This window comes from Schistocerca serialis, chromosome 7 (assembly GCF_023864345.2).
Source record: "Schistocerca serialis cubense isolate TAMUIC-IGC-003099 chromosome 7, iqSchSeri2.2, whole genome shotgun sequence".
In the NCBI taxonomy this organism is placed as follows: Eukaryota; Metazoa; Arthropoda; class Insecta; order Orthoptera; family Acrididae; genus Schistocerca; species Schistocerca serialis.
The window spans coordinates 624,200,140-624,272,228 of NC_064644.1; the positions used below are offsets into that span (position 1 = coordinate 624,200,140).

Below are 72,089 nucleotides of genomic sequence, written 5' to 3' on the forward strand. Positions count from 1 at the left end.
TTAAAATAAATAGCTTGCTTTTAAAATAAATAGCTTGCTTTTAAAATAAATAGCTTGCTTTTAAAATAAATAGCTTGCTTTTAAAATAAATAGCTTGCTTTTAAAATAAATAGCTTGCTTTTAAAATAAATAGCTTGCTTTTAAAATAAATAGCTTGCTTTTAAAATAAATAGCTTGCTTTTAAAATAAATAGCTTGCTTTTAAAATAAATAGCTTGCTTTTAAAATAAATAGCTTGCTTTTAAAATAAATAGCTTGCTTTTAAAATAAATAGCTTGCTTTTAAAATAAATAGCTTGCTTTTAAAATAAATAGCTTGCTTTTAAAATAAATAGCTTGCTTTTAAAATAAATAGCTTGCTTTTAAAATAAATAGCTTGCTTTTAAAATAAATAGCTTGCTTTTAAAATAAATAGCTTGCTTTTAAAATAAATAGCTTGCTTTTAAAATAAATAGCTTGCTTTTAAAATAAATAGCTTGCTTTTAAAATAAATAGCTTGCTTTTAAAATAAATAGCTTGCTTTTAAAATAAATAGCTTGCTTTTAAAATAAATAGCTTGCTTTTAAAATAAATAGCTTGCTTTTAAAATAAATAGCTTGCTTTTAAAATAAATAGCTTGCTTTTAAAATAAATAGCTTGCTTTTAAAATAAATAGCTTGCTTTTAAAATAAATAGCTTGCTTTTAAAATAAATAGCTTGCTTTAAAACCTTACTGTAACATGTCTGAAGGCCTTATCACCAAAGAAGTGAAATTATTGCTCGGCTGAAGGTCATATCAATAATAAGAGATTTACAAATATCTTTAAAACAAACATCACAATCTAAGGAATCAAGACAAGCGGTTCTCAGCAAGTGTTCCAAGGGCCTTGGAAGGTAAATCAAACGTAAGGTACGGTGAGACAGGCAGCCAAGAGTTGTATTCACGTAACAGGATGACAACTAAAACTACTGAAACTAGGGGCACAAACGCTCCGACCGAAAGACTAACCGGTCTGCCTAACGTCCAATCACCGGTACAACGATGGAATATTTTTAGGCAAGGGCGAAGAGAGAGACAGCACTACGTCTTCAGAAAACACCCAAGGCCGAAGGAAACACCAGGACCGACGTAGTAGACCTCCGCCCCCCCCCCCCCACACACACACAAAAATATGCACAGTACAATACAAGAAGTTGTCAAACTACACGCCGTGTCGGACAGCATCAACACGACGAGGAAAGGCACACCACCTCCAGGGCAGGTAACTGGGGCGTTAGCGGCCACAAGGCAGAAAATACCACTGGTTGTACTTCACTAACAAGAATAATACTAAATTCAGTGATGAATAACAAATAGAGAAAGACGGCTGCAATGTTTCACCGCCTCTGAACACTTCACTTGTTGGCGCCAGGGTCAGCGGCCCTGGAAGCAAAAACCCGCCTGCAAAAGTCGAGATCTCAGAATTGTCAAGGTTGCATTAGCAGTTAACTCTTCACTCAAACGTCCAGGGTTCGGTGTGCAACGAAGTCGTCGCTCTCGCAGCTACCCCTCCTCGATCCGGCAGTGGCAGCACGCCGCCAGCAACCCCGGCTTGCCCCTCGCGCTGCATGAACCTGCTCGCTGCTGCGCCCCCAAACGACCTCATGTCCGTTCACCCTCCCACTCACACCATATCCAGTACGCAGACAGCATTAAAATAACTGCTCATTCAAAACCACGAGATACACACGGAGCCCGGAAAACAATTACGACAACAATTCACAATACTAAAACGAGTCACTATGAAACAACATGGACGAATTAGAAGTCGGCACGAACACAGAGAAGCCAGAAGCGGTCGGAAGACCAAATGTACGTCGTCCGCTGCGACGACCGACCGAACGACCAACCAACAGTCGTCTCCACTCAAGTCAGGCACAGGAATCACTTCGACGGCCACCCCCCCCCCCCCCCCCACACACACACACACACACACACACACACACACACACACACACACACACACACACACGTGAAAGTTGCACTACTCAAATATCACGACCCATTCAACTAAAACTCGCTGAATCCGGTCCTTGACGTGGTCGTGCACCCTCGCGACCACACCCTTCCGCCGGACAGTGGATGTGTGTCGCCAGCGGTCGGGCGAGCACTGGCTGTCCGGACCTCACTGCTGCTCTCTCCCAAATCCTCTTGTTCGACACACGACGGCCCGGAAACACTACAGGCTGCTCCAAAGATGGTACCACAGGAAGCGCTATCGATAAGCGCTGCTGCTACTGCCACTCACGGACAGACAACGCGAGCAAACGTAGCGGCGCCAGTGAACACAATAAGAAAACGAGGCGCCACTATCGCTATTACAAGATGCCAGGCTATGATCCTGATCAGTTACCGCTTAGCAGCCAGCTATTGTTGCTCGAGCATCACATTAGCGAAGCTGTTACTTCACGTCATCAAGAGAAACAAGAATATTCATATCTTCAGTATCATTGTCGTCCAATTGTTTTGATTGTGATTATTGCGTCTGCTGACTCATCAAGTAAATATAATAGTCGTAGTGATGGGTGTGCAATAAAAATTAAGGTAATTGCGGGTAATGCTGTTCTGATAGTTTCAATTAAATGTCCATGATGTATATTTCGGTTTGTATAGCTCTCTGTGGATCGGAGTATGGAAACAGATCCCTTCATCTGGCAGGTAGGTTAGAAAATTTAAAAAAGGAAATGGACAGGTTGAAGATATAGCAGAAATTAGAGAGGTTTGGTGGCAGGAGGATGAGGGCTTCTGGTCCGGCGAATAAAGGGTTATAAATACAAAGTCAAATATGGGTAATGCAGGAATGGTTTAGTAACGAATAAGATGGGTGGTTGTTTGAGGTTTAAGGGACCAAACAGCAAGGTCATCAGTCCCTTGTTTCAAATATGCTCCATTCCGCTAATGCGACATCTCATCTCAGGAAAGTCAGAACAATAAAACGGAAAAAGGTAAATACGTAAAAGGGCAGACATGTTGTCATTGGTAAAAACAAAATGAGGGAAGTCAGCAAGAGAACGAACCCAACGCTATGCTGAAGCAGCATAGGCAAGACCACCTGTGACTTAAAAGGTGCAACCGCTAGAATGTAGAAATACGTATGGGAAAAGGAGACTAACCAATCCTTAAAAAACAAAGAGGTAAAAACAGAGTAAAAGGGGAAGAAAAGAGGATCTCGGTGAGGGAGGTGAATCGGGAATTCCCAACATGGCTTACAGTGGGAGACACCCGAACACTCACCGCCCTGCCCCAACACCAGAGAGAGATTAAAACCTTAAAACTGAGAATAAGAACCACTTTCCCAGAGGAAACCGAGAACCAGAGAGACCATCCGGGAATCGTCAGCCAACATCAAAGGTAAAGTGCAGGGGAGTCTGTACTTAGCACGCAGAGCCAAAAGAAGAGAGCATTCAACCAAAATGTGGGCTACTGACTGGAGGGCTCCACAACCACAAAGTGGGGGTGGCTCATCACGCAAAAGAAAACCATGGATCAGCCTGGTATGGCCAATGCGGAGATGACACAGTATGGTTGAGTCCTTTCGGGAGAGGCGAAAGGAAGAACGCCACGGGCCTGGTGTCACCTTAATCGCACGAAGTTTATTAGACAGGGGAGTAGCCTCTCAAGAATTGGCCCATGACTGTGCGAAGTGGGATTTTACGTGAAGCCGTAAATCCGCTGCAGGAGGGGCTACAGAAAACGGGGGTAAGTAACTGCTCCCCCAGCCAAACGATCAGCGAGCTCATTACCCGGGATACCCACATGGCCAGGGACCCAAAGGAAGTCAATAGAACAAGCAGCATGGTGAATATCAGCAAGATGTTCATGGATGGCAGAGACCAAGGGATGGCGCGAAAAACACCGGTCAATAGCAAGAAGGCCACTCATCGAGTCCATACATAACAAAACGCGGTTGTGTTGGGACTGTTTAACAAAGCTAAGGGCCTGGGAAATTGCCATCAATTCCGCAGTAAACACCCCACATGTGGGTGGCAGCAGATGATTTTCCGTTCCAGCAGAGGACTTGAAGGCATACCCAACATGATCAGCAGATTTAGAGCCATCAGTGTAAAGAACAACAGGATCACGAAACTCACATAAGATTTGGCGGAAAAAGGAACGCAACACCACTGGGGGGATGGAATCCTTCGCACCTCCATGGAGATCCATCCGAATTCGAGGCCGAGGAACTAACCAAGGAGGGGCGGAGGGGAGGGAGCGAGGAAGACAGGAAAAAGAAGGAAGCTGAAAATCACGGCAAAGAGACGCAAGGCGGAGCCCAACCGGTAAACCCGCCCAAGGGCGGGAGTCGGGTGTGCGACGTCCATGGTCTGGGAACAGGATAGAATAGGAAGGATGATTGGAGAGGAACGGATAGTGAGTGCATAAGACACCAAAAGCTGGGACCGCCGAACAGAAAGGTGGAAGGGGGGGGGGATCCCAGCTTCAACCAGGAGACTATCAACAGTGCTAGTAGGGAAGGCACCGGTGGCCAAACGGATACCACGATGGTGGACTGGATCCAGCACGTGCAGTGTGGAAGGAGCAGCTGAACCATAAACTTGACAACCACAGTCCAAGCGAGACAGAACTAGAGCATGATAAAGACGGAGAAGGAGGGAACAGTCCGCACCCCAAGAGGAGTGGGCAAGGGAGCGAAGGACAGTGAGTTTACGGAAACATCCTACCTTCAGGAGTCTCATATGGGGCAGCCAAGTGAGCTTGTTGTCGAAAAAAAGACCCAGGAAACGAAACTGTGGGACCACAGGCAATCGCTGTGCAGCGACAGAGCTCTGGATCACGGTGGACCGTAGTACGGCGACAGAAGTGGCCCACCCGCGATTTTAAAGGAGAGAATTGAAACCCGTGTGAGAGGGTCCATGCAGGGGCACGCCATATAGCCACCTGGAGCTGCCGTTCTGCAGATGCCATCGAGGAGGAACTAACCCAAACGCAGAAATCATCCACATTCAGGGCAGGGGCGACCAAGGGACCGACAGAGGCCCCAAGTCCATCGATAGCAATGAGGAAAAGAAGGACACTCAAGACAGAACCCTGTGGGATGCCCGTCTCCTGGGTCCGTGGAGAACTGAAAGCAGTACCAACTGGAACTCTGAATGACCAATGGATCAGGAACTGGCGGATAAAAATCGGGAGTGGGCCCCAAAGACCCCACTGATGAAGGGAAGTAAGATGTGATGGCGTCAAGCCGTGTCATAGGCCTTGCGAAGGTCAAAAAACACTGCAACCAAATGGCGGCGCTGGGAAAAAGCCTGCCGAACTGCGGATTCCAAGCGAAGTAAATTATGGATTGGAGGCCGTCCCTCTCGAAAGCCACACTGGTAATTGGACAAGAGATCCCGAGATTCGAGGACCCAATTGAGCCGACATGCTACCATCCGTTGAAGTAACTTACACACAACATTGGTCAAACTAATTGGCCGATAGCTGTCAACAGATAGGGGGTTCTTACCAGGCTTAAGAACAGGAACCACAATGCTATCCCTCCACTGAGAAGGAAGTCATCCTGGAGCCAGATATGGTTAAACACCCGAAGAAGATGTTGCCGTTGTGGAGCACTGAGATGTTGAAGCAGTTGGTTATAAATGGAATCTGGACCAGTGGCCGTATCATTAGAAGAAGATAGAGCAGAGAGAAATTCCCATTCAGCAAAAGGTTCGTTGTAAGTTTCTGACTCACAAGGGGTGAAACATAAGGTGGAAGCTTCAGCTCGCTGTTTTTGGTGAAGGAAAGCAGCTGGATAGGAGGCTGACGCTGATGCCACAGCAAAATGGGTCGCAAGATGTTCTGCAAGAACTAATGGGTCCATACAAATGCCATCTGGGAGGTGAAGGCCTGGGAGGGTGGACGGCCGATGGCAACCTTGGAGACAGCGAAGTGTAGCCCATACCCATGACAGAGGAACAGTAGAACCAAGGGAAGAAACGAATCGTTCCCAACATATGCGCTTGCTCTGTTTGATTAAATAACGGGCTTTAGCGCGGAGGCGTTTAAAGTTAGTAAGGCTGGATATGGATGGGTGCCTCGTAAGGTGTTGCAAAGCTCGACAGCTATCATGGATGGCAATGGCAAAGGCCGTACTCCACCATGGGACTTGCCAGCGACGAAATGGTCCAGATGAGCGTGGGACAGCAAGGCTAGCAACGCGAAAAATCGCCTCAGACACGTCACGTAGGACGTCATCAATACGACCCGAAAGAGAGGGAGAAAACACGACCTTTGCAGTGTATAGAGGCCAATCGGCGCGTCGGAAAGACCAACGAGGTAACCTGTCCATCGGGGAGCGGGAAGGGATAATCAACGGGAAATGGTCACTATCCGAAGGTCGTCGTGTGGCGACCAGTGTAATGAAGGGAGGAGAGAGGGAGAAGAAAGACAAAGATCAATGGCAGAAAATGTACCATGACCGGCACTGAAGTGAGTAGGGGAGCCTTCATTAGAAGGCACAGGTCGTGGTCTGCAATAAATTGGTCTATAAGATGACCTCGTCTAGATGGAAAGGCACTGCCCCACAAGGGATGATGAGCATTAAAATCCCCAAGGAGGAGGAAGGGAGGAGGAAGTTGCTGAAGAAGGGCATTTAAGGCAGCAGTTGTAAGAGTGCTGTCTGGAGGGAGATAAAGATTGCAAACTGTGACCACAGAGTCTAAGTGGACCCTAACAGCAACCGCTTCCAATATAGTTTGAAGAGGAATCCACGTGCTAGCAATGTCTGTACAGACCAACGTACAAACGCCACCAGAAACCCACAGGGGTCCAACCCGATTTCGACAGAAAACACAGAACCCACGGAGGGTCGGTGAGTGAGCATCAGTAAAATGAGATTCCTGGAGAACCACAAAAGCTGCAGAGTAGGACGAAAGAAGGGATTTCAATTCCAGAAGGTGATGATAGTATCCATTACAATTCCATTGGAGAACCACAGAACGATGGTTTAAATGGGGGCTGAACACGCTAAATGTAGTCATACCGCCGGGTCCCCACCCGTCACCGACAAGGAGGGGGCGACATCCATGAACGACAGGTCAGAATCCGGTTGTGAAGTCGGGGAACGGACCTCCGGTGACACCAGAGGCTCTTTGTCCCGGGACTTATGTTTCTTCTTCTTTTCAGGCTGAAATCGAGGAGGGCTGTGTGGCATAAAGGAGCCAGCTGCAGCAAGATCAGGAACAGAAAGAGACCAGGCGACCTGGGGGCCGACAGACCGCGGCTCTCGCGGTCGTCGCGCGGCAGCAGACCTTTGGCTTGGAAGGTGCCGGGAAGGGGCATCCCGGGAGAGGCGCCCTTGACCAGCAGACGCCGAAGGAGTGGGACACTTCTCCGGCTGGGGAGGGGGAGCAGCGCCCATAGGAGGAGGTGTGGGAGCCGCAGGGGAGGGGGGGAGGAGAGGGGTCCGCGATGGGGGTAAGGAAGGGGGAGGAAGGGTTGTAGGTGTAACCAAGGCGTAACTAGATGTCATGGACACAAGGTGAAGTCGTGTATATTTCTTACAGACCTCTGTGTAGGTTAAACGATCGAGGGACTTATACTCCTGTATCTTCTTTTCCTTCTTATATACTGGGCGATCTGGTGAATGTGGAGAATGACTACCGTGACAATTTACACACACAGGAGGGGGAACACAGGGACTCACCTCATGGAGTGGACGTCCACAGTCACCACAGAGAGGGGCCTGTGAACAGTGGGAAGACATGTGTCCAAAACGCAAGCACTTAAAACACCTCATAGGAGGTGGGATGTACAGCTTCACATCACAGCGATAGACCATAATCTTAACTTCCTCCCCTTCAAAAGCCAGGATAAAGGCACCAGTATCAATACGATTGTCTTTAGGACCCTTCTGAACACGCCAAACAAAGCGAACACCACGCCGTCCGAGATTGTCCCGAAGTTCATCAGTTTGAAGGATGAGGTCCCTGTGAAAAAACACACCTTGTACCATATTTTGAGACTGGTGGGGGGTAATGGACACAGGAATTGTGCCAAGATGGGTACAGGCACGAAGGGCCGCAGATTCGGCAGCTGCAGCAGTTTTTATCGGCAACGAACCCGACCGCATCTTGCACAGGGAGTCCACTTCGCCAAGCTTGTCTTCAATGTGTTCCACAAAGAATAAAGGTTTGACACTGGTGAAAGTATCTCGATCAGTCCTGGTGCAAACTAGATAACAGGGGAAAGGTTTTGACCCTAGCCGACGGGACTGACCCTCTTCCCAGGGGGTAGCCATGGAAGGGAGGGGGGGTGGAACGGGGGGGGAGGTGGAAGAGGGAGGGGTGGGGGTGGAACGGGGAGGGGGGAACGGGGGGGAAGCGAGGTTGGGGGGGAAGCGAGAGGGGGAAGCGAGGTTGGGGGGGGGAAGCGAGGTTGGGGGGGAAGCGAGGTTGGGGGGGGAAGCGAGGTTGGGGGGGGAAGCGAGGTTGGGGGGGAAGCGAGGTGGGGGGGAAGCGAGGTGGGGGGGAAGGAAGGTTGGGGGGGAAGGGAGGTTGGGGGGGAAGGGAGGTTGGGGGGGAAGGGAGGTTGGGGGGGGGAAGGGAGGTTGGGGGGGGGAAGGGAGGTTGGGGGGGGGAAGGGAGGTTGGGGGGGGGAAGGGAGGTTGGGGGGGGGAAGGGAGGTTGGGGGGGGGGGGGGAAGGGAGGTTGGGGGGGGAAGGGAAGTTGGGGGGGGAAGGGAGGTTGGGGGGGGAAGGGAGGTTGGGGGGGAAGGGAGGTTGGGGGGGGGGAAGGGAGGTTGGGGGGGGGGAAGGGAGGTTGGGGGGGGGGAAGGGAGGTTGGGGGGGGGGAAGGGAGGTTGGGGGGGGGGAAGGGAGGTTGGGGGGGGGGAAGGGAGGTTGGGGGGGGGAAGGGAGGTTGGGGGGGGGAAGGGAGGTTGGGGGGGAAGGGAGGTTGGGGGGGGGGAAGGGAGGTTGGGGGGGGGGGAAGGGAGGTTGGGGGGGGGGGAAGGGAGGTTGGGGGGGGGGGGAAGGGAGGTTGGGGGGGAAGGGAGGTTGGGGGGGGAAGGGAGGTTGGGGGGGGAAGGGAGGTTGGGGGGGAAGGGAGGTTGGGGGGGAAAGGAGGTTGGGGGGGAAGGGAGGTTGGGGGGGAAGGGAGGTTGGGGGGGAAGGGAGGTTGGGGGGGAAGGGAGGTTGGGGGGGAAGGGAGGTTGGGGGGGAAGGGAGGTTGGGGGGAAGGGAGGTTGGGGGGAAGGGAGGTTGGGGGGAAGGGAGGTTGGGGGGGAAGGGAGGTTGGGGGGGAAGGGAGGTTGGGGGGGAAGGGAGGTTGGGGGGGAAGGGAGGTTGGGGGGGAAGGGAGGTTGGGGGGGAAGGGAGGTTGGGGGGGGGGAAGGGAAGGGAGGTTGGGGGGGGGAAGGGAAGGGAGGTTGGGGGGGGAAGGGAAGGGAAGGGAGGTTGGGGGGGGGGAAGGGAAGGGAAGGGAGGTTGGGGGGGGGGAAGGGAAGGGAGGTTGCCTGGTGAGACGTCGTTGTGATGCCTCGTCTCAGGATGAGAAATGCGTACCATCACATTTCCGACTTTGATAAAGATCAGACTGTAGCCTGTAGCGATTGCGGTTTATCGTATCGCGACATTGCTGCTCGCGTTGGTCGAGATTCAATGGCTGTTAGCAGAATATGGAATCGGTGGGTTCAGGAGGGTAATATAGAACGCCGTGCTGGATCCCTACGGCCTCGTATCACTAGCAGTCGAGATGACAGGCATCTTATCCGCATGACTGTGACGGAAGGTGCAGCCACGTCTCGATCCCTGAGTCAATAGATGGGGACGTTTGCAAGACAACAACCATCTGCACGAACAGTTCGACGACGTTTGCAGCGGCATGGACTATCAGCTCGGATACCATGGCTGCCGTTATCCCTGACGCTGCATCATCACAGACAGAAGCGCCTGCGATGGTGTGCTCAACGACGAACCTGGGTGCACGAATGGCAAAAAGTCATTTTTTCGGGTGGATCCATGTTCTGTTTACAGCATCATGATGGCCGCATCCGTGTTTGGCGACATCGCAGTGAACGCACATTGCAAGCGTGTATTCGTCGTCGCCATACTGGCGTATCACCCGGCATGATGGTGTGGGGTGCCATTGGTTACACGCCTCGGTCACCTATTGTTCGCATTGATGGCACTTTGAACAGTGGACGTTAGATTTCAGATGTGTTACCACCCGTGGCTCTACCCTTCATTCGATCCCTACGAAACCCTACATTTCAGCATTATAATGCACGACAGCTTGTTGCAGGTCCTGTACGGGCGTTTCTGGGTACAGAAAATGTTCGACTGCTGCCTGGCCAGAACATTCTCCAGATCTCTCACCGATTGAAAACGTCTGGTCAATGGTGGCCGAGCAACAGGCTCCCCACAATACGCCAGTCACTGCTCTTGATGAACTGTGGTATCGTGTTGACGCTACATGGGCAGCTGTACCTGTACACGCCATCCAAGCTCTGTTTGAGTCAATGCCCAGGCGTATCAAGGCCGTTGTTACGGGCAGAGGTGGTTGTCCTGGGTACTGATTTCTCAGGATCTATGCACCCAAATTGCGTGAAAATCTAATCACATGTCAGATCTAGTATAATATATTTGTCCAATGAATACCCGTTTATCATCTGCATTTCTTCTTGGTGTAGCAATTTTAATGGCCAGTAGTGTATTTCTGATAACCGATGCAAATTAAGCATCTGTTTACATCACCGTCCAATAACATCGTGAAGCAGAACACCACCAGTCCACTGAAACGACAACCTGTGTCATTGTCTCACGTTAATGGACCGATCAGCTTAATACTATTCTTATGTAAAGATATACGCAACAAATGAAAAGAAATGATCGGCAATTTGATCTCTGAGTGGTTCGACCTGGAGATATTCAAGTAAGTAACGAAAGACACGTAATATATCCGGTGGTTCTACCCTCGAACAATTCTTCAGTTATATTTTATTTACTGGCTGTGAACAGTGACAGAAATATTCGTACATAATCCTAGTAGTTATCACAGGACTCAAGAGGTGTGCTTTTTCTAAATAAACGCGATTCATACATTTCCCTTAATATCGTATGTTTAACTAAATACAAAGGACCACAGGAGCAGATGCTTACCCTCTGTAGAATCCGACAGAGAAAACGCCACCATCAGGCGAGGATAGATGAAGTACGTAACGATCGCTTATTTCTTCACCGTCACTATGTATTTTGCATTTGCCGCTTCGCTCACTTACCAAGTGTCTATCCAAACGATTTTATTTACAAAACATTTCTTTGTATAAAAAAAACAAAACAGAAGACATTTTTCGGTACTATAAATTACAGTATTAATAGACTTCTATAAATACGTTTTTGAAATCACTTTGGGGGCAAGGCATAAACGTCTTTCACAGATAAAGAGGATATATTATGTGTTGTAAGCCCAATGAATGAATGAAGTTATATGATGAACAGAACATACTTTATGCATTCAATCAGTTGCCAGCTAGTACTTAATTGTTCGTTTAAATATTTTTCAAAATAATTTTACTCTTTTTTTAATGTATTGGTTATGTATGATTTTCTGATGGCAAATTATTTTCAGAAATATTCTCATTTGCTTGAGTTGTATAACAACCAAATAAAGTTTACTTGCGCACTGATCAATAAACTGTCATTATTATAAGGCTTAGTTTTCAGGATTGGATGAGAACTTTTTTTCAATATTTACATTTGACTGAGGCAAAAGTGAATAGTTGTGTTTACGTGGCATTATACTTTGTTTCCATTCCTCCCAACGGGAAAAAACGCAGCGAGGGATAAAATTTCCATCCAGTTTTGTTTAACATAAAGTTTGCTTCATATTTACAACCGCTACGTAATAGAATTACACACAAAATTGTTTTGCTTTAATTATGTTATCAATATTATTGTACTGATTGTTTTCAAGTCCGAGCTATTTTTGGCTCAACAGTTTTCAAACTGCAGTAAAGTTCTTAAACTTTAGTGTGATACAAGTCAGCGTTGAAGCCTTAATTGTAAATTTCATTTGATACGACTCTCTATGTAATTGATACGGAGCTCACATCACTCGGTCGGCGGCTCGTATCATCTGTTCTGTTGCGGCTCTGCCGCTACACCAACTGCTTCATAGGAACAAATGCCTGCTGCTGGTACCAAGGTTAGCACGATGTGTCGCGGGCTGCGCTTCTGCTTTTCACCTCAGCATCGTTTATACGAAACAAATTAAGTGCAGCATCACAGAGACAAAACATTTGTTATCCACTATACGGCACTGAAAAGAGTTTTGCTTAGCATATTTGTCTAGTCAGTTGTTTAATGTAGTTTATACGCAGTTACTACTGTTCGTTCATTTCAAAGTAAGAACATTTTCCTTGTTGGCAACACTGTCAGCGGTCAGAGCGCTGCATGACATCCACTACACTGCAGTATTACTGTTAAGCCTGTTGCACATAGTTCAGCTCTCAGCGAATCATATTATAAAACTGTCTACGACAAACGGTAGTTTAGCGTTCTTGTAGGGCACAGGTTATTTATTCAGTCCTTAAAGTTTTTGTACTTTAAACGCGCACAACCATACGTGACAATTGTGGACTTGTTAAGCACTGTTACTGAATACCACAACGGCAGACATCAGTTCGCTTTGTTAGTACCACGTTTATCAGACGCGTTTATTTGTGGTTCGGTGCGAGAACACTTATGAAGATACACTTGGTTAAAAGCGTTCGTGCATACTTCATCCGATTACCTCCATAATCCGACGCAGCAGAGGTGAGTACAGATTCACGTACTACTATGGGCTTTCACATGTTGTATTTGCTTATGCTTGCGTAGCCTTTCAGTATGTGCTGAGTTCCACAGTGGGTTTTAAACTGCACTATCTACAGAATCATTGTGTCTCTTTTCTCAGGAGCTTCTGTGTACGTTGACAATCAAATAGTTGCTGTGCAAATATTTTGTTCTCATGCAAGGTGAAGCTTAATACAACACTTGAATTATTTGTATATTAATATCTCTCTTTTCATTTTAGCGGTGGAGCTATGTAACAAGATTTATATGTTCTCATAGTACTCGCTCATGTACTTAGTTACTTGGTTTAGTGGCCTGATGTTTACATGTGAAATACATTTCATAAAAGAAAAACTTTTTTCTTTTCGTACATGGCATCGCTATACGACCTTTACTTCCATAGAAATTACGGTGTCTACGCAATAAGCGAAAATTACCACAGGAAAAAATGGGTAAATAAACCGTCCGCCGCGTGCGCGAATCAAACATGGGCATCCAGACACACACAAAGAGAAATTTTGTGTAACTACGAGATTGACAAGACTCAATAAGCAACTCATTTCCTAGATTTTTCTATTAGTACTATGTGCTTGCTTTATTTATGTAGAAAAATTCACAAGAAAATAATTACTGGCTCCTGCCAAAACTTAGCAACTACGTTTGTAAAAATAAGCTAAACATAAGCCATACACAATTACAGATTTGTGCCTTGCTTGCATAGCTAAAGATTTTTATTTCTCTTGCTTGCTGGTATATCCTACCCATACTGGTTGTGCTTACAGTAAAAGTGTGATTTTATGGTGTACATTTTAATATTCACTCCCATACCATGTATCTGTCATAAATTAGTACTTTCCCAAATTATTTTGAATTAACTATTGTACTGTTCAGAACATATCTAAAATTCCTAGCTTTACACGCCACTGTGGTTAGTCCATGAAACAAAGCGTACTTCTACTGCTTCAAAGCTTGTGTCCAAATCTTGATCAGTTGTTCTACAAATATATTTGCATATACACATTAGTCCATGAGATTAGTACAGCCGATCATCTGTCTGAGACTGTCATGAATTAAACAGAAATACTTACTATCTATAATTACAAGAGGTTCACTTAACTTTGAAGGATCATGCTTTAAAATTAGAAAAGTTTTTTTTTCATTTTTAGAAGAGAAATTCGCCGGACTGACTACAAAATGCCATCCTAACTATTAATACTATATATGAAGCTAAATTCAATAGAAATTGCACCGCCTCTCCTTAGGCCCAGGGAAAGCAATACGTCACATGACAGTACTGTATGTGCAGACGAAGTTGGTAGTCGGCGCATGACTGGTGTGAATGACCTGAAGGCATTTCGCAATTACAGTTGCCACTGCGCGCAGTGTCAACTTAGTTTGCGCCTATGATACATCTGATAAGGGACTACGTGCGCATGATATTCGTACCCCTTGATACCAGGATTATGCGGTAAGACATTTGAATATTTATTCAGCAAATCAGCTAGTTCAGCCTTTTGTTGTTCTGTTAAATGCCCTGATTCGCCTATTTTCGTTTGAATATGGGATAAAATATCATGGCATCTCCTGTATTCCGACATTTTAGTGCATTATGAACACAGTACTGCCCACCACTAGTGGACAGAGCCTTAGTTTTTATCAGTTTGAGACTTTGGCCTTCACTTTTTCGCAATACCTACCATGACATGATGTTTTCCTTAAGAAACTTACAACTTGTTCCGTTCAGATGGTCGATCTTTGCGTCCCCTCTTCGCAGAAATCCCATGCCTACCAGACAGGAAACAGACAAATTCTTGACAGTGAGAAACGTTGAGCCCGCGCCGAATAACGCTGCGCGAACGGCTGGGCACGTTTGGGGAGAGTAGTGGTGGTGGTGGTGGTGGTGGTTAGGGGCACGCCCTGTAGAGGAACTTCAGAGCGCTGGAGGGGGAGTGCGTTCTAAACTGAAGCGTACGCTCAAAATTTTCGTTTAGTATTATCTGCCACCTCTGCTTTCGTTAATATCAAAAAAGAATTCCGCTGAATTGGTTTTCGCCTGGTTTATTAACCATTTGTAATTTTCAGAGAAGCATCATGAGTGCCGAATTTTAATAATACCTGTACTTTTAACTTGTTGCCCTGTTAAAACTTGCTTCTTTTGCCAGAGCACAGCAGAGTTTCCAGTTTCACCTCACAAACATGTTGTGCAGAGAGAATTCCGAAACAGTGGCTCATGAAGTGTAAGTGAGGAACTGAGGAAAAGTAAGATCGGTAGCTTATGAAAAACCACACCCGCGGTATAAATATAAACGTGTACTGTCTAATATTGTTCCGAAACCTATAGCATGTGCTTTCTTCGAGAAAGTCTAGTTCGTGGAATAACACGGTAAATGAAGTTCTGCATAATAAACATAAGGAAAAATAGTCTCTTTGCGTTTTATCATTTGCCAAAATCTCATTTCGATATCTCAAACAGTTGAGGAAATATAAGAGATGATGTTGATATTACACTGTGGCTTCATTGATACGTCAGAGCAGTTTTTTTCGAGATCGATGACAGACACCAAGTCCCAAGTCTAAACAAAAATTCAGTATGTTAGCTAAATTTAATACACCGCTATAATATAATGTAGTATGCACCGAAAGTTATCATAGCGACTCTTGTTTTTCAATGCAAACTTTTTTGAAATTCGTGCAGCGCCTTACTTCCATGCAAATATTCAACTATGACTATTAAGGAAATTATGTGCACACATTATCATGTAGATGATACTACTGTTCGGACCTCACATTCCACAGTCACCTAACTAATTGTCCCTTGGCGCCAGTAGCACCGGAGACTACACAGTCTTGGAATGGCATTATCGGTACACTAGTTTTACTAGTTACACTTTTGAAAATTTCACGTCACGGACGTTAATACCTGGTCCTCTGTCCAGTACAACTGTCGTGGGTATGCTCTCCACTACAGCATTCACAGCTGCCTGAACTAGTTCTTTAAGTTTCATGCACGATTTAAAATCTCCTCACAGTTCTTCTCGAATATCTGTATCCTCTTTATATCGTAGCATACGAAACTTTTCATCAGGTTTCCTCGTAGGTGTGTCTTCTGGGTGTTCACAAATTTTTAAAGTCAGTTAAATACACAATTGTGAAATTAATAGCATCTACTGTAAAACAGTTATGCTTATCAAGATATTTGTACAACTTCCGCCGCTGTCTATAATAATAATAATTTTCAACTTGTCTGAAAAAATTTATGTATGTGGAATTTTGTTATTTTGTATATTATTTAGTGCAGTTAATGGCAAGAATGAAACAATGTTTAGTCTTTCACTACTCTCCATTTCATATATTTGTGTAAGTGGCAGTTTTCGCGCCTTTTTTAGTTTTTCTGAAAAATGTGCAATTCATGCCTGTGCAATTCATGCATGTACAATTCATGTATTAGTTAATGAATTGATTTCCAGGCCGATAATCGGGAATTATTACGATGCACGCACACAGCTTATGCGTATTATACACTTCTTTGTTGAATGTTCACTTCTAGTAACGCTTATTTGATTTCCTCACTTTCTCAAACAACGAATGTCGTCTGAGAGGCCCTGCTTCCTTTTCCTGGTGATTCTGTTTTCTGTTAGCGTTTAATACAGGTTCAAGGGGCCCAGGTTGGATTCCCAGCTGGAGCAGAAGATTTTTCTCCATTTGAGGACTGGGTTTTGTGTCACCATCATTTAGCCCAATGTGGGCGTCGAATGCAGTAAGTACTTGCCCTCGGCTGCCCAACTTCCCCAAATGGGGGACTCCCGGCTCACAATGCTGTACGCTCATTACGACAGGTTCAACAGAACTGATGTTGACACTGCACAAGAAAGCAGATTCCTGCGCAGTAAACAGCCAATTCCAAACACACACTGCCTTTCACGGAAATTATTAAATTCAACTAGTGCCATCTACCAACGAGGTCACTTGACCAGAACACGAATAAGGCGCTGAGAGCCACGAGGGCCAAAAGCACACTGTCCTTGACCCCCAAATTTAAGTGAATATCAGAGAAACCAGTAAGACAGCTTTTCTTGAATGTTCAGATATACATGTAATGTGGGCCTACAGTGCCGATAAACCTGACCCACCGAAAGGTCAACAGATTTCAGAAGCATTGAATAAATGCTCTACACTCACAATTGACAATGATGTGCTTTATGGTTCTGAGTGCCTCAAATGGATTACTGTAGGATAAAATCCAGAACTTAATGTACTGCATCTCATTCAGAATCTCACAAAGTAGGTGTTTTTTGCCAGTATATAAAATACACCAATGTCCGATCTAATGTTACCATATAGCGGGTGAATTGGCGTATCTGTGCAGTGTGCCAACTGCCTAGTGGGATTTATGCCAAGCAAACGACTGCTGCAGTGCGCTGTCACCTGGTGGCATTGATGTAAACTTGTAGATGAGTGCTGTGAACCGTGCACATTGCTTATCAAATCCGTATGTATTTGGCCCGTGAATGTGCGCCCGTTATTGTGATCCAAAGTTTCAGTTTCACTGAGTCAGGGGAACAATGTAGCGTAGTGCGGTAGGTGTAATTTATTTCGGGTTACCCCATCTACATTATGTTTAAAGCTTTCAAAGAAAAATAACCAATAAATCAGCAAGGTGCCAAATGGTAAGGTGTTCATGTGCTCTTGTGCTCTTACCCAACAGCTGCCACTGCTCTTCATGCCGTCTATCACTTCCACTCGCCCCCCTTTTTGACGGTCGTAGTGAGTACGATGGGGGCGGTTTTAGTATGACCCACCAGCGTTGCTTGAGGACCATTCCTGGGACACCTCTGAAGTGCTCACGGTATGATTTTGCGGGGGTGGCGTCCAGTTAGGCGCAGGCCCCGTGTTTTGTCCCGATATACTGCGTCCATTATTTCTGTCATTGTTATTCAGCGACAGTTTCCTAGAATGTGATTGCAACCTATGAATTGTGTTCCGAGAGCAGTTATACCCTGGAGTAAATCAATGTCCAATATTTTGGTTACTATGTCGGCCGTCTGCATGCGACGGTTAGTGCATATGTTATTATCTATTGTGGCGTTCATTCGCGTGATACGGCACTGCGCCGTTGCCACACACCCCCTAACAAACAGTATTTACAATTAGTCCAGTAGAATTAGCATTCCAATCGGAAATAATTGCTACAAAAATTTTATTGTTTTAATGGCTTCGTTTGTGTCCCAGTATGACTATCCTAGGTTTTCCCCCACAGCCGAGTTGTGGAAAAGTGCGGGGGGGGGGGGGGGGGAGCAAAAATGTACCCGAGAAAGTGGTATTTTTCGGTTTCGTAAATGACTCACAAATCGAAAACATAGTGCAATTAAAAATTGTAGGGCATGAAATTCTGCATTGAACGAGACCATCCGTATATTTCTTGGACCACCCGTTTCCATACTAGTGTTCTTCAAAATTGGACCAATTTCACATATTCATAAAAATTTTTCGTTTTAACCTCTGTTTTTTGGTATTATCGTAGAAACTAACCCACCTATCAATAGTCTCGTCCAGAAAAAAGATATGGAGAGAGAAATTTGGCATTCGATGAAACCAAAAGTGAATTTATTGAACCACCCATTTGTGTACTGCTCCTCATTAAATTTGGACCATTTCTCATCAATTTCAAATGTAGTTCTTCAGTAATTCTTATGTACAGTCTTTTAAACAGAGAACTATAGCAACCAATTGTCTTGTACATATGTAATATAGTAATAGAATAAAATACTAAAATTTTGTAAAATTTGAAAAATATTAAAGTTTTTCATATGTCGAGGGTTAAGAACTGAGACCTCGTATCTGACAGATGTCAGAGAAAGTTCTGACTCAAAAATACTTGCAAGTGGAAAAAATACATGTTATAACAAAATGATGCAAAAAATACAATGCACAACCTGTGAGTAATAAGTGATTATCTCTAAATAAAAAATCAAAACAATCAAAATTTTTATTAAAGGTTATTTTTTTAGCTCCCCTCCGAAATTTGTCTTGTCAGGTACATGGTATCCGTTCATAACCCTCAATATAATATAGTGATGCCCATTCAACTGATATGAAGGACACAGGAAGAGAGAGACACTCCTTGAAATTAAGTAGTGATTATTATATTTCGTAGTTACAGAATTTTACGTGAATGTATGAGATGAGATTGTAAAAGTAGGTATGTACACAAATTTCACATACGTCAACGTTTGACTGTCTTGTTGAGAGAAGAGACTGTGGAGCTGGTTCTTTGGAGGTAGGAATGAGGCCAAGACAAACTCTGAATCCTGCCATCCCCAGAGGAGCGGATCCATCTGGTGTCCTATCCACATTTGGCAAGGAGAGGAAGGCAAGGAGAGGAAGGCAAGGAGAGGAAGGCAAGGAGAGGAAGGCAAGGAGAGGAAGGCAAGGAGAGGAAGGCAAGGAGAGGAAGGCAAGGAGAGGAAGGCAAGGAGAGGAAGGCAAGGAGAGGAAGGCAAGGAGAGGAAGGCAAGGAGAGGAAGGCAAGGAGAGGAAGGCAAGGAGAGGAAGGCAAGGAGAGGAAGGCAAGGAGAGGAAGGCAAGGAGAGGAAGGCAAGGAGAGGAAGGCAAGGAGAGGAAGGCAAGGAGAGGAAGGCAAGGAGAGGAAGGCAAGGAGAGGAAGGCAAGGAGAGGAAGGCAAGGAGAGGAAGGCAAGGAGAGGAAGGCAAGGAGAGGAAGGCAAGGAGAGGAAGGCAAGGAGAGGAAGGCAAGGAGAGGAAGGCAAGGAGAGGAAGGCAAGGAGAGGAAGGCAAGGAGAGGAAGGCAAGGAGAGGAAGGCAAGGAGAGGAAGGCAAGGAGAGGAAGGCAAGGAGAGGAAGGCAAGGAGAGGAAGGCAAGGAGAGGAAGGCAAGGAGAGGAAGGCAAGGAGAGGAAGGCAAGGAGAGGAAGGCAAGGAGAGGAAGGCAAGGAGAGGAAGGCAAGGAGAGGAAGGCAAGGAGAGGAAGGCAAGGAGAGGAAGGCAAGGAGAGGAAGGCAAGGAGAGGAAGGCAAGGAGAGGAAGGCAAGGAGAGGAAGGCAAGGAGAGGAAGGCAAGGAGAGGAAGGCAAGGGAAAGTGTAAGTGAGACAGTGAGATGGAGAAGAAAAAAGAAGGGAACCAACCAAAGGAAGGAAGAAACGAGAAGAAGCGAAAAACCAAAATGACCGCAAATATAGGTCGTGGAACCGTGCGTCTCCGGACGCAGGCGCTAACTACCCCTTGAGGGGGAGGGACTCCTTTTAGTCGCCTCTTTCGACAGGCAGGCATCAGGAATACCTCGGGCCTATTCTAATCCCCGGACCCACATGTGGGGGGGGGGGGGGGGGGAGAGGGTAGATGGTGTAATGTAAGAGCATTCAGTGAAAGGTACGACATCCCCCCTCCCCCCACCTGAAAAGGTAAAGCCTAACACTGTCTTCATATTTGACTATGTGGCTGTCGAAAAGCAGGATCAAATTCGTAGATATTTCTGCTTTGGTCGTCATATGGGTGTTCACGTATTTTATCTCAGACGTATTCCAGGATCCCAGAACAGTTGGTGAGGGATAATGCCAACCTCATTATAGCCTTCAAACAAGACAATCTCAATTTAACATACATTTACCAGGCTCATGTTGGGACTGACATGTCATACAATGAATTTGTAAAGATATGTGCTGATTGTTGGAATCACTCACAATCCGGTTTTCTCGTTGTTGATAAAAGGCGGAAACTGAATGATGGTAGTTGTAGCCGGAACTTCCAGCAGTTTCTCCATATATAAATGTACAAAATAGCTGAGTGCGTCAGTAGATACTACACCATGGACAAATTCGCACGCTTGGCGGATGCTCAATCTGAGAGGTTAGGTGTGCATATAATGCTCACGTGTATACCGATATGAAATTTAAGAATCTTGAGGCAAGACTCGGTAAGCTTGCAAGGGAATTAAAGGACACTCATAAACTTCTTACACTTAACCAAAATTGGCTAGAGAATAGATTTAGCGCAATTGGAGAGAAGATAGAAGCTGAGGTGGTTGTTATTGAAGGAGGAGGTGTAGGGAAGAAGAAGAATGACAAAGCATATATAAAACCACGCGATATGCGCAGCTCTGATTAGTATGCTTCGAGATGTCGACAAAGCATAAAGTCATTCAGCCACGCAAAGCAGTTCCAGAGAAATTACGTTAGCTGAGGATGGGGCATATGGGTTGCGAGCGAACATTAAGAGAAACTTTTAAACCTGTTACCGAATCTATCAGTAAGATGGCTTCGCGTGATAATGATTCAATCGCAGAATTCACCAACCAGTATTGAGCGGGTAAGATAGAACATTTGGTGTCAGTGGGGAGAGACCGTACATGCTAGGCTCAAACTGTAAGTTTATATGATAGCACGACACGCATCGGGGATACAGAGTTTAAAAGAACACCTGGCTTAATGAATCTTATCTTCCTAAGGCCCTCAAAAACTTGAAATACTCTACCAATAATCGCAAAGTATATGGTGAAATACTGCAATTGACTGAGCTGTATAAAATTCCTGACAGAACACTGAGAAACCTGCAAAACTCTAAATACAGAGCCATTATACAACCTTTACTGAATGAGCATCCTAAAAGCATTGGTGAGGGTGTAGACTTTCAGCATAAAGGCGTGAGCAATCAACTCCCGAAGTATATATATTACGATGAGCCGGATGAACAAATAGACTTCGACTGTTGATGGCTTCGGCTGCTGCAGGCAGTACAGCTCATTCGAACGAGGTTTTTTCGATAATCTCTGAGCTTTGAGAGAGAGGTATTATTTAATAAGTATGGAGACGGTAGTTCGAGAATTGCACAAGCCACCACGCGAAACATATCCTCTGAGGCATGTTATGATTAAGCGGCTGGATGACTTGTGGCAGGCCAATCGTGTAGACATAAGTCAATATTCACTTGAGAATAATGGATTCAAATACATTTTAATGGTTATTGATACATATTCTAAATTTGCATGGGCATTACCTGTCAAAACTAAAACCGGTAGAGATGTTGCTGTAGTGTTTGAGCGTTTGCTGCAGACAGGATCAAATCGATGCCCAGACAATCTTGAAACCGATCATGGTGGTGAGTTTTACAATGAATATTTCAAGACTGTGATGGAGCGGTACGGGATACACGACTACTCGACGTTTACCCACCTGAAAGCTAGCTTCGTGGACAGTTTGAACAGAATGGTCAAAGCTCAAATGTGAATACCTTTTAATCTTCGCGGTTCTTACAAGTGGCTAGATATCATCCCACAAATAAATGCGCGGTATAATAGAACCAAACATAGTACAATAAAAATGAGACCGACCTATGTTCGCTATAATTCACTCATGGACAAAGTATATTTCCACATTAAATGCTGGACCCGCGCAAAAAGAGGTTCAATGTAGGCGACTTAGTACATATTTCAAAATACAAGACAGCGTTCGAGAAATCGTAGTTACCAAACTGGTGAGCGGAGATATTCACAGTATCCAAAGTGCACAGAACGAACCCTAGGACATATCTTAAAGGATGGCAAGGGTGAAGAAATGGCTGGATGCTTTTACACAGAAGAATTGCTGAAGAGTTCTGAAGCAGATGTATTTCTCATCGAACGCGTGATAAGACGTCGCGGGAATAGAGCGCTAGTTAAATGGTTAGTATTTCCATCATCAGAAAACAGTTAGATTGACGCTGACGAGTTAGTGTATAACAGGGAGCGTAGACCTCTGTCTCCTCGGTAGTGTACCATACATGATAGAACACCATAAGAGGTGGAGGTGGTATTTTTGAAAAATTGCCTTTTGAATTGCACATTCCGGGGTACAACTTCTGTGGGCCTGAGAAAGCTTCAGAAACGCCTGGCACGCGGTGGTAGCGGTATTAACCTACTAGACGAAGTCTGCCTTGAACACGACCTCGCATTCGCTGCAAATAAAGATCTCCCAGCACGCCACGTTGCCGACCGAATATTAGCCGATAGAGCTAAGCAAATAAGGCGAAGAAAAGATCTCCGAATAGGTCAGCGCGTTGATGCATTCGTAGTTGATAAAACTATGCATGGAAAAATTAAGTTCGACATGCAGGTGATGAGTTGCAAACGAAATATGAATGCAGCGCGAACAGCTGTTGGGGCGAAGAAGAACGAACCAGGCACTTTCAAAAACTGTATTCTCACTTCGATGTGTGCAGCTAAACGTGTGTTGAAGGGGGGGGGGGCGAAGGGAAAGCGAAGAAGAAGAAGAAGAAGACGACGACTGCAATTAAACCACCTAGAGTCCTACCACTACCAAACACATCAGGTGGAATTATTCCGTTCCTCGTTGCAGACCTTTGCAGCTCTGGCGGCGGTAGGTTCACTTACAGGTGGAGCTGCAGCTGTAGCCAAAACGTCAAAAACACACAGAATGCACAGGCGCATCTATAGGAAGCCAGAAGACATAATCTGGCCACGGAAGCAGCAGCTATCGGTAAGGGTCTCTACTTGAAACCATACAGAAAAGGACTAGGTATCTTCATAAATAAAAAAAGTTCGTTAGTTATCCTACCTGATCGAACGCTCACGAATAAAGGTATCATTAATATTGTTAAAGAGAAACTTCACATTCCTGGATTCCGTTGCGTCTTTATGCGGGATACATTACCGAAGACTATGTGGCGGACGAATGAGTGCGGAATTGTAAATTTAGATGTTGCGGGGGGTCCAGGGATCCATTGGGAGGCGTATGTTAAGAAAAGTATAAATACAGTACAATATTTCGATTCATTTGGGGATTTACAACCGCCTGAAGATTCACAACGCTACTTCACCAGCAAAAGTTGTGTTTTCTACAATTTACGGTGATGTCAGGACTAACACATACCTGTGCGGGCATCTCCGCATTATGTTTCTCATCACAGCCATGGCAAATTAGCCTTCGCCTGCATCAGCGAACTTCTGGAATGCGCGCTATATTTAGACAGAACGGTGAGAAGTCGAATGCGCGCTTTCTCCTCTCCTTGTCAGAGCCGGTGTGCGAACATCCACACATATGAAAGAGCCATAACTGAACGCACGCCCATCATTTGAGGTTTAGATGCAATGCCATACACTCTGACTTTAAAAGAGCGAGTATCAGCATTACGTGCAAATTACTTTCCTCCGATTTAAGTGCAGGGGACTGGAGTATTGCCCTGATTCGTCTGGAGGCGTATAACAGCATTCCAAATATCACGAAGATCATCTGGAAACTGACGGTTGGAAGGAGATTCTACAAATACAACTTGGTGCCTACGATATTGATGATTTAAACGAAGTCTTAAAACAGTAAGGAAAAGGTATTGACTGCGGGCAAACAATATCCTTAAATCAAATACGGGCAGAGAGTGCTACTATCGACTTTAGACCGAGATTCAATAGGTCCACTGCTAGGTTTTGCAAATGATCGTGTTTTGGTGTGGGACGCCAGTAAATTTTATGCATCGGATCAAGCTGTAGATGTACTACCAGTCAGCACAATCCACGTTGAGTGCAATATTGCCACAAACTCATACCTCAACGATAAGTTGATTCATCCCTACAGTCGGTACTGGGTACAAAATAGTTCAAGCCCCCACAAACTATATATCTTCGAGTAACAGTTAAAAACATTGGATTACCTAGAACTGCGTATTGTTGACTAGAGTAATCAGCTTCTTACCTTTCGAGGAGAAGAGATCATTGTACGCTTGCACAATTATTGAAAGTATCACAACACATGGTGCAGAGTTGTGGGAACTAACCCAGAGGCAGAAAGATCGCCTGCTGGCTGTCGAGATGGATTTCTGGAGACGGAGTTGTGGATACTCCAGACTTGACCATATTAGAAATGATACGATCAGAGAGGTTATGAATGTCAAAAGCACAATCCTAGACTACATAGAAAGGAAGCGCCTACTGTGGTATGGTCACTTACAGCGTATTCCAGACAAGATGGCAGAAACGGGTATGGTAATGGACTCCACATCAAAGAAGGCGGCGCGGTAGACCTGCGAGATGTAGGAAAGACGACGTCAACGAAGCAATGGGTGCGAGAGGTCTTAATGAAGGAGACTGGATACACCGTGAACGATGGAGATTGGGATGGGGCGGCAGCCGTAGAAACCTTTTTCATGACTGCAGCGCCCACAGACCGCTCGGCTACTCCCGAGCAGCGACGATTCCAATTTTATATAAAAGTTTCGTACTACTACTTTCGATCTCATGCTTGGGAAGCTGGAGCGTATGAATGAAATGTGAAACTACTTCCGAACATAAAGCTTTTTGCTTGTAGTAAGCCTGACAAGCATTTGATATTGGTACTTCGTGAATTATATTTTCTCGTGTTATAAAAATGACCATTTGTGCCAAAACTGTCGTTTATTTGGTGTTTGTTACAATAGCTAGAATATTAGACAGGCCTATTTTGTTTTATGTAGCAGACAGTGACAAAAACACGTAATCAGATTGAGAAACCACACAAGTATTTGGTACTGTTTGTATTAACGGCTTTTTCAGTATTAGACAAAGAATTTCTTTTTTCATGTAGCAAAACATTTGACGATCTTTGATGAAGTAAGATTCTTTCCCAGAAAGGAAACAAAGAGAAAAAAATGCTACGTTTAAGGACTGAAGAAATGTGTACTGTCTTGCTTGTCTCTTCTACTGGTTTCATGTATCCTATTTTTAATTTTATCTCACAAAAAAGCGAGTTATTAGCTATAGGCAATAAAGAATGCAAATCTTCTGAAGAGTTCTTGTTCTCCCGGTTACAAAATATCCCATCCAATATTGATTGCGATTTTTTTTTCTGATGCACATAGTCTCAGTTATAGTGGGAAAGATGATAATCTTCACGGGACCGACGTTTACGTTCAGTGATTTTGCTGTTTTCTCTTCGTTTATTGCTCTCACGTCAAGTGAAAACAAAATGGATTTCTGTGGTTGGGAGCTATCAAGTGAATTAAATTAAAATACATTGACATGAGTACGGAAGGCTAAAATATGTTGTTAGTTTCAGATTTTATTTTATTTCCACCTTTCTGACAGTCAAGCATCAATAGCCTTACAGAACAATCAAGTTATTTTTGTCGTTTTGCTAAGGAGATTTGGCTTTTATTAATCTTTTCCTCTGAGGCAGTCAATTTATTTGAAACGAACTGTTTTATTCCACACTACTGGCTGGTTTCAACTGTTTGCTGCATTTCAAAAGTGCATGTTTTCACCTTCTAGCACGTATGAAATTATGTTATAATGAAGAACCAAAGATGAAATAATACATTACTGGTACTCCAAGAAAATTTACATTCGAATCTGGACATACGAATGTGCACTTCAAGCCGAATTACGCGTTTTAGTGTGGTTCACGAAATTCCGATGCTCTTTGCGTATCCTCTGATTTCTTTCTTTTATGACAATGTAAGATCTTTTAATGTCTTACACCTACGAACATACGAGCTTCCAGAATCCTAGTAGCTGCGCAAGCGCGGTGGTGCCTGTTATCTGGCGCCTGTTATCTGGCGCCTGTTATCTGGCGCTGGCTACTGAGACAACCTATTTCTAACAGGTCGCGGGGAAATATTGCGAATGGTTATTTGAAAAGCGTTAGTTTCAAAGTAAATTTTCTTTTATGTAAGATGAAATATGTGCGAGAATTTACGATGAATTCCTTAAATCACAGAGCGTTTGACTCATTTAAAAATCAAGTCTGGTACGAACATTTAGAAAAATTTCGAGCTCAGAAGATCAGTCATGTCCTTGTTAAAAATTTTACTGGCACATTTGTGGGATGTGTCTAAGTGTAACGTGCGCAAAAAAGATCAACATGATATGTGAAAGCTTAGCTTCTCTTGCAGCTTATTAATCTTAGAGACCAAGATTATATGTGAAAACTCTTCTTGTAGTAACAATATGTATATTAATTTAAACCATTAACGTTTCCTATCTGTGTGCACGCACTACTTAACGGTGGTATTGCTATCATGTGTCCTATGCTCGAATATTCGATGTCATCGGCTGGCGAGATCACGTGACATGAGCTATGACTGGCTACAAAAGCGCATTGCAAGCTTTATTTCAATGCTTCAGAAAGTGACATGCGGAATTTAAGTTTACACTTTCGTAACACGAAAATATGCAGCATACACGTTTCCAATTTTTTTTTTTTACTGAATGTTGTTTTCTAAAGAGCCGAGAAGTACTACACTGATGTATAAAACCATAACCATTCAAGGGATTGATAAGTTTTACAGTTTCGAGGAAAAGTACCCTGTCACTTAACAAGGAAAAAGTGTATTTTCACCCGGGAGAAAGTGTAATTTTAACCGAGAAATCCGGGAATTTTTTTCTTGTCCTCTTATACACCCTGTATTTACTCCTGTCAGCTTAACGTCCGGGAATTCGGTTATAAATAGAACGTTATTCACAAGAGACCAATCTGTGCTTACGTAATGTGCTGTGTCAAATAATGCACTTTTTATACCAGGGCCGGCCAAACGCATCACAGTGTGCAGACGTGCGGAAGTGCTGCACATGTGCGACAGTGGCATCTGTTATTAGACATGTGTCCTAAATGAACGGAGGGGCTCCACTTCCCTGTTTATGTGGTACAAGCAAGAGCGCAACATTCCCAGTCTCGTTTACCCCTGGTAACCGTAACCTTAACAGAGAAGTACTGAGAAATGGCAAATACTGTGAAAAATTAAATGACGGGAGATCTATGTTCTCAGTCGTTTAAAAATGACTGGGAACTGCAATTCTTTTTGTAGCCGTTGGTGAAAACTCAGTGTATGCTGTGCCGCCGAATAATAAGCGGCTAGTGTAAGTTTTCAATTGAAAGACACTACAATACATATCACAAACACGAGTGTTAATTGTGCTTAAGAAAATGGATGGGACACATCAACTCTGTTATCATTTCTCATGAACAGTGATAAACGTGTTTGGATTTATTCCTTTCATAATTAAAAATTATTGTTTACTAACTGTGCATCATTGCCTCATTCTGCTCCATGTTACATTATTGTCAGGAGAGTTGGTCATTAAAGCGATTCTGCCAATGTATACTTACATTTAGATATTTTTTTTTTAATGCGTGAAGGGCTACGCTCAGCTGAAGTCGATAAAACATAACATTCATCTAATTGTCGGTTATTATGCAGATTTCAGACGTAACTGATGAAAGATATAGCAATAATGGTATTGAAATAACAGGTGATCATCGAGAGGTCTGCTGTTATTCTGTTCAGAGGTCAGTGAGACAAATTATGTGGGTGTAACTGAGGGCACCGAGAATTAGTTATAGGAAACCTTGCATTAGTTTAATGTTATTTTAAATCATGAATAAGGTTCTTGGGAGTCTAAGTACTCTCTTTCTTAAATACTAGATCAAAAGCATTACGCGTATTTACGTGCCGTCAGTCAAGGTGCCTTAATAAAAATCCACGGTTGTTAACTGTATTACTTGTGTTACTGAGTTAAACTGTTAAAATAAAAGTAGACGTCTCAATGAGTAGATTGTGACAGTATTTTAAATGTTTAATACGCTAAACATCTTCCCATGGTTGGCCTGCTAGCTGTGGAAAGAGCACTAGAATGCGCCGGTACAGAGTATCCCAGCAAGTGGATAAAGAGACATCTGTGCGTAGAAACATGCACCACATGAACGCTGACTGCTGCGGCGTGCACGCTGTGACCCGAAAGTTGCACATGTGCAGGAGCACCGCACGCGTGCAGAATTTATGGCCGGCCCTGTTTTATACCAATCAGTCCACGCATATCAACTGTCGTAGACAAATTTTTATTAATAACTTACTTAATAACAGAAGATCTTGTACGGTTTCACACTGCAAGAAGCCTCTTCTTTGACATGCACACTTACAGTAGAAATATTTGACGTAACATCTGAAACGCTGAGTTCTCGATAATTTGCAACTTGATGAATTAATTCTTAGCCTATTTCTTCGGAACTGTCATCAGAAACACCTCTCACCTCTAAAACGTGTCACCTCTTTAGCACACATTGCAACAAACTTCGTTGTTTTTTTATTACAACCTACATTCCTGAAGGAGATGTCAGTGTGGAATTTCATACAACTGTATTTCTTTAAATGAGTTGCTCGCGACTGGAAAAACAGAAACGTTGGTCAGCTTACGCGTGACATATGCTGTAGAATTTCTTTAGTTTACAACAAATATTTATTCCTTACTTCTCTTTTTGGACACTCCCGTTTCCTCTACGTTTACGCATTGGTTTCAGTTTTACTTGTTACTGCAAATACTTCCTCACTCTGCATGATTACAAATACACCACGAATGAGAATCCTGTGCTGGATGTAGTTGCGCAGGGATGAAGGTACGTTTAACGTTTTTGGAACTAACATTACGTATGACTTGGCCATGGCCTCTACGCTCGGCCACTGTTGACTGGTTCCGGCAGGCTGTCCAGGCAGTCTGTGCTCGATTACTCCGTCATGCAAAACTAGCTCGCCCGAACATCAACTGCTCTTCTACACAGTTTATTGACCGACCGACAAATTTCGTAACAGTCTACACAACGCACGTCCCGACCGACTTCATTTCAGCGCCGCCCTGCTCCTAGAGCTGGTTATGACGTTCTGTTCTACGCGATACCGCTTAGAAGGGAACCTCCCCATCGCACCCCCCTCAGATTTAGTTATAAGTTGGCACAGTGGATAGGCCTTGAAACACTGAACACAGATCACTCGAGAAACAGGAAGAAGTTGTATGGAACTATGAAAAAAATAAGCAAAATATACAAACTGACTAGTCCATCCGCAAAATAGGCAACATAAATGATAGTGTACGCTCAGGATCGTTGTGTTCCAGTTGTTAGCGTCTGCTGCTGCGGCACAAAAGGTTCTTGGTTCAAGTCTTCCCTTGAGGGAAAATTTTACTTTATTTTCACAAAGTTATGATCTGTCCGTTCGTTCATTGACGTTTCTGTTCACTGCAATAAGTTTAGTGTGCCCCTCCAATGGGAACCGAAAACATTTGATCGCAAGGTCATAGGTCAACCGATTCCTCCACAGGAAAACACGTCTGATATATTCTATGCGACACTGGTGACGGCATGTGCGTCACATGACAGGAATATGTTGTCGATCCACCTAACTTTTACACTTGGCGAATGGGTAAAAAGATTCTTCTACCTTGCCCGATTTAGGTTTTCTTGTGGATGTGATAATCACTCCCAAAAAAAGTGATGAAAACATAAGAGTTTGTCACAAACTGCAACAAATGAATGCAACAGTTTCACAGTCGCTAAGTTTTCCCTGTGCTCTGTCAAAACATATGTTTTTAACGTTTTCAAATTTTTCCGTGTGTAGACAGTCAAATCCTGCATATGTCCAAGCAAATCTGAACATGTCCTGGAATTTTGTAGATCGAAGTTGATTTTGTGTGAGTGCCTGAACTGAAAATAAAAAATTAAAATATTCACTCTAGCCAAGTCTTCAACCAAGGTCCTGTCGTTTCGCAGCTACTCACGCTAACCACGAGACCACGGCGCTCCTGAGCTCACACTATCCGTGATGCTGCCTATGTTACACATGGATTACTCAGTTTGTATATTATGCCTATTTTTTCCTAGTTCCACACAACTTCTTCCTGTTTTCTCCATTGATCTGTGTTCAGTTTTTCAAGGTCTATCCACTGAGCCAACTTAGAACTAAATCTGAGGGGGGTGCGATGGGGAGGTTCCCTTGTTAGTATTCCACAGGAAAAGAATTGGGATTTGGCTTGGCTGTTCGAACTAACAAAGCCAGAAAAAGCCGTGATAAAGCTGTAGGTAAAGAAATGGCTATTGCAATGGACCAAATGCACCTACGCTTTGTTACTTACGGAGCAGAGACCCGAAGATTTTCGGAATTATTTAAGAATGGATGAAAAATGCTTTTCGGAGCTCCTGAACGTCGTCAAACGATAGCCACATACGATTTCTAGCCACTGGCAGAATTTACGAGGACCTCAGATTCAGCGCAGTTAATCCACAGAATTATTATCTAAAAAGATTCTTGAAATCTGCAGGGTGATTCTTAGTTGCTTGAGGAAATATTCGTGATAAAGCAGAAGCGAAACGAAAATTATATTCATGTAAACTTTATGAATTTATGTTCGTATGTAGTAATAATATCCCCTGTAATTTCAAGAAACTCCTTTCAGATTCGGACGACTGCAAATGGCGGCGGCGCATATTATAAATTCACCAACATATTCATAAGAAGTGAAGCACTTAACAGTTGTTAGAAAAGAAAAGTACTTCACTTTGCTCTTCATAGCAGAACAGGCGACGATAGGTTGGATTTTTGTAACACTTCTAATAATGAACCAAGTGGATTTCATGAATGAAAGTCCGTGTACTGTCTATAATTCGGTTTTTAGTTCCTACTATCGATACGTATCTGAAACGAAATAAAAATCCAATCTGTCTCTATTTAACGTTATCTAACTTCATTTCCGGTGAGTATTGGAAATAAAACCGAGAAACAGACAGACGACTAACCATTATTCACAAAACTGTGTATGTTTTATTTTCTCTGTTTGCCACATGAAACTACTACAGATTTGTTAAAAATGAAAGAAGCACTTCATTGCTTACCCCTCTATTGCTATACTGCTCGCGCGGCACGTCCCACAGACATCTGAAGACTCGAAAACTTTCCAGAAACTCTGTCATAAAAATTTCGTCTGCCTCGCACACTACCGTGTTAGCCACATTCGGAGTGCGCTGAACCCCGCGCGTGGTGACTGAAAAGGAACTGTTGTGGGGCGGCTTGCACGACAGACTACACAATTTGTACGGTGAATGGGGCCGCGGGGAGGCGGGTGCGGCTGTCTGCTAGTCTTACCTAACAAACCAACCGCAAAGAAAAATCGGTCTTTCGACCAACAAGCCTACAGGCGTACAGTTGGTCGGTCGGTCAACAAGCTACACACGCACAATTTATCGGTCGGTCGGTGAACTGGGCATGTGTGGGATAGGGTCCTTTACTGACAGTGGGACACTGATAGTAACTGAATAAGAGAAAGAGCTCGAAAATCTAGATTTCGCAGTAGCAGATTCCGATGTCTCCTAACAGGCTTCTGACTTCAGTGTTGAAGGGTTTCAATACTATATCTTACCAGGTATGTAGTATACCGAAGCAACATTACGACAGATCACTGGCAACACACTATGGGGAGTTACTGGCAATGCTTGAGGAAAGTTCGGTTGGGTGGCTGACCACGGTTTCTCTCGGAGGTTTGCTTGTAACCTCAGAATCGTTCCTTCAAACTACTATGAAATTATCGAGTGGGGTAACGCAGTGGTTAGCACACTGGACTCACATTCGGCAGGTTGACAGTGCAAACCTGCGTCCGGCCATTTAGGTATAGGATTTCCGTGAATTCCCTAAATTGCGTACTGAAAATGTCGGGATGGTTCCTGTGAAAGGGGACGGCCGGCTTCCTAGTCCACCCTTCCATAGTCCGAGCTTGTGCTCGGTCTCTAATGTCCGCATCTCGTGGTCGTGCGGTAGCGTTCTCGCTTCTCACGCACGGGTTCCCGGGTTCGATTCCCGGCGGGGTCAGGGTTTTTCTCTGCCTCGTGATGACTGGGTGTTGTGTGATGTCCTTAGGTTAGTTAGGTTTAAGTAGTTCTAAGTTCTAGGGGACTGATGACCATAGATATTAAGTCCCATAGAGCTCAGAGCCATTTTTCGGTCTCTAATGGCCTCGCTGTCGACAGCACGTTAAACTCTAACCTACACCCCCCCCTACGAAATTGGAATTAATTTGGTCCAGATATAGGGAACCACAATTTGTCCACGAAATTGGTGTCACTAAGAACCTGTGCTCCGTACTTTGGGAACAATTGTCCACTTTTCAACCGGAAGTAATTAAAATTAGCACCAGAACGAAAAGATTTATCCAGCTGCGCTGGCTATCATCAAAGACCAGGCAAAGGAAACAGAGACAGCTCAGCGTCGGAAAGCAGGAAATACGAATATGTCATCGGTTTAGGGTCTAAATGAACAATATTTGAGTATACAAGGCTCCTGCACTTACACACTAATTTATCGGATGACAGAATGACCAAATTGATCGCAGCCTACACACGTCCGAACCGACTGTACTCGGCGATTATAGTGCCGCCCTGTTGTTTGTTTTATCTTCAGTTCACTGCGTTTTTGTTCTAAGAGATCCGGCCTGGTTTTTCATAAAAAATAATAACGGGGTTTGCATTGGCTGTTTTAAAGGTAAGAAGGGAAAAATGCAGAAAGAAAGCTGTGGGCGAAGAAGTGGCCAATCCAAGGGAAGAAATACACCCATGTTCAGGCTGGGAGCTTATAATTTTCCTGATTATTTTAGAAGGGTGAATAATGCATTTCGAAGCTGCTGGACATCATAAAACGTTTGTTAAAGGAAAAATAATGCAGTCCTGAGAGAGGTGCTAAACTTCGAGGAGAGACTGTTAGCTGTATTACGATTGCTCGCCACTGGCGGCAGACCTAAGATTCAGTACTCTCATACCGCTACAATTATTAACTAAAATTATTCGGGAAACGTACAACGAGATTTATAGCTGACAGAGGTAATAAATCATGATAAATTAAAATAAATAAAACAAAAGACGATCACGAAAACGTTACTAATTTACTTACGGATGTAGTACAAAAGATGACCTGCAAATTTCAGAATCTCATTTCATATTTGAACAAGAAGGACTACACATGAGGGCGGCGCGCATCATCTAGTAAATACATCTGCTACATCTACATCCGTACAGATACATAAGAAATAAAACATTTTGTGACTGTTAAAATTGTTGGGTTGGGTTGGGTTGTTTGGGGGAAGAGACCAAACAGCGAAGTCATCGGTCTCATCGGATTAGCGAAGGACGGGGAAGGAAGTCGGCCGTGCCCTTTCAAAGGAACCATCCCGGAATTTGCCTGGAGCGATTTAGTGAAATCACGGAAAACCTAAATCAGGATGGCCGGACGTGCGATTGAACCGTCGTCCTCCCGAATGCGAGTCCAGTGTGCTAACCCCTGCGCCAACTCGCTTGGCGTTAGAATTGTAATAAATAAATAAATAAAAATGAAAGATCCCACAGTTTGGACTACAGGGAAATTAAAATGTAAAAACAGAAATAAAGAAGATAGACAGGCTTAATCACGTGTTGCACATAGAGAAACCACTATGGATTCGTTAGAAAATGAAAAAAGTGCATCATTTCTTGCATCTCTATTGTTATACTCCTCGCACGATGTGTCGCGAAAACATATGCAGTCTTTGAATTTCACTAAAAACTTTGTCCTTAAAGTTTCGTCCGCCTCGGACGTCGAAATGTATATTACAACAGTATTTAATTCCGAGAGCTTTGTCAGAACAGGAGTTTTACTCATGCGATTGGCACGATCGTGCTACACACGACACAATTTCTTGGTTCGGTTGTCGACTGGTCGGACGCGCCCGACATTACGACAATAAAAGTTCGTCGGTCGGTCAGTCAAAACACCGACACACTGCCAATTTGTCAGACGGTCAGTTGGTGGGGCGCCACAAGAGGCGCTGTTATCGAGTCACGTGATCTGCCTGACGGCTGCAACGGATGACACGAACAGCTGAGGGTTATTCGTCTTACTTGATTAGAGAAGTAGAGATCGAAGTATTACGGCGTTGTTTTGTTGTTGAGAGGAGTTTTGTTGTTTTTGCTGCGGTTGTTTTGAGTTTTGTTGCTGTTGTCTTGAGTTTTGTTGTTACTGTTTTGAGTTTTGTTACTGCTGTTGTTTGGGGGAGAGTTTTTGTTGTTTGACAGGAAGGAGAGTTTTTATTGTTTGGAAGGGAGGAGAGTTGTTGCTGTTTGCGAGAGGAGGAGAGGTTTTGCTGTTTGCGTGCGAGAGGTGGAGAGTTTTGGCTATTTGCGTGCGAGAGGAGGAGAGTGTTTGGTGTTTGCGTGCAAGAGGAGGAGAGTTTTTGGTGTTTGCATGCGAAAGGAGGAGAGTTTTTGCTGTTTGCGTGCGAGAGGAGAGTTTTTGGTGTTTGTGTGCGAGAGGAGGAGAGTTTTCGGTGTTCGCGTGCGAGAGGAGGAGACTTTTTGGTGTTTGCGTGCGAGAGGAGGAGACTTTTTGGTGTTTGCGTGCGAGAGGAGAGTTTTTGGTGTTTGCGTGCGAGAGGAGAGTTTTTGGTGTTTGTGTGCGAGAGGAGGAGAGTTTTTGGTGTTTGCGTGCGAGAGGAGGAGACTTTTTGGTGTTTGCGTGCGAGAGGAGGAGAGTTTTTGGTGTTTGCGTGGGAGAGGAGAAGACTTTTTGGTGTTTGCGTGGGAGAGGAGAAGACTTTTTGGTGTTTGTGTGCGAGAGGAGGAGAGTTTTTGGTGTTTGCGTGCAAGAGGAGGAGAGTTTTTGGTGTTTGCGTGCAAGAGTAGGAGAGTTTTTGGTGTTTGCGTGCGAGAGTAGGAGAGTTTTTGGTGTTTGCGTGCGAGAGTAGGAGAGTTTTTGGTGTTTGCGTGCGAGAGGAGGAGAGTTTTTGGTGTTTGCGTGCGAGAGGAGGAGAGTTTTTGGTGTTTGCGTGCGAGAGGAGGAGAGTTTTTGGTGTTTGCGTGCGAGAGGAGGAGAGTTTTTGGTGTTTGCGTGCGAGAGGGGACGACTCTTTGGTGTTTGCGAGAGGGGACGACTTTTGCATCAAGTTAACAGCCATGGTAAGTGAACTCTGATATTTCTTGTAAATTGTATTTTGCAGGGACGTTAAGTTTTAAGAAAATGACAGTGTTCCTGTTTTAGTTGATGTTCTTGTAAACATGTTATGCAGGTAAAAATAAAAATGGCCGATATTAAGGTATCTTTCACTCATTGAACCGGCCCTCTGATACAACTTGTCTAATAGCTTGCTCATTGTGAATATTTTTTTTACAGTAAACATCAGACATATTACATTATTATATTGCCTGTTTCGACTCAATAGATGGTTGATTTTTGTCAGCAGTGGCTGCGATGTTATTTTTTTACATTACAGGTTTTCCTTCCATCATATGACTTCAGATTTCGTATCCATCCAACTCGAAAAGCTCTGGGTGAAGGGTGTTCGACCAATAACGGACGATTCTTTCCATTAATTTAGGAAGTTTTCTTGTTGGTATTTGGCAGTTGTTAGTGGTTGGTAGGTGTCGACATCAGTTTACCATTATTGGTTGGTCATATTTTTTGTACTATGTCTGGAGAGTTTTCGTTTGTTGTACTGTGGACTTCGTGTTAGATATGGTATGTGAAGGTTTACGTAATGGGTTTTTACGATTTCAATGTGTTTGTTTTCGTCACTATGGGCTTTCTTTTTTCTGCTATAATGACCAAGTGAAATGTGCGGTATCAGTTTTCAGAGATGTGTGTGAGTATCTGGTATCGAGGGTTTCGTTCAAGCAATACAGGTCAAGCGAAGTTACAATGCCACGGGTTTTGGTTTTGCGTATTTGGATTGTGCTTACTGTGCAGAACTTCGTGTGCTAAATTTTTTGGTTAATATTGGTCTGGAAAGGTGTTATTATTCTCTGTCAGAGAGAGAGAGAGAGAGAGAGAGAGAGAGAGAGAGAGAGAGAAGGGGGGGGGGGGCGGCAATACCACGCTTTACCTAGACGAAACACCAAAGTTACAGGGCCTCCGTGTAATACGAGATCTTCAATATTTTCTAGCTGTATTCGCGCAGACTAAAACAAAATGAATAGAATATTTTTCTAGCGTATGTAATGCAGTTCAATGTTTTAACGGTAAGCATTTGTAATAGTAGTCTGTTCTCGAGTTGTTACAGAAACGCGTACAAAAGTGGTCTCCAACTACACTAACTTCCTCACACTCTATCCTCCCCCACCGCTTTTCCTCCTATCAGAATTCTTAGTATGTTGCTCACGGCGCTCCCTTTTACCACTGCTTGAAAATTTGAGATTAAACGAATTATTTCCATTTTCGACCGGCTCTGTGGACTATTTAATCATAATTATTAAGTTATGTACTTGATGTAAGCACTTCCATTAAATTTACGAAGGTTTATAGAATTTCTTGGTGTTGTTCTGCAATACAATTGTTCAGTAATAATTAAATATTGCGATTAATAACACAGTGGTTGTGCAAGGAGTGTTAAAATTTGTTACGTAAAGGGTGCTTTAATCTGTCTGGTCGATATTTCTTCGTTCTCTCGGATGTTTTCTTTCTTCTTACGAGACGACTCTTCCTGTAGTTCTTCCCCTGATCTTCGTTTGGGGTCTCGTTTGCCTGTCTTCCAGTATTTTGATTTTTTAATTATCCTCTATAATTTGCAGTTTTTATGTCTTCCTAAATTTGTGTGACGCATTTAATGTTGCTCTTACTATTCCACAGCTTTTCTATTACTCCTGTACTAATTCTTTTCTGTGGTGTTCTCATAAGATGTCCAAAGAACGATACACGATACTTCCTGATGGTGTTAGTTATTAGTTCTGTTTTCTTGTGTATTGTTTACTTCGGAGTTACTATCCAATGATTTTATGTATGTCTATGTATATTCTCCGATGCCCATTTACTGAGATATTGTTGGTCTCCTAATTCTTCTTTCTGTCTTTGGTCCATTTCTGCTGTAGTAATTTTGAAGATTTTTCAGCTGCATATGTCATTTCTGGTCGTGTAACTGTTTAATAGTTTAATTTAGCATCTATAGACACGCTTTTTTGTTGTTTAGTAATGTATTTTTCTTTCTTCAATTGCTGTATTTTGCCATTTTTAGTTCTCATTTAGATTGTTACGATTTCACCTAAATATTCAAATTTATTAACAGTTTTGGGTAAAAGCTGCGTATTGGACCCCCCCCCCCCCCCATCCGTTTTTCAATATGGCACAGATGTAGATATTAGTCTTCGCTACTAGGTAATTTGTTACCTCGACCATACATTCTACTGTCACATTAGTTGGCTTTGCCACCTTGTAACATAAACTAGACAAAGGAATGTTCCACGAATCTTTGACGCCACGGCCACAAATTCAAGGGGGAGGGGAGATGTCCAATACGTAACTCAGTTTCGATTCCCTGTTATACTGTAATTTAATTTGCAAGTCGGATAAGACAACGTAATCTTGTTTTCCGAATGATATTTTAAGGTCAATTTCCTGTGCTGTTTCTTGTAGCGATTTAACTTGTATTATTTCCTGAGTATTGTTGGCTAGATGAGCAAGAGCATCAGCAAATCCCAAGAAGTTGAAACTTCATTTGTCGCACACACAATTCTTATTTTCTTTTGATTATCTTCTTACCATTCGCTCATTACATATTCCAGTGCACAGTTGAAGAGTAGTAGTGTTAGCCTGTCACTTTGTCTGAAGCCAGTTTTTATATGGAATGCTTCAGAAGTCGCCCCTGTGAACTACTTTCGATGTGGTGTTGGGTAGAGTAAGTACTGTTACCATCATTAAGCTGGTCCCTTTTCCAAACGTCATTCGTTAGTTGAGTGATCAGTTAATATAAACAATACATACAGTAGTGATACACAATACATTCATCTTTACATATTACATATTGCAATCGAGGGCCTTCAGCTTGGAATTCATTTAGTGCAAACAGGTATTTACTAGGAAAGCTAACCCCCTGTTTCACAAATTTTTAAAGTATGTGGCAGCTTGTTGAACCATACATACCTATTAAAATATGGACTATTCTTATATTTTTGTCCTCTGAATGATCTTGTTATCCCACTTCTAGTGTCGTAGTTGCGTGTATCACATTTGCTTGCTTTGTTTTTACTGTTCACAAAAACTATAGTAAGTTAATACAAATATAAGGAATATATTGTTAAATATTTGTCAGACAAGGATTTCACACGAGGACTCTCCGGACCTTAGTCTGTGCATTAACCTCATTGCCTTTATCTACAATACCAACAGTGTATTCAGGTGTTGTCCTGCCACGCGGCCGCACACTTCAGTATCGTGATTAACAAATTATCCCATGTTTAGGGATTGAGCTGGAACTGTTTTTGCCACTTCGCGTATCAGGTGGAACCCACCGCTTATTTTCTCGCACACAGAATAGATGTGGTTTACGTGACGAAAATTTTTGTCCAGAAGGACACAAAGAAATTTGTTACCTATTTCTTCCTATTTAATATCACATATATTATTTTATCCTCATTAGAGCAAATTGTTTTAATGTTAGTAACAGATTTACTGACTTGAGAATTTAGCCCTCAATGTAGGAAAATACGTGGTTACTTCTGTCACTCCTTCAGTTTCAAATGCCTCTAATCCCTCAGCTTTGCTGGTAAAATAGAAGGGTGGTGGTGTCTTCAGCATAGCTTACCAGATGAAGGTGGAAGAACTGTCGTAGTAGTAGTAGTAGTAGTAGTAGTAATTCGGTGCACTGCTTGCTATAGTAAGTTAACAGTGACTGAATGTTGTATGTCTTAAATTTCATGAGCGACCCACGGCTGACTGTCAGAGGCTTTGGAAAGATGTAATATTATACCTCTTCTCTTCATTCCTTCATCCATTCTTTCCTAAAGCCATGCTGCATTTATTTATTTAAAATAACCATTTCAAAAACCATATTAAATCTAGGGGACAATGATACTGAGCTCTAGTTTGAAGCCTTTATTGTAGGTTACTTCGCTTCTTAGCACTGGTTTAAGTGTTTTTTTTTTAGACTACTAAGTTTTTCTCCTTAATACTGCAGATTGAGGCAAGTTGTGGTTCCTTCTATGCACTTTCTTCAGGGTTCGACGTCACAGCTGAGTATTTGTTCTTTAATGTTAGGATTACCTTGCTTGTTTCATTTCCCATAACCTTCTCAGGTTGAAACTTCACGATTTTGAGTGGTATGATTTGATATCTCATGGTAGATGCCCATAACATTTTCTGCTGGTGATAATAAATTCTTATCAAAAAGAATACATACTGCTTTTGATATTTTTACGATATTAGCGTACTGCACTTTGCACTAAGCTTATCCCGTTTATCTGACGCTTCTGCGTGGGATAGTGTATCCAATCCCTCCTAGCTACCTTATTTTTAATGAAATTTGATCTTGCTGTTATTCAAAGCTCGTTTCTTTTCAACACTTTTTGTTGTTTTGTAAGAACTGTTATTTATTCTGTGTGTTGTGGAAGGTAGTTTGAGTAATGGGAAGTTCACGTTACTTAACCAGTGTCACCAGCAATTTTGAGAATTGTTGCGTGATGTATCCAGGTAGATCTAGAAGCTGTGAGACCCTGGTGTCAAAGGAAAGTATATTTTTACGGTTGTATGATCTTAATATAGCTGAGTTTCATGACAGCTAATTTGCTGAAGCTGACATCAATGTTTGTCTCAAAGTACAATGTCATTGGAACCAGTCTGCTTAATTTCGTCACTGAAACTGTAGAATCTTCACAAGGTCGGTCTTGCCACAGAATCGGGGGTTTCATGCCAAAGGGACAGGTACTAAAAAACAATTCGTAAAACGCTGGTTTCAGGTTGAAATGACTGGTCTTTGTCGCTATGCCAGCCAAAAGCACATTAAAATCCGTTAGCTCGCATTTCAAATAAAATTGCACATGACACTGTCAACGTTTTAAAATTAAATGACTCATTTCAGCGAATTCAACTGCACGAGTGTTTCGTCTGAGATATAAAAAGCTTAAACAAAAGAAACAAACCCTTGGCCAAAGGCTCATTACTACGTATGCCTGAACTAAGTTAGGCAGAACATCTAATGATTAAAATGTTTGAGAGATATGCGAAGCTTCTAGACAAAATACTGTCTTGAACTACGGATGGAGGTACGACTACGTTGTAAAGAAAAAAATTTTCACGTCTGCTAATCATATACTGCATGTGGTAGAAACATTAGTAAAGTTGCGTCTTATTGTTTGGACGATCTGTTTGAAGTACGAACCAACGGATTTTAATGCGTTTTATGGTGGAACAGCGACAAAGACCCTTACAAGGGTTGCAATTAATCACTTGACATAAAGAATTGGCATCTGTGAAACCTGTAACGTCATTTAACGGTGATACCAAATTAATTCATAATTTTACATTTTATGTGGAGTGTGCTGTCTAGTGATGCGTCTGTAGGTTGCCAGTTACCACCGCTTTCCCAAGTGACTTCTTAAATATGCGATTAGACGGAGCTTCCCTCACACAAATATGTGGAAGATATGTGACAACAGTTTCTCGCAGTCATGGCGGTTTGTAGAAGGTTTTACGTAGATTTCTGACTCTTATCTGTTCTTGAAGCTGCTGCAACTTTCGTCATGTGACAACCAGGTAGCTTGAAAGTGAACAATGTGACAAAATTAGCTAATAGCGAAAAATCATGAAGTAAGTGTTCGTTTCAAAATGAAAAATCGCATACGCAGGGCAATGACTTCCCTCAAGAAACTTGAACATGTTAGGAAATACTGAGGACAAACATTCAGCAGATTACCTAAGAATCACGTAAAAATTTTATTGCGCTATACAGTACGTGGGTAACTCCATAATTGTTTTGCGTTAGTTTGCGGTTCTGTTATTGATTCTGTAGGAGGAGGGAAATGAAGCTCAGGAGGTAGTTAAAGATGAATTTTTGTTTTCCGCAGGGTATTTCAGAGGCAGCTGCACAGTAAACTACACTGAAAGCAGGCACGGGATTGGTAGTAAATACGCTCACCCTCATTTTGCTCTCATTATGAGATTGACGAAGAACTAGGTAGTATGAGAAACCGAGCAAGTAGGTGCAGACAAAACGAAAATCACAGTAGTATTTGGCCTTATTTCAGTCTCCCGAAAGCCTTTATTCCCAGAAACCTTGCAGTTCTTGGCTCGCTGAGATCTCCGTTCACTTTCAATAGCTGTAGTTCCTAAACCCGTCCCTCGCATATTTTCGCGATATAGGCGCGTTTTTTAGTTTCCCTCGTTGCAGTGGAAAAGCAATTTCCGTTATTGCATCCATCACGCTTGAGATTTGGCACGAGATCTCTGTTTATGGAATCCACAGTCACGCATCCCATTACCCATACAAGAGGACACGTTTTGAACCAGTAAGAAGTTATGGACTGAACACTTAGTCAGGACTGTTTGATACTGTGTTTGGGTTAAAGTGCAATGGCATTCTGAATACCCTAAAACTAATAACTAAAATGTCGAAACTTTGTAGTAGAGCCGGCGGTTAAAAACACGCTCTGCGGCAGGTTGACGTCTAATAGAGCCTAGATTCAGCAAGAAAGACTTACTTGCTCAAGTATCATCCCTGACTATAATTTATGAAACTGGAATGCTCCTACCAGGAAGTGGTGAGGCGTTCGACAGGAGAATAGTTCACTGTTTTAGCTTCTTAAACAAAGCACTGTTAGAAAATGCATCTGTCAGATACTCACACATTGCAACCATAGTCAACGCAAACATATAGTTTGCATCTGCCATTTCCAAAAGAACAGTTCTATGTCGCCGTTTACGTTTATAAAAAGGCTCCCACTATTAGTCGAGCTTGTTATCACGTGCTCTCGATGTAGCGCGTCGAGACGATGAGGGAAAATTCAGCTTCTCTCGAAATCTGCTGTGGCAATGACAAGGGTACCGCCCTGGCTCACCACGATTTCGTTCAGGTACATGATGTATGCAGGACTTGACTAGAAATTAAAGTGACGCAAGTGGGAACTCCAGATCAAGAAACGTTCAGAAAAACAGTATTTTTGGTGCTGGTTGGACGATGCATGTCGTGCAGAACGGTAATCAGAAGGTCGTGGGGTTGAGTTCGTATGTGCAACAATTTTTCCTTCGAACTTTACGTCACTTGCACTGCAAATAAACCGAAGTATAGGTCAATATATTGCATTTGTTAATGTTTTCATACAAGGCGTCACTTGCTGTAGTGATACTCATCGTAAAAGCAAGGAGCACTAATTTTCTCAGTATCTTACACACGTTATGAACGCCTCTTTTTTATTGCACAACTTTACTTAAAATTTTCTATAGCGAAGCAAACTTGATTCACATTCGTGAAAGGTTCTCTCTACCGCACAGTTTGTTGCGTAACGCATCGTTTCGCCAAATAGTATAGCTGGTGACGCACAAAGATGCAGTCTTCTCGGAATGTGATTTATTTTTATCATTCTGTGAGGTAAGAGCAGTTTTGTAGCTTTTTGATCAAATTCTTTTTCTTGCAATAAAAATAGACGTCACAGAGTTGCAACAGCAAAGTGCATGTAATATTTTCTCAACGCTTGGCCTTTTTATTTCATGCCAAGACCTACGTACACCATAAATTTAGACGAAATCGGTGATGACGAGTAGGCACTGTATCTTTGTGGCCAGTCTTCTGCGCTTTGTTGGATATGTAAGAAACCACCATTCTCGATGAGAAAGAGCTGTCAGTAAGATTTAACTATTTGCAGAAATTCTATGTAGTGTAACTGCGTTTTCAGCAATCTGTTATGCATGTGTAGCCGGAATTTCTTTGTATTTTGAGCATAGTTGAAAAAATAATGAATACGTATTACACGACAAAGCAAATACAGAACCAGAACTTCCAAAAATATCAATGGAAAAATTACCAATGTTGGAATTCATAATAAATAATGAGATTTATTTCTTTTCCAGTCAGATTGTTTGCTTAGATGTTCACATCCCTACAGACCACCGTAGCTGCTTCTTTAATGATCCTGCCTATTCTGCAAACAGGGTCTCGAAAGGGATACTGTAGGTTGCAGCACGAATCACATGAAAAATGCTGATTGTTATCGGAACGCAGTACATTTAAATCTACCGTTTTTGTGAAATAAAATATTTTAAGGTAAGGTAGTCCAAGCTTTTACAGTGAAGCGGTAGGCAACAATCACTGTGGTGCAATCTTACTGCTCGTCTCACTTTTGTCTCGTTATGGACGGAGTCTAGAAGAAACCGCACCTCGCCGCTCGTCAATCGGAGGAATGTCCCGGCTTCGTGCTCATCCTCAATCCGTAGTTCCCGAACTAGCGTATGGGCTGCGCCCTGTCCTGTTCATCCAGTTTCGCTCACAATCTTTCACGTGTACCGTGATGAGAAATATGAATCATCTATGTACACGTTGGTATCATTTCTAACTCTGACTAAAAAAATATACGTATACGTATTCAGTAAATTAACACGTCACAAAACCTTTTTCATCACCCTGGTTCCCAGAACTTCTAAAGATAGATGTTGAATGTGGATATTGTATCACAGACACAGTACTTTGACCCCCCCTGCGGGTCCGGGGATTAGAATAGGCCCGCGGTATTCCTGCCTGTCGTAAGAGGCGACTAAAAGGAGTCCATCCCCCTCACGGGGGTTGTTAGCGCCTGCGTCCGGAGACGGACGGTTCCACGACCTATAATCGTGGTCTTTTTGGTTTTTCACTTCTCGTTTCTTCCTTCCTTTTGTTGGTTCCTTTCCTTGCTCTTCTCGACCTCACTGTCTTCCTTACTCATTCCCTTGACTTCTCCTTGCCTTCTCATTGCCTTCTCATTGCCTTTTTCTCCTTGCCTTCTCATTGCCTTTTTCTCCTTGCCTTCTCATTGCCTTTTTCTCCTTGCCTTCTCATTGCCTTTTTCTCCTTGCCTTCTCATTGCCTTTTTCTCCTTGCCTTCTCATTGCCTTTTTCTCCTTGCCTTCTCATTGCCTTTTTCTCCTTGCCTTCTCATTGCCTTTTTCTCCTTGCCCTCTCATTGCCTTTTTTCCCTTGCCTTCTCCTCCTTGCCTTCTCATTACCTTCTTCTCCTTGCCTTCTCTGGTCTCCGCCTCGGCGTTTGAGACAGTCTGTCCTCTTTCTCTCTCTCTCTCTCTTCTTTTTCCTCTTCTTCCTTCCTCCCTGTGCGTGCCTGAAGGCCGACCCACGCGTTCGCACGCGTAGCCGGTGACGGGGTAACGCGTAATTCCCTGCCCTGGGTAGACATGTAAGGCACGCGCGTACCCCCTGGTAAAGGCCAGGCCCGGGGAGGGGTGATTGCCTGAGCTGATACCTTCTGACCATGCCGATTGGTCCCTCCGTCTGTTTCTCGGGAGGTGTGACCTGAGGTGTAAACATTCACCTAAGGCGGGAGTGCCCTCTGAGAGGGTCCCCACAAGGAAGGACGCGCCATCGGAGACGCTGGCAATCATGGGGGATTCCTCCGCAATGGATTCTACTCCATCTCTTTCGACTTCGACTCAAAAACGGAAACGTGACCAGCCAACAGTGACAAAAGTACTACCGCCTGCCCCACAGTTCCTCGTAGTTTCTCGATCTGAGGACGGAAAGGATTTTTCCTCTGTCAACCCTTTCGTTATTCAGAAGGGCGTAGATGCCATAGCCGGATCTGTCAAATCTTGTACCAGGTTGCGAAACGGCACCTTATTACTAGAAACTGAGAGTGCCTTTCAGGCACAAAAACTGCTTCGGGCCACCCTCCTGTACACGTTCCCTGTCCGGGTGGAGGCCCACCGAACTTTGAACTCGTCTCATGGTGTAGTGTATACTAGCTCCCTCGACGGATTGACTGATGAGGAGCTTCAATCATTCCTCGCTGAGCAGGGCGTGACGGCTGTCCATAGGGTCATGAAAAAGGTCAACAATGACCTTGTACCGACCCGGACAATTTTCTTGACCTTCGATAGTGTTAAGCTGCCATCGCGCATTAAGGCGGGATACGAGGTTATTTCTGTTCGCCCCTATGTCCCGACACCTACGCGCTGTTACCAGTGTCAGCGTTTCAATCACACTAGACAGTCTTGTTCCAATGCAGCTAAATGTGTCACTTGTGGCAGGGATGCCCATGAGGGTGACTGTCCACCTCCGTCTCCTCGTTGTGTGAACTGTCAGGGTGACCATGCCGCATCCTCCCGCGACTGTCCTGTCTATAAGGAAGAACGCTGTATCCAAGAAATTCGGGTCAAAGAGAAAGTGTCCACCTCGGCTGCTCGCAAGCTATTGGCTAGTAGGAAGCCCACGCTGCTCCCAGCGCGGAAATACAGTACTGTCCTCGCCTCTCCTCGGACTACCCGGGAGGTAGCAACCCAGACATGCGATCTGACCTTCAGAACCACGGTCGTCCGTTCGGCCAGTGCTAAGATCGCGCGGTCGACGTCTCCTCTTCCTCCCATCACCCCACAGACACGAGCACCTTCCTCAGCTTCTGCTAAGACGAAGACATCGAAGTCAGATGCACGGGCCTTCAAGAAGGAACCATCCCGTGCAGACTTCCTCCGTACCTCGACCTCCCAGCCTTCGACCGGTACTTCCACTACACGTCCTTCCAAAAAGGCGCATAGGAAGCACAGTTCTCCTTCCCCGCCACGGCGCATTCCTTCTCCTGCGCCACCCAGCGGTTGCCGCCCCAGGCCGTCATCTGTTTCGCCTGGCCGCACCGCTGGTAGCCGTACATCTGGCCGTTCACTGGCGGAGGAAGCTCCCCCTCCCGGCCATCCTCCCGAGATGGCCGATGACCCTATAGACCACATGGACGATGACTGTCCGCCTACTGATAGCGGCGGCAGTGCTCGCTCGAAGCCAGGCCCTAAGCGGCCTTCGAGGTGACCACTTCTCTCATCTTCCTTTTCTTATGATGGCACTTATTCACTGGAATATTCGCAGCATTCGCTCCAACCGAGAGGACTTGAAGTTGCTGCTCCGCTTGCACCGTCCGCTAGTCGTAGCCCTCCAGGAAACGAAGCTACACCCATGCGATCAAATTGCCTTGGCACACTACACCTCTGTGCGTTTTGACCTACCCCCTGTGGTAGGTATCCCAGCTCATGGAGGGGTTATGTTGCTGGTCCGGGATGATATTTACTACGATCCCATCACGTTGCACACCGGCCTGCAGGTAGTTGCCATCCGCATTACTCTCCCCACTTTTAACGTTTTCCTTTTGTACCGTTTACACTCCATCGTCATCTGCCGTTACCAGGGCAGACGTGACGCAACTTATTGCTCAGCTACCTACACCACTTTTGTTAACTGGAGACTTCAATGCCCACCATCCCCTTTGGGGCTCTCCAGCATCCTGCCCGAGGGGCTCCTTGTTAGCAGACCTTTTCAACCAGCTCGATCTTGTCTGCCTCAATACTGGCGCCCCAACCTTTCTTTCGGACACATCTCACACCTATTCCCATTTAGACCTCTCTATATGTACTCCCCAACTTGCACGCCGGTTTGAGTGGTATGCACTTTCTGATACATATTCGAGCGACCACTTCCCGTGTGTTATCCATCTCCTGCAGCATACCCCCTCTCCGTGCTTCTCTAATTGGACCATCTCCAAGGCAGACTGGGAGCTCTTCTCTTCCAGGGCGACCTTTCAGGATCAAACCTTTACAAGTTGCGATCGTCAGGTCGCACACCTCACGGAAGTCATTCCCGCTGCTGCTGAATATTCCATCCCTCACCCTCCTTCTTCTCCACGTCGCGTACCGGTCCCCTGGTGGACCGCGGCATGTAGAGACGCTTTACGTGCTCGTCGACGTGCTATACGCACATTTAAACGCCACCCTACAGCGGCGAATTGTATCAATTATAAACGATTACGTGCTCAGTGTCGTCGTATTATCAAAGAAAGCAAGAAAGCCAGCTGGGCTGCTTTCACAAGCACCTTCAACAGTTTTACTCCTTCTTCTGTTGTCTGGGGTAGCCTGCGCCGGCTATCTGGCACTAAGGTCCACTCACCAGTTTCTGGCTTGAAGGTCGCGAATGACGTCCTTGTAGCCCCTGAAGCTGTCTCCAATGCCTTCGGCCGCTTTTTCGCAGAGGTTTCGAGCTCCGCTCATTACCACCCTGCCTTCCTCCCCCGCAAACAGGCAGAGGAGGCTAGGCCACCTAACTTCCGCTCCTCGAATTGTGAAAGTTATAATGCCCCATTCACCATGCGGGAACTCGAAAACGCACTTGGCCGATCACGGTCCTCTGCTCCAGGGCCAGATTCTATTCATATTCAGATGCTGAAGAACCTTTCTCCTGCGGGTAAAGGTTTTCTTCTTCGTACATACAATCGCATCTGGATTGAGGGACATGTTCCCGCATGCTGGCGCGAGTCTATTGTTGTCCCAATTCCTAAGCCGGGGAAGGACAAGCACTTGCCTTCCAGTTATCGACTATCTCGCTTACCAGCTGTGTCTGTAAAGTGATGGAGCGAATGGTTAACTCTCGATTGGTTTGGCTGCTCGAGTCTCGACGCCTACTTACCAATGTACAATGTGGATTTCGTAGGCGCCGCTCTGCTGTTGACCATCTGGTTACCTTGTCGACCTTCATTATGAATAACTTCTTGCGGAAGCGCCCGACCGCGGCTGTGTTCTTTGATTTGGAGAAGGCTTACGACACCTGTTGGAAGGCGGGCATTCTCCGCACCATGCATACATGGGGCCTTCGCGGTCGCCTTCCTCTTTTTATTCGTTCCTTTTTAATGGATCGACAGTTCAGGGTACGTGTGGGTTCTGTCCTGTCCGACACCTTTCGCCAGGAGAATGGGGTGCCACAGGGCTCAGTCTTGAGCGTCGCTCTCTTCGCCATCGCGATCAATCCAATAATGGATTGCCTCCCAGCTGATGTATCAGGCTCCCTTTTCGTGGACGATTTTACCATCTATTGCAGCGCGCAGTGTACACGTGTACTGGAGCGCTGTCTTCAGCGTTCTCTTGACCGTCTTTACTCCTGGAGTGTCGCCAATGGCTTCCGTTTTTCTGCCGAGAAGACGGTTTGTATTAACTTCTGGCGCTACAAAGAGTTTCTCCCACCGTCCTTACGACTCGGTCCCGTTGCTCTCCCAATCGTGGAGACAACCAAATTTTTAGGCCTTACATTTGACAGGAAACTTAGCTGGTCTCCACATGTGTCCTATTTGGCCGCCCGTTGTACCCGTTCTTTAAACGTCCTCCGTGTTCTCAGTGGTCTGTCGTGGGGAGCGGATCGAACCGTCCTACTTCGTCTATATCGGTCGATCGTCCGCTCCAAGCTGGATTATGGGAGCTTCGTATACTCCTCTGCACGGCCATCCATCTTACGCCGCCTCAACTCCATACAACATCGGGGTTTACGACTTGCGATCGGAGCATTTTATACCAGTCCCGTAGAGAGTCTTCATGCTGACGCTGGCGAATTGCCACTCACCTACCGGCGCGATATACTGCTTTGTCGGTATGCCTGTCGGCTACTGTCAATGCCCGACCATCCGTCTTATCGTTCCTTTTTTGACGACTCTCTTGACCGTCAATACGGGTTGTATGTCTCTGCCCTGCTACCCCCTGGAGTTCGCTTTCGTCGCCTCCTTCAACACCTTAATTTTTCACTCCCTGCAACCTTTCGAGTGGGCGAGAGCCGCACGCCACCTTGGCTCCAGGCTTAGGTCCGCGTTCACCTTGACCTCAGCTCGCTCCCAAAAGAGGTCACCCCCGGTTCGGTCTACCACTCCCGTTTTTTGGAACTTCGTTCAAAGTTCATCGATATGACATTCATTTATACAGATGGCTCTAAGACCAATGACGGGGTCGGGTGTTCCTTTATTGTTGAGGCACAAAGTTTCAAATACCGGCTCCATGACCATTGTTCTGTCTTCACAGCTGAGCTCTTTGCCCTCTACCAGGCTGTTCTTTACATCTGCCGCCACCGATATTCTGCTTATGTCATCTGCTCAGATTCCCTGAGCGCCATCCAGAGCCTCAGTGATCCGTACCCGGTTCACCCTTTCGTACACCGGATCCAACGCTCTCTTCAGCAGCTGGTGGACGTCGGTTCTCCAGTTAGCTTTATGTGGGTTCCTGGCCATGTCGGTATCCCTGGGAACGAAGCTGCAGATGCCGCGGCCAAGGCTGCGGTCCTCCAGCCTCGGACAGCTTTTTGTTGTGTCCCTTCGTCCGATTTTAGCAGGGTGATTTGTCGGCGCATCTTATCTCTGTGGCATGCCGATTGGGCTGCACTTACCGACAACAAGCTTCGGGCCTTAAAACCTCTTCCCGTGGCTTGGACGTCCTCCTCACGCCCTTCTCGGCGGGAGGAGGTCATTTTAGCCCGGATAAGAATTGGACACTGCCGGTTCAGCCATCGCCATCTGCTGACGGCTGCGCCGGCGCCGTTCTGCCCATGTGGGCACTTGCTGACGGTTAGACACATTTTACTGTCCTGTCCAGATCTTAACACACTGCGCCTCGATCTTAACCTGCCAAATACTTTCGATGCCATTTTAGCGGATGACCCACGAGCAGCTGCTCGTGTTCTTCGTTTTATCAATTTGACACACCTCGCTAAGGACATTTGATGATGCTGTTTTTTAATCCTATGCCTGTCAGTCTGTCTTTTATCGTGTTTTCCCTTTTAGTTGTTGTGGTCAACTTGTGCCTCGCGGTGTATTCTTAGAGTAGTCAGGGCGCTAATGACCATTGAAGTTGTGCGCCCTAAAACCACAAAAAAAAAAAAAACAGTACTTTGACTGTTCAGAGATGTCACTAAACCCCACGCAGAGATGTAAACAACCATTCAGGAGCAGCGCCTATTAAACGAGGGGGTCCGACAGTCGATCAGTTCGTCATTCCACCAGGAAGCAGGTACAGGTCTTGTGTTTTCTGTAGTTCAACCATGCCTACACGGTCAATACTGGCGTTCCATCGCGTCCGCATTGTTACTTTACGCTAGGAAGGGCTCTCAACAAGGGAAGTGTCTGGGCGTCTCAGAGTGAACCAAAGCGATGTTCGGACACGGAGATACAGAGACAGGAACTGTCGATGGCACCCATCGCTCGCTTCCCCCCCCCCCCCCCCTCCACAATGGCTATTACTGCAGTGGATGACCGCTACCGACGGATTATGGCTCGAAGGAACACCGACAGCAACGCCACCATGTTGAATAATGCTTTTGTGCAGCCACAGGACGTAGAGCTACAACTCAAACTGTGCCCAATAGGCTGCATGATGCGCAACTTCACTCCCGACTTCCAAGGCGAGGTCCATTTTTGCAAACACGACACCATGCAGCGCGGTACAGATGGGCCCAACATGATGCCGAATGTACCGCTCAGGTTTGGCATCACGTTCTCTTCACCGATGGGTGTCGCATATGCCTTCGAGACAATCGTTGGAGACACGCTGTCCAGCAAGTGCAGCAAGGTGGGGCTTCACTGCTGTTTTGGGGTGACATTATGTGGGGCCGACGCACACCGCTGGTGGTCATGGAAGGCGCCATAACGGCTATACGATACATGAATGCCATCCTCCGACCGATAGTGCAACCATATTGGCAGCGTATTGGCAAGGCTTTTGTCTTCATGGAAGACGATTCGCGCCCCCATCGTGCACATCTTGTCAGTTGCTTCCTTCAGGATAACGTCACTGGACTAGTGGCCACCATGTTCTCCAGACAAGAACCCTATCGAACCTGCCTGGAATAGTTGGGAAAGGGTTGTTTAAGGACGACACCCACCAACTACTCTGAGGGATCTGCGCCGAATCTACTATTCACACAGACGTAGACAGCAAACAGTCTGCATCCCTGATTTGAAACGATCATTATAGTTGCAGCAGTTGCAGACGTTGTGTTTCGTGTGCAGAGGAACTGTCACAACATTGTGTTGGTGTCGATGAAAGGCCACTCTTGGATACCTGGAATTAAACAAGTAGACGGCCGTGCAAAGCAAGTATCTCTACAAGCAGCTCATGGAGCTAGTATATATATGATATCCATTCTCACGAAGCAGTTGTCTTTGGACTGGTAAGAGGAATGGTCGCAGACATCTAAAATCGAAGGCGATCACTACACGTTATTTCGTCCGACATTTCCGAGAGTTCCCCCAGGGGGTCCACAACTCTTTTGTGGACACGTGCGTAGCGAGCACGGGACCCCGAGCTAATGTGGCCCTCCTTCCTTTCCGGGCTGCATACCTTCCCTTCCCTTTCCGGATCCCTCCCCATCCCCCATCTTCGCCCCCCCCCCTCACCTCTGGCTCTTTCCTTCCCTTTCTCCCCCTCTGGGAGTATGGTTTGTGCCTACGTCCGGAGACGGACGCTCGAAACTGTTCCAAATTCCTTGCTTTTACACTTGCAAGTCCTCGTCCTTCCTCGTCCTTCCTCTGTCCTTCTCTTTTCCTTCCCTCTTCTCCTTGCCCTTTTCTCCGCTGCGGCGTTTGAGACCCCCTTTTCTTTCCTTTCCCTTTCTCTTTTTTCCTCCCTGTGCGTGTCTGAAGGCCGACCCACGCACTTCCGTGCGTAGCCGGTGACGGGGTAACGCGTAATTCCCCGCCCCGGGTAGACAGGTAGGACACGTACGTACCCCCTGGTAACGGCCAGGCCCAGGGAGGGGTGATTACCCGAGCTGATACCTTCCGAAAGTGCCGATTGGTCCCTCCGTCCGTTTGTCGGGAGGTGTGAACAATCACCTAAGGCGGGTGTGACCTCAGTGAGGGCCCCCACAAGGGAGGAGCGCGCCATCGGAGACGCCGGTAATCATGGGGGATTCTTCCGCAATGGTTTCCTCAGCTTCCACTATGTCTGCTCACAAACGTAAGTTCACTGAGTCTCAGCCACAGACGGTTCTTCCATCGTTGCCACAGTTCCTTGTTGTTTCTCGGTCTGACGAAGGTCACGACTTTTCCACGGTCAACCCTTTCATTATTCAGAAAGGTGTCGACGCAATTGCGGGTCCTGTAAAGTCTTGTTCCAGATTACGGAATGGCACCCTGTTGTTAGAAACACACAGTGCCCTCCAGGCCCAAAAATTGCTGCGTACTTCTCTGCTCCACACCTTCCCTGTCTGGGTGGAACTGCACCGTACCTTAAATTCCTCGCGTGGAGTCGTTTATACACGCTCCCTCGATGGATTGTCTGACGAAGAAATTCAGCACTATCTGTCTGACCAAGGCGTCACGGCTGTTCATCGGGTTATGAAAAGGGTTGATTCGAACATCATTCCAACCCGCACTGTCTTCTTGACATTTGACAAAGTTCAACTCCCATCAAAAATCAAAGCAGGCTATGAGATAATTTCCGTTCGCCCTTATGTCCCAAACCCTACGTTGCTATCGATGTCAGCGGTTCAATCACACCAGCCAGTCCTGTTCCAATCCGGCCAAATGTGTTACTTGTGGCAGGGATGCCCATGAGGGTGCTTGTCCACCTCTATCCCCTCGCTGCATCAACTGTATGGGTGACCACGCTGCTTCCTCTCGAGATTGCCCTGTTTTTAAGGACGAAAAGCTGATCCAGGAAATAAGAGTGAAGGAAAAGGTGTCGACCTTTGCTGCTCGAAAGTTACTCGCCAGTCGACAGCCCACCGTGCCTCAGAAAGGAAAATACAGCACTGTCCTTGCTTCTCCTCGGCCAACAAAGGAGGCGGCCACGCAGACTTGCGACCTCACATTTAGTACCACGGTCGTCAGATCGGCCAGCGCAAAGATCGCCCGTTCAACCTCACCTCTTTCGCCTGCCCACTCTATGGCTCACCCTTCGTCGGGTTCTGCTAAATCTCGAGCCCAAAAGTCAGACGCCAAGTCTTCAAAAAAAGAGCATTCTCGTGAAGAGTTTTTACGTACTGCAACTTCACAACCATCGGTTCCTCCTTCATCTAAACATACCTCCAAGAAGGCTACGAAGAAACACAGTTCCTCTCCTTCTCCGCCAAGGCATGTCCCATCTACAGCACCACCTGGCGGAAATCGCCCTCGGCCATCTTCTGTGTCGCCGAGGCGCACTGTTGGTGGCCGGTCAACTGGCCGATCGTTGGTGGCAGGAGCTGCTCCTGACCAACCTATGGATCAGGATCTTCTGCCTTCGACTGAATGCCATTCCATGCTGTCGGTCGCAAGCTCTGAGCAGTCGTTGAGTTGACAGCACCCTTGGTCACGTTCCTCCATTTTCTGTTCACCCTATGTCCATTATCCACTGGAGTATACGCGGCATTCGCGCCAATCGGGAGGAATTGTCGATCCTCTTACGACCCTACTCGCCGGTCATCTTCTGTCTTCAGGAAACAAAGCTGCGTCCCCATGACCGCTTTGTTCTCCCTCATTTTCAGTCCGTCCGATATGACCTCCCCTCTGTTGAAGGCACTCCAGCCCATGGACGACTCATGATTCTGCTCCATGATACTCTCCATTATCACCCAATCCCCTTAAACACTTCCTTCCAAGCTGTCGCCGTCCGTCTTTCCCTTTCTGGATACACGTTCTCTCTTTGTACGGTATACATTCCATCGTCTACACCAATGGCACGAGCTGATCTCCTTCATCTTCTTGATCAGCTTCCACCCCCCTATTTGCTGGTTGGGGACTTCAATGCCCACCACCCGCTTTGGGGATCTCCACATCCTTGTCCACGTGGCTCACTATTGCTAGACGTCTTCCACCAAGCGGATCTAGTCTGCCTCAACACTGGGGTCCCCACATTTTTGTCTGCCTCCACGGCAAATTTATCCCATTTGGACCTTGTGGTCGGTACTGTTCCGCTAGCTCGGCGCTTCGAATGGTTCGCCCTTGATGATACACACTCGAGTGACCACTTTCCATGTGTTCTTCGACTGCAGCCTCAACTGCCATATATGCGCTCGCGACGCTGGAAGTTTGCCCAAGCCGATTGGACACTTTTTTCGTCTCTAGCGACATTCGATGACCGTCGCTTTCCCAGCGTCGACGATCAGGTCACACATTTTACCGACGTTATTCTCACAGCTGCGGAACGTTCAATACCACGCACCTCCGAATTGCCCCGGCGCCCTCCAGTTCCTTGGTGGAACGAGGCATGCCGTGACGCAATACGTGAGCGGCGACGTGCTCTTCGCATTTTCCGTCACCATCCAACTTTGTCCAACTGTATCCGATATAAGCAGCTCCGTGCGCGATGCCGTCGCGTCATCCGCGATAGCAAGAAGGCAAGCTGGAAATTCTTTACTAGCTCATTTAACAACTTCACTCCCTCCTCGGAAGTTTGGAGTCGGCTTCGACGGTTCTCAGGCGCGCCTAGTTTCTCCCCGGTCTCTGGGCTCACTGTCGCGCATGATACCTTAGTGGACCCCGTCGCAATTTCTAACTCATTGGGTCAGCACTTTGCTGAGATTTCGAGCTCTTCAAATTACCCGCCAGCGTTTCTCCCGAAGAAACGTGCAGCGGAAGTGCGACATCTTGCTTTCTACTCTCAAAATCGCGAAAGCTACAATACTGTTTTCTCCATGCGCGAACTCCAACATGCACTCTCTTCTTCTCGCTCCTCCGCCCCAGGACCGGATGGTATCCATGTCCAAATGTTGCTGCATTTATCAACCCATAGCCTGCGTTACCTCCTTCGCCTTTATAATCGAATTTGGACCGACAGTACCTTTCCCAGGCGATGGCGGGAAGCTATTGTCGTTCCCGTTCCGAAACCTGGAAAGGACAAACATCTCCCCTCTAGCTATCGCCCCATTTCTCTCACGAGTAGTGTCTGTAAGGTTTTGGAGCGTATGGTGAATTACCGTTTAGCTTGGTGGCTGGAGTCCGGCAGTCTTTTAACACCAGCCCAATGCGGATTCCGAAAGCATCGTTCTGCTGTTGACCATCTTGTTGCTCTCTCCACTTATATCATGAACAATTTTCTCCGGAAACGCCAAACGGTAGCAATATTTTTTGATCTGGAGAGAGCGTACGATACCTGTTGGAGGACAGGCATCCTCCGCACACTGTTCTCTTGGGGCTTTAGAGGCCGGCTGCCCCTTTTTCTTCGCGAATTTATGGCAGAGCGCACATTTAGGGTGTGGGTGAACACTACTCTCTCCCGTACTTTCTCCCAAGAAAACGGGGTACCCCAGGGCTCCGTGCTGAGTGTTGTACTGTTTGCCATCGCCATTAATCCAATTATGGATTGTCTCCTTCCTGATGTCTCGGGCTCCCTCTTTGTGGACGATTTTGCGATCTACTACAGCTCTCAACGGACCAGCCTTCTTGAAAGACGTCTTCAAGGATGTCTCGATCGCCTCCACTCGTGGAGCATCGAAACCGGCTTCCGTTTCTCACCCAATAAGACCGTTTGTGTTAATTTTTGGCGACGTAAGGAGTTTCTTCCGCCCTCCTTACATCTAGGTCCTGTCAACCTTCCGTTTTCCGACGTCGCAAAATTCTTGGGTCTTATGTTTGACAGAAAACTGTGCTGGTCCTCCCACGTTTCCTATCTTTCGGCTCGCTGTCTGCGTTCCCTTAACACCCTCCGTGTCCTGAATGGTACCTCTTGGGGAGCGGACCGAGTGGTCCTACTCCGCCTCTATCGCTCCTTAGTGCGCTCGAAATTGGATTATGGAAGCATAGTCTACTCCTCTGCTCGGCCGTCTATTCTTCGGCGTCTCGACTCTATCCACCACCGTGGATTACGTTTAGTGTCTGGAGCTTTTTACACCAGCCCTGTGGAAAGCCTTTATGCTGAGACTGCTGAACCTCCGCTGTCCAATCGGCGGGCAGTCCTTCTGAGTCTTTATGCTAGCCATCTGTCTTCCATGCCTGCTAATCCAGCCCATAACCTTTTTTTCGACGCCTCCTTTGATGTCGGGTATGCAGGCAGCTCCTCCTCCCTACTACCCCCGGGAGTCCGCTTCCGTCAACTGCTCCATTCTCTTTCCTTCCGCTTTCCTAAAACCTTCTTGACAACTTGGGGTACAGCACCGCCTTGGCTCCGTCCCCGGATCGACTTGCTCAGAGACCTATGTCAATTTCCCAAGGATGGTACCCCTACACTTGTTTACAGTCGGGCATTTGCTGCTCTATGTGCACAAATGACGGAAGCCACATTTATTTACACCGATGGCTCGAAAACATCGTTAGGTGTAGGGAGTGCCTATATTGTTGGCGACACCCCAAATCACTTTCGGCTTCCCGACCAGTGTTCGGTTTATACTGCGGAGCTTTTCGCTGTTCTCCAGGCTGTCCACTACATCCGCCGCCATCAGCGGATACAGTACGTAATCTGCTCAGAATCTCTCAGCTCTCTCCTAAGTCTCCAAGCTCTTTACCCTGTGCACCATCTGGTCCACCGGATTCAGGACTGTCTGCGCTTGCTCCACCTGGGGGGCGTCTCAGTGGCGTTCCTCTGGCTGTCGGGACACGCTGGTATCTGTGGAAATGAGGCGGCCGATATAGCGGCCAAGGCTGCAGTCTCTCTTCCTCGGCCAGCTCTTCAGTCTCTTCCGTTTACCGATCTGCGGAGCGGTTTATGTCGCCAAGTTACTCATTTATGGCATGCGCATTGGTCAACACTTCCCCACAATAAATTGCGGGAAGTGAAAGCCCTTCCTTGCGCTTGGACCTCTTCCTCCCGAACGCGTCGTCGGGAGGAGGTAATTTTAGCTCGACTCCGGATAGGGCACTGTCTTTTTAGTCATCGACATCTTTTAAGCGGTGATCCTCCTCCACTATGTCCCCACTGCTCTCAGCTGTGGACGGTCAGACACCTTTTAATTGAATGCCCCTATTTTAATCCGTTACGCTCCCGTCTACAGCTCTCGCCTGATCTATCGTCGATTTTAGCAGATGACACGCGCTCAGCTGACCGCGTTCTACAGTTTATTAGTGACAGTGAAATGACGTCAGTCATTTGAAGCTTTTTTTTGGGGGACAACCAACCCCGTTCTATAGTGGACTTTTAAGCATTCCTTCTGCCTTTAGTTTCTCAAATTTTCTGACTTTGTTTCCATTGCTGCTGATTTTAAATTTAGTTTTTTTCCTGTTTTCTACGTCACGGGCTGGGCGCTAATGACCATAGAAGTTTTGCGACCTAAAACCACAAAAAAAAAAAAAAAAATATCCGTGAGTTCCAGAGCATCATACGAAACAAACATCAATGAGCTTCACAAAAATTTCAGTACGGCTGAAATTTCACCATCGGAAGTTCAAAACAAACACTTTCATCGACTCGACATAAGCGTCATCCAACCACATATTTATGCAATGTCTTCGGGGCACGTATCACATCAACGTCCTTAAAAGTAATCTTCGTGCTCTTTGTCGTGTATTCCCAAGCAGCCACCGACGCTTGTTGACACCGAACGCTGTAGCAGCATATAAGCTACCATACGAATTCGACAACAGTGCCAACATCAGGACATAGCTCCCAGTTGCTAATTAATGCTTAATGTACTTACAATGCCAAACGAAGACCAAAGCTCAATTGACAGTGTCTGCCACTCTGCAGAATATGGAATGCTCAGTCTCTAAATTTAGGCCGATATGTACTTGCCTGTGTACTGGTGTATCAATGCGTGTGGCTGTAATGCACAACTTTAGTTCTTGTGAACTGCTCTGCTGTTCTGTTCTGTGTAGATGGAACTTACAGACCTGTACAAGCATTCGATTCTCTATCCGAAGCTTTTGAAACAATTCTCAGAGAACATACAAAGAAAATTTTTTTGTTAATTTAGATATAGTCATCAATGTGGACTGACCTGGGAATATCCCAATTGTGTACCAACGGCGAGTTATCATTTCTTGTTGTGTTACCAGTAGAATTTTTATAGTATACTAGCACTGTGTACCTTCCGTTCCATTTTCGTCCTGTTCACTCGTTTTCGTGTACTCTGATTGTAAATCTTGTTTTATGTCGGATCTGACCTTTCTTAATCCTATGTTACATCATACCAGAACAAGAATTCAAATAATGTCTTGCATGAACTGTCGAAACCAACTGTAATAACATTTCCTGTGTTTGGTTGGCTGTAAGTGCACGTTCCGAAAGCCAAGAAATTAAAAAAAAAAAATTTACGCCTCTTATAATTTCTGCTGTATTCATACACTTGCTGCAGGGACGTGCAAGGATCAGGTAATGTGCTATCATTCGGCAATGCACTTCCACAAGCCGAACACTACTTCTGCTCTGCTGGTCATTCCTGAAAGAAGTATAGCACCTGCCAAATGCCAAATCCAACGTTTAGGAATTTCATTGGGCCTTTAAGGATTCCATTTGTCAGCTTCGTACAACATGACTTTACGAAAGATCTTCGGCAAATTTATGGTGTAATGTAGGTGCAAGGGTGGCACACAATGCGAGAGTAGCCTTACCACAGTGTGTCTGGAAACCCAAGAGCGACCACCTGAGTCCCACCTATCAATCTCTATCCAGTTGTGTCAAACGGACCCACTAACGGCTGATAAACATTCCTTTAAATGAAGACTCTATCTTCCAGGAAACACTGAGGACACATTTTACATTAAAGACTGTGGAACACGAATATTGTACTCCAGGAACAGAAAAGCAGTTTCAAATTAAGACACTTGAATATGTCGTAAAAGCAGCTGGTACGAGGATTGGCGATACCAGTCCTAAGACATAACTGTACCAGTTTACAATTGGGTTACTAATCATCCATTGGGGTTTGGCTACAGACGATTCATACAGAAGTTTGACACACTTCTAGTCAACGATAAATTATGCCTCTAGGTACGAAACTCTTGCAACAATTGTGCAAGGGCTCATGCAATTCATTAATATGATTTGAAATACCAATTAAATCTTTATGTAGATGCTTTATTGCGGTTCACAAGTAGAGTGAGCCAACTATAACTTCATAAATGCGATTCGTCTACAAGATTTGTAGGACGTGGAAAGTAATTTACAAAAAGCCCGGGATAAAAGAACAATTGGCAAGCTGGTGTATATGAAGAAGAAAACATATGAAGAAAATTCAGGAAAATTCAGAAATCTAAAGAACCTATGCAAAATACATTTATGGCTCACTACTGCAGTCCTTTCTAAGACTAAAGTCTTTAGGTGTAATACTTATGTATCTGGACGCAGATGTACCAATCACATTCATGAAATTCGTGGATATCACTGGTTTGCCCTCATCTACGTTCCTGTACGTAAACAAATCAAGTGGGTCTACAACATGCGCCATTTTTTTCTACCTGACACGAAATAACACCTGTGTCAGCGCTCCGATTACCTGGCCAGGCATAGCATAGCAGCGCTGTCTCCGTGTGTTGGGCCACAACAGGTATTCTCCACAGTTGTTGGGTGACAGCGGTAACAGCTTGGAAACTGCCTGCATCATCGCCTTCACACAGAAATGTTGCGAAGCCATACCGTAAAAATGCCACGTGTTGCATCCACACTGCTGCACTCTTACAGGGAACACTATTTCGGACACACACTGTCGTGAAATATGGGCCATGTAAACGTCCTTTGAATACCAAACGTTGCCCAGGGATTATCCTGATACAACGTATCACGACAGTCACACGTCCGCAACGTCGTGCCCATTCGCTCTACAGAAACCGGCGCAAATGTTCCAAGAAACTGGATGTAAATGGGATTAAACGGCAAGTAAAAATAAACTATAATTGTTATATGCGCACAAGAGTAATACACACATCAAAGAAAGTTTTGCATCACCATAACCTGTACAGAAAATTTGAACAGAGATCAACCTAAACATCTTTTCCGCCAGAATGAGATTTTCACTCTGTAGCGGAGTGTGCGCTGATAAGAAACTTCCTGGCAAATTAAAACTTTGTGCCGTACCGAGAATCGAACTGGGGACCTTTGCCTTTCGCGGGCAGGTGCTCTATCGAATGAGCTACCCAAGCACGACTCACGTCCCGTCCTCACAGCTATACTTCTGCCAGTACCTCGTCTCCTACCTTCCAAACTTCACAGAAGCTCTCCTGCGACGGGGCGTGAGTCGTGCTTGGGTAGCTCAGTTGGTAGATGACCTACCCGCGAAAGGCAAAGGTCCCGAGTTTGAGTCTCGGTCCGGCGCACAGTTTTAATCTGCCACGAAGTTTCTTTTCCGCCATTTATATTGCTCATGAATACGAAGCATTTCAAGTTGTACCACCATACAGCGAGACCTTCAGAGGCAGTGGTCCAGATTGCTGTACACACTGGTACCTCTAATACCCAGTGGCAGTCATCATATGCATTGATGCATGCCTGTATTCCTCGTGGCATACTATCCACAAGTTCATCAATTCACTATTGATCCAGATTGTTCCACTCCTCAACGGCTTATCATATATATACTAGCTCCATGAGCAGCATGTAGAGATACTTGCTTTGCACGGCCGTCTACTTGTTTAATTCCAGGTATCCAAGAGTGGCCTTTCATCGATACCATCACAATGTTGTGACAGTTCCTCTGCACGCGAAACAACGTCTGCAACTGCTGCAACTATAATGATCGTTTCAAATCAGGGATGCAGACTATGTTTGCTGTCTACGTCTGTGTGAATTGTACGGCTTCCAAAATAGCATTCAGCTCGGCTGCCATAATCGTGTAGTGTGGACCCAGCTTGTGTAGGCTGTGTTGTTTGCTTTGGGATACCCAATAAGCACTAGCAGCGACTTCTTTAGACTTGGACCGCCGGCCGGTGTGACCGAGCAGTTATAGACACTTCAGTCTGGAACCGCCCGACCGCTACGGTCGCAGGTTCGAATCCTGCCTCGGGCATGGATGTGTGTGATATCTTTAGGTTAGTCATGTTTAAGTAGTTCTAATTTCTAGGGGACTGATGACCTCAGCTGTTAAGTCCCATAGTGCTCAAAACCATTTGAACCATTTTTAGACTTGGACCCATTCTGTATACACCACGCACGCGCCGTGGTAGTGAGACAGGAATTCCATTGCCGTGCATTTGATGGGTCCTGGTTTTGACATGTTGAACTGGACCTGACGTCAATCTGCAAAGTCGGCGTTAGTGCGGTAGAAGACAACTTTCCCATGCCTGGTAACTTAAACTGCGTAAGTTCAAGAGCGGCCGGTGGAAACTGATATTTATCCAACATCTTACACACACAAAATTTTTCGTCAAAGTGCTAATATTCGTCCAAACAGTCGCAGAGAAATATTCGCCGCAACCTTAACGGTGGTTCATTACTTTGAACCAGTAATGCGCTCGTAGGGTTTAACATAAACGCCCCATTAACTGTTCAAAAATGGGTCGAATGGCTCTGAGCACTATGGGACTTAACATCTGAGGTCATCAGTCCGCTAGACTTCGAACTACTTAAACCTAACTAATCTACAGACATCACACACATCCATGCCCGAGGCAGGATTCGAACCTGCGACCGTACCAGCCGCGTGGCTACGGACTGACGCCCCTAGAACCCCTCCTCCACCGCGGCCGGCTCAATTAACTGTACGCGAGGCTTTATACTCCACAGTGTCTAGTGTTTGGAGCGTGCTGTCTGATGCTCATTATGGCATAAAATCACTGTGTCCTTAGTAGGGACCGGTATAAAGACGTTGCTCTCCACCGATCACAGGCCCACCATAGTCCAGTTGTAGGCGTTTTCACATCTGGTAATTACACGTCAGATACGAAGAGCCCATATAAACTTAACAACAATCATCCCAAGGTATTTAGTTGTTTTGGCTGCTGTTGCATCGTTAGGGGAAGTGGAATCCTAAGTCGAGTAAAAATCGAAAGAGACGACTATTGAAAGAGAGGACTTGCTATCATATTCCGAAGGCACTTCCTACAATTCACTCATGCAGACGTACTATCACAGCGTGCATTTTCAGATGTCAGGACTAAAGAGTACTGGCTTCAAAATATATACATACGTCATCTGAGTACTGTAATATTGTATGTCACTGGCAAAGAGGTCATGAAGGTCTGCTGTATAGAGACTGAATAAAAAGATGAGCCAAGACTCATCCCTGTGGGGAGTCCTCTGCTAGTTTTTTTAGATCCCAGAGTAATTCCGTGTTGCAGAATGATTGGCTTCCTGTTGCACAGGAAGCATACAACGTTGGGCACGAGTGGTTTTGATATCTGGAGTTTCTTCAGTTTTTTCCCAAAGATTGACTAGAACTCGTTGTTGTATGTTCTAATGAAATCTATGAATGCGCAACTATCATATAATTCGACAGAGAGAAATTTAGCTGTATGTCCATAACCAACAGTGAAAGTGTCAGTTGTCTCTTTTGCTTTTCAAAATCAAAGTATTTTTTCCGGTAATAGCTTGTTTTTACACCGCCATTCTAAGCGCCGTATTAATCCTTTCCATTACCTTCGCCGAACACAGTAGTGTGCTGAAAAGCCGATATCACTCACGTTTATCAGATCTTTTTCCCGACTTGTGGATGGCGACGACACGACGTGTTTTCAGCGAGTCGATTTTGATCTTTTATGTCCATAAAGAATTGCAAAATTTGAGTAGCAGCAGTTTCCCCTTGTGTGGGATGTGCCGTAACCTGGGTAGTCGGTATAATCCGGATCCGTATCAGGAGCAGTAACCTTCCCTTGCGAGAGCGCAGTCTGGAGTTCCTCCAGCGAAAAGGGTTGTGTAATGCCACTTCTCCTCTCTTCTTTCCACCTCGCCCCTTGTCTGTTACGCCAGGTGGAGCTATCATACACAAGAACGATTCTAAGAGTCGGATGTCTCTTGTCTGATAGGTTTTATTGTTCTGTATTACATTCCAGATCCAGGTTAATACAGTTTCTTCGCCGACTGGAGTGCAGAAATTGTCACGATTTTTAGTTTTTCCTACGTGAATATTTTCTTGGCTACAGCTTATGCTTTCTCAATGGCAAGAAAGCTTGTCATTAGAGATACTTCTGTATTTTCTTAATGTCTCCTTGCGTTCCTAGAGGACTGCGTCACATTCTGAACCCCACAATCAGGGTGATTGGCGAGTAGTTGTCCGCATATGTCTCTTTTCAGGTGTTGAGACTACCGCTGCTTCATCGATAAGCGACACCAACACGTCATAGACTCTTTCATGATTCTCAGTATAGGCTATAGATTAGTTTTTCTTCCAGTAGTATTTCGAATAGGTTCCAGTTCGCTTTGTTTGTGTTAAATTTCCGTCTGATTGCGCGGTTGACAGTCTGCATAAATTGTACGTTTTTCATAATTTGAGTTGGCAATGGATCCGCACCGAAAGTATCCGCTATTACTTTCCATGTTGTTCTGGTACAGAGTGCAGTTGATGCTATGCTAAAACCCACTGCCGTCAGAGCTTCATTTGGTCGGACTACTCGTGTGGATGAGCCGCCATTTAGTACTGTAAGGTTTTCCCAATCTAGTACATCCACTAGCATTTTTCCACCATTGTGTTGGCATTTCTGGAGCCCACACAGTGCATGGTGCTCGTTAGTCTCCTAGGAGCAGAAGGCGTTTTTCGAGCGAGGCAGTGATTGTTGTTAACTGCTGTCTGGAAAGGCTTTCATTAGGTGCTTTGTGTACTGAGATCAAATTCAGAGGGAGGTCGTTGATCCGCAGACGGATACCCATCCTTTGCCATGGGTCATGCTGAGTGCCCACACTGACAGCGGAAAGGTGGCTGCCTTGTTTTACCAGCAACGCTGCATTGTCGTAGCCATTGTCTCTATCCTCTCTGACAGAGTAGCCCTGGCGTGCGAACGATTCGTTCCGTTTTAACCGTGTTTCGATGATGGTACAAATGTCTACTACAGTGTCGAATAGAAAATGTCGAAGGCCATGTTTGTTTGCCTTGAGCGATCTTGCGAGACGAAATTTACATCAACGTCTCTTGTACATTTTGAAGTACACAACTAAGCCAGTGCATGATAACCATCCTGTCAGTGAAGATAAAAAAAACATCGAAATTGGAAATTCTTCGTGTAGCCGCAAATCTTTAAGTGGTAGCACGTTGTAAAAGATTACACAGGCCAACGAAAAAATTTTTAAAAAGTTTTTCTTTGAGAGCTGATCTTTACACGAGATTTTTATGAGCTGAATTCAAATCTAGCCTTAGTTTTTTGTGTCAGCCATAGTTTTCGAGAAGTATGCTTTTTACTATGTAGTATAAAAATCGTATTCTATACGGTGACGGGGAAATTAATGAAACGCTTTGCTACAACATAAGCATGGTTTATATTTACAGTAAGCTACTTAAATCAATGATACGTGTTAGTAGAAGTTGAACTTGTCAGCTGGAATTGATTTGTATTTTCTTTCTATTTTTTCTTTGAAACTTTTTGTGTAGCTTCTACGATGAGTCGCTTGCCTAACTTCTCGGTGAAGTGACAGAGTAGTCCCCCATCATGTTGATGTTCCAGCGGCGTTGGTAGCGTTCTCCCATCACTTTAATGTCCTGGTGAAAACGCTATCGTTGCTCCTCACTAACATCTCCAATATTGTCCGGGAAGTATTCAAGGTGACTGTTCAAAAAGTGAATTTTCAGACTCGTTAAACATCCTAAAGTTTTAGACCTCTTCAACATTGTAGCTATAATAGAAAGATATTCTGGAACTTTTCATGTCCTAAGAACTTTGTAATGACTTGCCTGAATGATACCCATGCTTCTTTCTCATTTAAGGTCATTGTGGATTCAAAGTTAACATCAGACATCAATTTTCTAATGTCAGATCCGACAAAGACTTCTTCTTTCAGTTTAGCTTCTGAAAGGTGTGGAAACTTTTGGCAGAGATACTTAAAACATGGTCCATCTTTAGGCAAAGCCTTTACAAACTGTTTCATTAGGCCCAACTTTATATGTAAAGGTGGAAAGAGAACTATGGATCTAAAAGATTTTTGCGTAGAATGTCCTTCTCACCAGGTTTTACAGACTCCCTCACAGGCCAGTTCTTTCGGCACCAGTGTTGATCCCTAACCCTACTATCTCATTCACACAAGAAACATGTAAATTTGGTAAAGCCACCTTGCTGACTAAGGGGCATGCATGTTACTTCGCCACATATCATCCAACCACGAGCAGAATAGCCTATTTTATTTAGCACTATTTCTAGGTTTTCGTAGCTTTCTTTCATATGCACAAAATGTCAAACAGGTATACATGTTACCATTGTGTAATAAAACAGCCTCCAGTCTTCCTTTTTGTATTCAATACCAAACTCATTCATTACACTGGGAATGTCTGAGCAGTACACTAAATCACGTTCTTGTTAAAAAAAAAAAAAAAAAAAAAAAAAAAAAAAACTTGGGAAATTGCTGCTCTTTGTTTCTATAAATGTATATGCTAGTTCCATCTGCCAATAAGTTCTTTTATTTAATCTAGAGCCCAACAATTCAGCTTTTTCTTTCGTTAAGCCCAGATCCCTAACCAAATCGTTAATCTCTAGACTTTGTGTATTACAGTGGAATTAATCATAATCTGGTTCATGTAAATCAGATTGTACATCAGAAAATACTTATGTTGGAATAGAATTTAAATCTGGTGGTTCAGGAACCGGCAAATCGACAAAATGCCCTACCGGTCGGATGGCGGACGGAAGGTTAGGGTAGCTTATAACCTTGTTTTTCGAATTATGACCAGTAATATCAACACTGCAAAAGTAGCAGTTACCGGAATGATTTCTTGGCTCCCTCGATATCATAGAAAGAATAAATCTAAAGGCTTTTCTCTCCTTTTTGGACCACTTTCTCAGATCTTCAAAACCGCACGCATGCACGCCCCGCCAAGATTTGTTTTGATCACAAAGTTTAGATCCAGAGTATAACAGATAAACAATTTCACAGAGTCTGTAACGTGTCTTTGGTGTTTTTAAATCACAAATTCGACACGAATATAACAAACTGTCGACAGAGTTTTTACAACCACGATTAGACATTGTACTGAGCACATGTACAGGAAACGGGAAAGTAAAGTTCGGTTGACAGTTAACAAAACATCATCTGTTAACATAAAAACAGAATCGACGGTTTTTTGTCAGCAAATGTTTTTCACCAGTGTTACCAACGTCATATACATTCATTATACCTCATTTTAAAATTATTTTAACTATATACTAGCTGTTAAATTCTTTAAAAATCGCTTAAAATAATAAATTTAACAGAAAAATGATTATTCCTTGGGATTCACAAAAGAACAATGGCCATCATCTTACCAACTGACCAAATGGTCTTTGACTTCTGTGGTGCACTTTCAGCAGCCTTTTTCCATTGTTTTGACTGCTGTTTCGACTCTGGAGTATAATGGTCTGATTGTTTCAGGTTTGATCAATAGTCACAAGTCGGCGTAAAAAGTCTAGAGGATTCTGATCAAACATCGCCAGACATTATGTTGAAATGCTGTGCCGGATGTGCTTTTGGTCAACAGTGAGCAATCGAGACACCCATCTCGTACAGTTTCTTCGTAGTCAACTCTCAGTGCAGAATACAATGCACTCGCTCAGTTCAGACGTCTACAGTCTCAGCAATCTCAGGAATTTTAATTCGACTGTCTTGCATTACCGTATCGTGGATTTGTCAGCGGTTTACTCTGTGGTGACCTCAGTTTGCTGATGGAGCGCACTTCGTCTTCGGTACTTGTACGACCGCGTTTAAATTAATTAATCCAAAATAAATCGTTTTATATGATAGTGGATGCATTCTTGAAATTCTTCGTACGGTTCTTGGAATAATAAAGAGTACCGACGGTGAAGGCGTAACAAAAGTTTTCACTTCTTTACGCTGTTTGCTAAATCTCAATTTTTGTTGTTTATTTGTTCGAAGGATTTGTAATTTTTCAGATGACGCAATCTGACGGTAATAAAATCTTACCAGGGGACCGCCCCTACTCATCACAGATTCCGTCCAAATTTATGGTATATACAGTGCTTCACAATGAAAGAAGGAAAGAGGAGCTCCCAGTGGACAAGCGTTTAGAAAAAAATTGCATTTTCAGCGCAGGTCGGCGGATGCATGGGCCGTCTGCAACGATTGGCATAGCGGAAGGGATACACAACGGTGATCAGAGGGTCGCAGGGTCGAGTCTCTGTGTGAAAACTGTCTTCCTTTCCAGTGTTTGTTTACGCAAGTGGCACTGCAAAGCAACCGAAATAATGCACAATGAATAACGTTTATTAATATTCTCATGGAAGGCATGAAAAGGAAAGACAAAGGAAAATTTGATACTGCAAATAAGTTTCCGAGAAAGGACTGTAATTGAAATGTACAGGACTTGGTATTCCATTAGTTTCATTCTGGCGTTTAATAGTGCTCAGCAGCTAAACGCAAACGCTATGGTCCCAGTGAACTAAAATCGACCAATCCAGAGTGAAAAAGAATCATAGACCGAGAAGACATCATCACAGTAAATTTTTTTTCAACAACACCGGCGCTTATGACCTCAGTTGCTTCTGTGCACTCTAACAAATCCAAAAACAAAATTCCACATCACCAACTATCCTCATCAAAATTGGAAGAAATAATGGCTATCACTTTGTTTACATTCATCGTACAGTTTGTAAACAAAGTTCGTTTCTCTATAGAAACTTCAAGGCAACCATGTCGCCCAAGTCGAAAGAATGTGGCGTGTACGACACGTGCAAGATGCAGAGACAATTACTGCGTCCCTCTTTTCACTTCGAATATTACCACAGCACGTGTAAATGAACTATAAAATAATGTAAGTATCCATTGCATATACCTCCCCCGAAATTTATTTCCTATTCCTAATTTTCCTTTGCCCTGCCTTTTCATACCGTTACCAAAATATTAATACTCGTAAATATGATGTATTGAGAATTATTTCAGCCTATCTGCAAAATATAAAAAAATGCTGCGAAGGGATCAGACAACCTTCGAACCACCGCTCTGTACTAGATCTGCTGCCTCGTAACTGAGCTAACATAAATAGTTAATGACTCGTCCGACCAGCGCCAAAATACTTACTTTTTTCCAAGCGCATGGCCATATTTATTCTTAAGCACTGAATGTTTAGAGAGTTGTGATAATGTATCTTCTTCTTTCGAAGAACTAGACCCCTTTATGAGGTTTGATAAAAAAATAACGAACTTTCTGTTTTCGCCGGCTTTATGGATTCGGTTTTCAAACTCTTTCATCTTGTTGTTACACATGCTTCTTATGTATGTCCGTATTTTCAGCTGTTCTGAATGTTTTGTTTGGCAATCGAAAAGGTTAAAAGTGTTGTAGAATGCTGGGGAATTTTTACTTTTCAAGATGATGTATCAAAGAAATTGAATTAAATTTTGCTTGAAAAGAGGAATAACGTGCAGCACCGCAATCGAAACGTTGACTGCGGATCTTCTATAAATAAGACAAGTGTGTACGGTGGTATAAGCGTTCCAAAGGGCTTGGAGGAGACATTGAAGACGAATACCGTTCTGCACTACCTAGCACATATATTGGACATGTGGAAGAAGCAAAGAAAACGGTTCTGGAAAACCGCCGAATTACCAACAGAGAGGTTTCTGACGACGTCGGCATATCGTTCGGCTCATGCCAAGTATTATTGTTTCCGGATATTTTGGGCTTGAAACGTCTAGCAGGAAAGTTTTTCCAAAATTGTTGAACTTCCGCCAAAAGCAACGTCACTTAGACGTCGCTCAGAAATTGGTGAATGAAGTCAGCGATACATAACTTCTAAATAAAGATTAACAGGTAACAAATGATGGGTATAGGAGCTAAACTGTCCTGTTTTTTTGCCAAAAACATCACGTATTCCTTACTGACCGTACGACTCACGATGCACTACCCCATCGTAATCGAAGAAATCAGTGGAAACTGCCTGAAGAACAAACACCGAAAAAATTCGACAATCGCGATCAGATGTGAGGTTTCTTCTCACTGAGTTCTTCGATTACAATGAGATAGCGCATCAAGAGTCGTACGGTCAGTAAGGAATACGTGATGTTTTTGGCAAAAAAAGAGATCATTTACGTGGCCCCAGCCAACGTTTTCGCCGGGCATGACCCCCCCCCCCCCTCCTTCATGGCCCTCGAGACTTCTACGACGTTTTGCCACCACTGATGAGGTAGAAACAAAATCGTTGTCAAAGTTGAACGGCATAACGAAAAGCGGGTTGCAGAAGTGCTTCCAAGTTCGGTAAAAGGGCTGGCGCATGAAGGGGAGTAATCTGAAGGGCACAAGGTTGTGTTGATTAACAAGTTTTTTCAAGTGAACCAAAATTACCGTTACTTTTTGACCACACGTCGTACAAGCGAATGGTACGGTGTTCCGCACCTGCGATATGCTAAGTTCTGGTTAGGACGATCTTCCCTTGTTCACGATTCGTTGGAAATTCAGTAAATTATAGAAGAGACCTACAATCATTTACTTTCGAATTATAACGTACAATGAGTTTATTAGCGCCTTGGTATTTTTAAGAGAATCTTGCCAATGCGAGACTTTTTTTACTCCAGATAGATGGAGCGAATTACGGAAAACTTTCGAAGTTGTCACTGGTTCAACATTATCGTAAGCAAACATTCGGTGACTTAAAACAACGAGAAATTCTGTGCTGAACCTGGAGCTCCTTCAGCGATGCGCGCCCTGCCGGTAGTCGTGTGGTCGTCTGACCACCTTGACCTCAGCACCCGCGAGTGCCCGAGTAGTGGGCAGCAGCAGCGGGCGCCCACACAGCCCTCGCTCCTGTCTCCTGCGGCAGATCAGTGCGACCAGCATTCTGAGACACTGCGCCGGCGGGAGGCAGTCTGCTTCCCTGTCAGCAACGTGGTAGGCTGCGAGCGCAGTCAAGCTCCAGCGCGCGCGATGCTGACCTGCGCACGGTGAACCTTGTCAGCATCGGCACTTGGTGTTGGCCAGCCTTCGTGATCGCACGTGTTGCGAATGTTCTCCCTGTAAATTTGACAAGATTCAACATGAGCGAGTGTTTGCGCCGGATAATTATGCCTACCATTTGTAAACTGACCGGCTGACTGCTTGTAATGCCATTTGGTTGAGACAACATAGCTATGTTTGTTGTGTGCATGTAGATGGTGAGAAACTGGTGGAAGACACATGTGCTGGTTCTCTAGTCACAAGTGTTAAAAGCTTAGTTGACTTCGTAAAGTGCAAAGATGATCTGGAATCTGTTAAATCACTGACATAGGTATTCGTTAAAAAATAAGAGTGGAACTACCAGTTTACTCTAGTTTAGAGTTTACATGTAAAGATCTTCGCAGATGAGGTAAGTTTCTAGTTACTCAGTGGTTTGCAGCGCGTCCCACATAACGAACTTTGTTATGTTACGGTTTCTACAAATATAATTTCCACTCTCTATCTTCGATATTACACTGTGCAAGCGATCTGTAGCAAAGTGCTATGTGGTCGGTATCGAGAACAGTCGCATAAATGGTATACTCTTGCAAACTTCTTGAAAATACACGACATTCCGGAAATTTATCGTATGCTTCTCGACGGTTTCAGCACAAAAGTGTCACAAGTACATAGTTCTTTCTTTTTTGTGTAAAATCGTATGTTGCAGCTGATATCGGTTTCGAGATGGGTGAATTAATTCGGGATTGACGAAGCATTTCTCATCGACAGTGTTCAGAAATTAAATGTTCTTGTGATCCGAGAGTTCAGAGATGATCGCACGCAACTCGTTCAGAAACCACAGCAGCAAGCCGGCCAGATCTGAAACAGTACCGTCAGCGGACGTCTTTGTGCCAGGGAAACCAGCCCTGCCTGTGTACACGATGTACACCTGTTCAGAGAGCGACCGCTGTCCGTGGAAGATGCTGGCACCAGGCCAGTGTGTGTGCGTGCGGAGGGGGGGGGGGGGGGGGGGAGCGGGCGGTTGACTCGTGTTAATTGGCCGGCCGCTCCGCTGTGGACGACCGACCGACCGACCTCGTGCTGAGACTACTAAATACGGTGCCTGTGGTTTCCTTCCGATCTGTCTTCGCGGTACGTGTGTGTCTGGTGGTAGGTAGTTCTGTGCAGGATGCTCAAATGATGGTGTCTGGCGCTGGACACGATTTAATACAACGGTATGGTGTGGTGGTACAGTCGCTTGTGGTGATATAGCCTGGTTGCATCTACATCTACATCCATGCTCCGCAAGCCACCTGACAGCGTGTGGCGGTGGGTACCCTGCGCACCTCTATCGGTTCTCCCTTCTATTCCAGTCTCGTATTGTTCGTGGAAAGAAAGATTGTCGGTATGCCTCTGTGTGGGCTCTAATCTCTCTTATTTTATCCTCGTGGTCTCTTCGCGAGATATACGTAGGAGGGAGCAATATACTGCTTGACTCCTCGGTGAAGGTATGTTCTCGAAACTACAACAAAACCCGTCTTCCACTGCAGTTTATCTATCATCTCTGTAACGCTTTCGCGATTACTAAATGATCCTATAACGAAGCGCATTGCTCTCCGTTCGATCTTCTCTTCTCTCTCTCTCTCTCTCTCTCTCTCTCTCTCTCCTGTCAACCCTGTCTTGAACGGAGCCCACACTGGTGAGCAATATTCGAGCAGTGGGCGAACAAGTGTACTGTAACCTACTTCCTTCGTTTACAGATTGCATTTCCTTAGGATTCTTCCAATGAATCAGTCTGGCATCTGCTTTGCCGACGATTAATTTTATATGGCCATTCCATTTTAAATCACTCCTAATGCCTACTCCCAGATGCGATTGGATGCAGACGACTCCAGTAATACACTACGCCACCCGATCAGAGAAAAACAGTGCATTTGCGCTAGGTGTTGCAGGTGTTTCTCATTTACGAGCAATTTT

At 44.8% G+C, this 72,089-nt stretch overlaps 1 protein-coding gene across 1 annotated transcript; it reads left to right on the forward strand.

Annotated features, from left to right (window-relative positions):
• The first annotated feature begins 19,075 nt into the window (after window positions 1-19,075).
• Window positions 19,076-35,553, forward strand: LOC126413309 (octapeptide-repeat protein T2-like). Its single transcript, XM_050083209.1, has 2 exons — window positions 19,076-19,888; window positions 35,545-35,553. The coding sequence occupies exons 1-2, from the start codon at window positions 19,076-19,078 to the stop codon at window positions 35,551-35,553; spliced, it is 822 nt and encodes a 273-aa protein (XP_049939166.1).
• The last annotated feature ends 36,536 nt before the right edge of the window (window positions 35,554-72,089 follow it).

Bases quoted from the DNA above. Each gene is read 5' to 3' on its own strand.
- LOC126413309 (XM_050083209.1), top strand. From the start codon at position 19,076: ATGAGGCCAAGACAAACTCTGAATCCTGCCATCCCCAGAGGAGCGGAT.